Genomic DNA, 66586 nt, shown 5'->3' with positions numbered 1-66586 from the left:
GGGATGGGGCTCCATCTGGAACGTCCTTGTAGGCACTCTACATAGTGAAGCCAGGAGGCAAGCAGGGTCCACCGAGAAATTGAGGTCGTTTTCAGGATTTGAGTGTTTGTGCTGTATATGTCTTAAGGCTCTTGTTTTTCCTTGTGGGAAGGCAAAGACTCTTGACCCCATATAACAAGAGAGGCTCATTGGGAAATCATGGCTATGTCTATACCTGCACATCAAGGTTTAGTAAAGGAAGAAAGGGCTGGCTTCTCCATGGATACCGGACGCTCTAGTGCATGGCCCCACCATCAAATCCACTTGTCTCTTCTAGGTCTCCATGAAGGCATGACTGGACACTACATGAGTGCAGAATGACTGAGGGTGATGAGCCCCTGGTCTTCCAGATTATTCCAGGGTAAATTGACTGAGGGGAGAGCTGTTGCACAGAAGAGTAGAAGTCTTTCAGAAAGTTTTATGGAATCTAGGTTGGCCATGAAGCAGCTAGGGAAGAGGAGACTCAGGACTCTTCCCTCCTGGTTGTGAGGCACCATGAATAGTAAAGATCTTTGTTGAAGAGTCCTTTACACAAAGGACTGCCCAAGCAGGGAAGAGGGAACTCATGTGATCTTCTGAACAGTGCGGTAAGCATCGTGTATACTTCCTGTGTTATTCTTCATAATCCTCACAAGGATTATGACACAAGGGTTAGGTCATTTTACCCCCAAGAAAACCGAGACACGGAAAGGATGAACAACTTGCTGCAGGTCATATAACTAGTCATGGGAAGAGCTGGGTAATCAGTCACTTGATAATTGGAGTTGCTCCAAAGTTTACCTAAGAACAGTGAAAGACATTAGAGTCTCAGTGAATTACCTGGAAGGAATCATGTGAGTGATGAGAGTTAAAAAGAAAATAAAACATTAAAAAGTGGAGGACATGGAGAATCTATTGAACAAGTATTTAATGACTTCTCTGTGCCTGTCCTAGTGCCTGTTGAGAAATAGAAGCCTGCCCTGAAGGTCCTTAAAATGCCCTGACAAACTGAGGATTAAATAAGCCCCAAGTCCCTATTTGCTTTTTTTGTTTTTGTTTTCTAAAATGTGGGGGTTAGAGAGAGGAGTAAGCCAGTAGGCCCAACAAAGCAAGTGCACTGCAGACCCCCTCCTTAAGGGAGTTGAATCTTTCAGTATCCTCATCTGTAAAATGGCCATGGTATCTACCTCCAAGGATTACTTTATTTGTAAACCACAGAGCTCTGTGTAGCTATGCAAATAACCCATAGCATTTCAGAAGTCACCAATTCATGATGATTAATGACCTGGATCAATGATAACACTGTTATAAATTACAGAACACTAATGATTATTATATGGGTATTAGGCAAAGTGTCTCAGTGTTGGAAAGATCAGAGGTCTTCAAATAAGCCCTCCTCTGCTCATCAATATCCCTGCCAGGTGGTATTATTCTGATTACAAATGATTCCATACTTTTAATTTATAAGTCCCCAAGGAAGAGAACACATGAACTCATTCTCTGTGCTCCGATGAGCTCTGTGCTTGATGATTATGGCTCCGGCTTTGTATAGACTCGACCATTCCTGCTCCTCAGGAGACCCCAGAGTCATTACAGAAAATTCCCAGAATATTCTGTGGTTATCACTGGAGTAGAAAAACACAGAGCAAGGGCCCCAAGGTGGGGAGTCTTAGAGAGGTCTGTTCTCTTGCCAAATCAGCGCTGGTCTCCATGGCACATGGGCAAAACAAGAGAGGAGGAGGGGGCAGGGCACTGGGCAACCTCTGAAGCCCCGGTCAGTGAATGCTTTATTTTCTGCAAGGTCTTTCACTACCAACTGTGAGATCCAGGAAAGTTGCCCATCACCTGCCAGGTGCACAGCACAGGCCCATTGATGGGATACCTGTACTCTTTGATCAACAACCCCCTCCCACCAAGAATTTGTTCCTTATTAATTCTCCCTTTATCCTTAATCAAGGACTAGGAGAACAAAGTTACAAAAATAGTAACTAATAAAATTCCAGGACCGCAATATAAATCACTATTTACCCCCTTTTGCGTCCTTCCTAGTGACTTTACATTCCAATGGAGAAATTCGTTCCTTTGGTTCTTGCCCTATCACCATGTAGATGCTCAGAGAAAACTCTGCCAGGTGTCTAGCAAACCAGCTGGTGTCCAGTCCCTCCCTGAGATAGTGACAAGCATTCTTCAGAGAGGGAGGTGGGGAGAGCCAGGGATACTCCTTAAAACAGTCCTCCCCTCCTCCCCTCATCACCCCTTTCTCTGTGGCAAACACTGTGCACTGGGTTTAGATGGAAAGAAAAAAAAGGACCATCCAATTTCTCACTCAGCACACCAATCACAAGTCACAGCAGTCAAGGACATAAAGCCTTTATTAAATTGGTCTACCCAACCTGAGGTCTGAAGGGCTCAGTCACCTCTGGGTGTCTGGCCAGGGCCCTTGACTCCACAAGCCTCCTTCATGAAAGGACAGTTTTGAGGAACAAGATAATGCGCAAAAGAGGGAGAATATACCTATGTGAAGAGCCAAGTTTCCACGTTGATGGTAAATGGAAGAGCCTTTGGGTCTGAGCTGAGCTCTGGGACAAAGCGGAAAATATGAGGGGAAGGGACCCACCCTCTGCACTGATATGCAAGCCTACAGTGGGGTTCCTGCTTGTTCCTGCTCACGCCTAGCCCTCTCACCTAAGGAATCCTGTGAGCCTTGACCTTTGAAGGAACCGTGACCCGTGAGGACTAGGTCTTCTCCTGCTGCCTGAACAAAGCTCAAATCTCCTCCCTGAAGGAACAGTACTGGATATCTTGAGGGAAATGGGGTGTGTGGCACAGGGGACAAAAGCCCCAGGTTCTACTAGCAGATCCTTTTCCAGCTAGCTAACACTTCAGTAAAGGCTGCAAAAGGAGGAGCCGGGCATGGTCCCACTGTGATGGGGACTCCTGAAGGGTGGCTTCCTAGTTCCTAGAAGATGACCACGTGCACAAATAGACAGCCTCCACGCTCTTGGTTATGGCTTGACTGATGATCATGGCCTGTGGCCAGTCCTGTGAAAGTAAAAGGAGATCAGGAGAAACTTGATGCATGGAAAGGCGGCAGTGGGGGCAAAGCCGGCAGCGGGGGCAAAGCCAACACGGTTAAAACCACAAGTTAAAGCAGGCAAAGCATAACAAACTTGTTTTCAAAAGACATTCACTTCACTCGCATTCTCGCCGAGATTCCGACGTAGGCGGCGGTACTCTCCAGTCATGATTCAGGTGAGAGGAAACATTTGCTAGGGGTTAGTGTGCCCCCTCCCCCCCCTCCCCGCCCCGCGAGCGTAGAAGGAAGCCCCTGGCCTTGCAGAGGCTATGTCCTGCCCTCAGGTCTGCAGTTCCGTCCAGCCCAAGCCCCCTTCCCTCGCGGTGGGAAGGGAGGTGAAAAGGAAAGGAGGAAGAACATCCCGCAGAGCCCCTCACCAGGCGCCTCGGGCTGGGGCCAGGCCGGCAGGGCAGCTCCGCCAGGCCCCTCCAGCTCCTCCGAGTCCCGCGTTCTCCCACCGCCTGCAGGCGGCGCCCCCTCGGGAAGGGGGAATGGCATCCTTCCACGGGAGATACAATACACAGGTAAAGGGAGAAAAGAGGGCGGAAATACGAGGTGACCCTGCGGCAAGGGGAGGGGGCTAAGCCCGGGCTTAGAGCGGACCCCAGCCCCCAGCCCTGCGGCTCTGGGGACGAAGGCCGCAACTTCTGCAACCAACCTGGGGTAAGCAAGGGGATGCCCAGTTCCCCACAGCCTGCGCCTCGGGGGTTTTCCTGCATCCTTAAAGCAGTTCTGATCTTCCTTGGGGATGGGGGTACCCCTAAACCGGTTTGTCAGCTACGAAGTCAACTCTGATCCAACTCGAAGAAACTAAGCAAAGGCGCTGCCCGAAATTAACCTCCAATGGCTCGGGCTCCTGCCGTTGGCCACGCCCATCGCCCCGCCCACACACCCCTTTTCCAATCAGAGGCCGAGCTCCTCCCCCGTCCCGCCTCCGCCGACCGCCGTGGGTCCCGTTCGCCGACTGGAGTGGGGGAGGGGCGTCCCGGAGGCCTGGGTGGGGGGGCGCTGGGACTGCCGAGGGGCGCAGCTCTCCTGGAAGGTGGTGGCCAAGTGGGCGAGGACCGAGCCCCAGGCACGCGGGAACAGGGGTCAGCCTCGGTCTGGCCTCCGAGGGCAGTGCCCTTTGCTTTATCTTTAGCAGGCCGTGGCATCACAGGTTACCTGCGTTCCTGGAGTCCTCGCTTAGGTTTTATCTTACCTCAGAGGAAAGCACATCCACAAGGCGCTTGGCCTGACGTCTCGCAAGAGTTACGGGCACAGCTGCCATTCAGACCCTCCTAACGTCAATTTCTGGCATTTTCCAACCAACCAAAGACCTCTCACTAGAGAGAAATGCTTGGCCGGCCTCATCCAGCTCCTGGGGCCCCAGACCCCTAAAGACAGCTTGGTCATTGTCCCTGGCTTCCTCTCTCCCCCGCTGCAGGGCCTGGGGAACCGGGTTCTCAGACCCTTAGCGGCAAGGATCCAGCCAATGGGAGAGAGCTGCCGAGCTGATGAGAATGCCCCCGACCAAGGAGAAAAGGACGATGCCTTAGGGGCTAGTTGGAGGGGGCTCACTTGTTACTATTTCCTGGGCACTTATTTTGAAAGACTCCCTCCTGGAAAATTCGGCATGCATCATCATATTTGAGCATCCTATACGCCTTTTTCAAAAATGCACATAACGTAAAGTTCACCATCTTAACCATTTTAAAGTGTGCCATTCAATGGCTTTTACCGCATTCACGACGTTGTGCAACCATTACCACTATTGGATTACATTTTGTCACCCCCCCTTAAAAGAAGTCCCATGCACGCTAAGCGGTTACTGTCCATTCTTTCTTTTCTTTAACCTAGAGCAAGCCACTAATCTGTTTTCTGTTTTGATGGATTTGTCTATTCCAGACACTCCGTGTAAATGGGATCACACAACAGGTAATCTGTTGTGTCTGGCTTCTTTTTATAGCATAGTGTTTTCAAGGTTTCTCCATGCTGGAACATGTATCAGTGCTTCACTTTGTTTAAGGCCAAATAATATTCCACCTCATGAATATACCTTATTTTGTTTATCTGTTCACGTTGATGGACATTTGGGTTGTTTCTACTTTTTGGTTATCGTGACTAACTCTGTCATAAACACACGTGTACACATTTTTGTTTAAATTTTTGTTTTTCAGGGATGCCTGAGTGGCTCAGTTGTTAAGCGTCTGCCTTCAGCTCAGGGCGTGATCCCGGCGTTCTGGGATCGAGCCCCACATCAGGCTCCTCCGCTGGGAGCCTGCTTCTTCCTCTCCCTCTCCCCCTGCTTGTGTTCCCTCTCTCGCTGGCTGTCTCTCTCTGTGTGTCAAATAAGTAGATAAAATCTTTTTTAAAAAATTGTTTTTCATTTTCTTGAATATATATCTAGGAGTGGAATTGTTGGGTCATGTGGCAATTCTATGTTTATCTTTTTGAGGAACTGCCAAAATGCTTTCCACAGTGGCTATACCTATTTACATTCCTACCAGCAATATACAAAGGTTCTGGTTTCTCATCAATGTTTATTATTTTCATGTTTTAAAAAAGGTTATAGCCATCTTAGTAGGTGTGAAGTGGTATCTCACTGTCGTTTTGATTTGCGTTTCCCTTGTTGCTTGTCTGTTTCATGACTTTCTTCAATGAGTTTTGTACTGTTTGTATCCTTTTTCATGTGTGATCATTAAAGTCTGTTCTGTTAGATTTATGGTCAGCTAGTGATTTCACAGAAATTTCCTTAAATACTTGGAACTAAAACAAAACAAAATAAAAACAAACAAAAAACTAGTTTTATTGGGTGGCGTGCGTGTGCACGCATGTGTCTGTGTGTGTGTGTGTGTGTGTGTGTGTGTGTGTGTGTTAGGACATGCTTACAACACTCAGCCAGACATTTCACAACTTTACCTTAGCCTTCACTTCCTGCTTGTGCAGAACCCAAAGAGCAGCCAGGCACAAGAGCTTGAGGCCTTCTCTGGTGTTTTTGGAGCATGTTCCCAGCCCTGGGTATGTGCATAGCCTTCTAGATTCCCAGAAGTATGCGGCAGCATTACAAAATCCTTATTCTTCAAAGAATCTCATTCTCCAGCCTTTCCTTTCCAGGCTTTTAGGTTAGACTATTGTTTTCCCCAACTGTTAGTCCTTGCCTGAGGAAGCAGCAGCTAACACATTTGATTTTCAGTATTTTTGACCAATTCTCCCTGGGTAGCGGCTTCAACCCTGGGATAGTTCTGAGTTAGGTGAAATAGAACAAGCTTTTTGAGACCATTCTTCAAGAAGCCACCGGACAGGTCAAAACAAAAACCACAGTTGTTTGGAAGAGGGTCTGTTCTGTTCCCTCTGGTGCCAGGTACAGACTGGGAATACCAGCTGTTGTCGTCAGGCCACTGGCAAGCTGGGGAGTGAGAGATAGTACCAGGTAGGTTAAAACGTCACATTTCATTGAGTCTCATATATGTTTATATTGATCAATCATTCCCATGCTAGCTGTATGATATTGATTAGATTCCAGAGTCCAGAAAATGTTGATTCTCACAGGTTCTGTCAGTTTATTTGTTGCTTTTGTGGAGGAACAGACTTTTGGAGTTCTGTACTCTGCCGTTTTTGCAGATATCGCACTCCCTATTTCTCTGATAGGTAACTACTCATTAGGAGCTAAGTTCCTGAGAAGCTTAATTACTTGCCCATGTTGTATCCAGTAACACTAAGAATGAGGACTTGGACACAGATCATCTGACTCTAAGCCTGTTTTATCCAATTGTAACATTTATTCACTCATTCAAGAATATTAATTCTAACATCTACTAAGTGCTAGTATACTTCTAGAAATTCAGGATTACCTCATTACACAAAATAGCAGATTCTTGTCCCTGAGACCTTGGATTTTTATGGAGGCAGATTCATAATAAACATTTAATAAATACATGATATTAGAACTTAAGAAGTGCTTTGAAATAAAGAAATTGGGATACTTATTTTGAATAGGGACTATTATGGCACTGATGTGAATATAATTTTTTAACATCTATTTTGTGTTGGTTGCAGATTTTATAGAAAAGTTATAATAATAGTACATGATTTCCTAAATATGCTTAAGCAGAACTATTCACGGTTAACATTTTGCTATATTTGCTTTATCTTTCTCTCTCTCATTTGATAATAGGTTGTATAAAATTGTGCCTGTTTACTTCTTCATAATTAACTATTTTCAAAGAATAAGGAAATTCTCTTTTTTTTTTAAGATTCTATTTATTTATTTTGACAGAGAGAAAGGCAGTGAGAGAGGGAACACAAGCAGGGGGAGTGGGAGAGGAAGAAGCAGGCTCATAGCAGAGGAGCCTGATGTGGGGCTCGATCCCAGAACTCTGGGATCACGCCCTGAGTCAAAGGCAGATGCTTAATGACTGAGCCACCCAGGCGCCCTCATTTTCTTTATTATTATTTTTTTCCTGTGTATTTCATTTTGAATAGTTTCTATTGCTATGTCTTAAATTCACTAATCTTTTCTTCTCTAATGTCTAATCTTAGTTCTTAGTCCCTTCTTGTGTGTCTTTCACATCAAGCGTTGTATTTTTCCTCTCTAGGTATTCAATTTGGGTCTTTTTTGCATCTTCTATGTCAATATACTAACTTTTTAAACATTTGTGTTATAGTTATAATAACCATCTTAATGCCTCTGCTGAATCTAACCTTTGTGTCCAGTTCTGGTTGGTTTTAATTAGGTGACTTTCCTCCTCATTATAGATTATATTTTCCTGCTTTTTTACATGCCAGGTAATTTTTTATTGGACGCCAGACATTATGAATTTTAATGTACTTTTGTTCCTGGACTTCGTTCTGAGATACAGTTAAGTTACTTGGAAAGAGTTCAGTCTTTTCAGGTTTTACATTGAAGATTTGTCAGATAGAGCCAAAGCAGTGTTTAGTCTAGAGCCCATCATCCTCCACCTTTGAGGCAAGATCCTTCTGAGCACTCTACACAATTCTACCTGGATAATGAGGTTTTCTAGTTCAGCTGCTTGGAGCAGACACTATTCTTGGCCCTGTGAGAATACCCGGCAGTGTTTCTGCTGATCTTTTCAGGAGGTTCTTTCTGTGGTTTGGGGTAATGCTATGGTCTGAATGTGTGTTTCACTCCCAAAATTCATATGTTGAAATCCTAGCCCTCAAAGATGATGGATTAGTAGGTCAGGCCTTTGGGGAGTGCTTAAGTCATGAGCATGGAACTCTCACGAGTGGAATTAGTTATCCTTATAAAAGAGGCTCCAGAGAGCTCCCTGGCCCTTTCTACCACGTGAGGACTACAGTGAGAAGTCTGCCATCAGAGGAGGGCCCTCACCAAACCATGCCAGCACGGATCCCAGACTTCCAGCCTCAGGAACGGTGAGAAATAGATTTCTGTTGTTTAAAGCTGCCTGAATGGACTGAGAGAGGTGGTATCCTCACACATATGTGCCCATCAGCATTCTGTTGGATACTTGAGAGGCCCCTCTGCAGCTCTCCTCTCTCTTGTACTCTGTCCTGTGAACCACAGTTCCCTTGATCCCTCAGACTCGCAGCTTCTCAGGCCAGGCAGGCAGTCCACTGGGCAACCTGCACTGGGCCTGGAACTCTCTCCAGGCACTAAGCTGATGAAATTGTAGACATCATCTCATTTGTTCCCAAGTCTTTAGGATCACTGTCCTTCATGGTTTGACACCTGGTGTTGTTTCATATATTTTGCACAGATTTTTTGTTATTGTTTTAGGAGGGAGAATGAAGTCAGTCCCTTTTTCTCCATCTTTGGAAGGGCTTTTTAAATGTTTGCTTTTTATTCATGCTTCTACTGCATTGTGATCAGAGAACTCAGTTTGTAATATTCCTACCATGGAACCTACTTATGTTTCCCTTGTGATATAATATATGATCAATTTTGATGAATATTTCATGTCTGCTTAAGAAGAAAGCATATTCTTTATTAAAGGGTACAGCATTTAATACATATTTATGAAATCTAATTTATCATTAATGTTGGTTAAGTCTTCTCTATTCATGCTTATTTTTTGTTCACGTGCCCTTCTTGGCCTGAGAGCGGTGAGTAAAACTGTCTTATCATTATTATTTCTATTTCTTCTCCCATTGCTGTCATTTCTATTTCATGGAGAAGTGGTTTCTGGTTAATCTGGTACATAGATATTAATAACTGATTTATTTTATTGTAGATTGCTGCTTTTGCATTATAACATATTTTTATTTGTCTCATTTGATGCTTTTTGGCCTAAATTCTGCACGAGTATTAAGCTTGCTTCCCCTCTTTAGAGTTGTTCTACTTGGCTAGCATAACTTCTCCTAACCTCTTTTATTTTTTAGCCTTTGAATCACTTTGTTTTAAATGTTTCTTCTATATATAGAAGAGACTAGAGTTTTGCTTTGTAAGATATTTTGAAAATATATTTCTTTTACTGGACAAGGTAATCTCCACATTTATTGTTATGATTAATATATTGGTGTCAATTTTATGTTATGTTTACTTTGTTTCTTTCTCTCCATGTCTCCTTTGCTTTTTTTTTTTTATAAAAATTGCTTTGATATTTACAAAAGTGTACATTTTTGCTCTAATAGTTACCTTTGTACTGGTATCATTTAAAATATCCTGATCTACTTTTTTCTCACTTAACTGTGAACTATCTGCACCGACTAAATTGGCGATTCTAAATCGTATCCTTTGATTCCCATCTGTTGCCTGTGCAACAATGACCTTATTCTACTTTGGTCTTTCTGTCTTCCTTTTCGGCTCAAGTTTTAAGTTATATTCTTTCTACTTGGTCAGAACATAAGCCATTTACAAATTATTTTCCACCTTTGATTCTGATCCTTGTTTAACTTTTAGACCTACATGCTCTAAATGTACTTTAAATACACTCCATCCTCACCATCACTCATTTGCCATAAGCTCCTCCCACCACTCATCTCTTGATCAGATAGAACTCATCCTTTAGCAGGTTACCTAAGAACGCCTCATGTGTACGGAATATTTGCACTCCTTGCATATGTAATTTTTCAATAGCCTTGATAAATGAGTGATAGCTGTGCTGCATGTGAAGTCCTTGGCTCACAACTTCCTTCCTTTCTTTCGGTTATCTGAAAATAATGCTCCATTCTTGTCTTGCTTTGCAGATGGCTCTCGAATATCCTGATGCCAATAGAATTTGCATACTCTTGTAGGTATTATGACTGTTGTGTCTGGAAGCCTTGAGTATTGCGTCTTCGTCTTTAAAGTCTAATAATTGTATAGGCTTTGTCTGTGAGTTGATCATTCTCAATTTTCCCAGGCACATCATTGACCTCCACATCAAGTAAGGTTTTCTCCTATTTCTGTAAGTGTTCTTGAATTCTGCTTTTAAAATGTTAGTTCTACTCCATTGTTCCCTCTAATTTTCAGGGACTCCAATTTTCTTGAACACGGGAAAAGGGGTGGGATATAGTAGAAAAGTGGAGAAACTGGTTTGAGGTAGGAGCACAAATAGTTTCTCACTTAACTATGAACTATCTACACTGTCTGACCATTTACTACGATGGTCAAGAAAGGAGAGTGTGGACACGGATCTCGACAGGTGGTCTAAGGAAACACACTTCTAATTTCTTTGGTTTTCTCAGTGATAAGGAAGCAAGATTAAAGCTAACTCTCTAATTCTCCCCACCTGGAAAAAAGGATGGGGATGAGTCCTTTTGCCAAATTTAGATGTGTGGCCTAAATATGAATCATTACCAAAATTTGTGAACTATGATCCAGAAGGAGTTCTACTTGGTAGAATACCCAGAGCTGCTTCCTCCTGGTATTTGTTCATGTTCAGAGGGACTGAAAACAACACTGGTGGGGGATATGAATGGAGGGAAAGGCCAGGCACATCTCTGCCAGGAATCTGGAGGATTGTCTGTGGGAGGTAGGAAGACCTGCCTTCTATTGCTTCAGGAGCAGTGAGAGAAAAACACAGGGACATGGCTTTGAGCGAGTATAAGAAAGAACTTTAAGGGACTGGGTAAGGCTGTTGTGTGAGGTAGTGAATCCTCTCTCCCAGGGAGAATTCCTTAAGTGCCTGAACATCATGATATCAAGAATGTTGTCTTAGAGATTCCTGGGTCAACAGAGTGATTGCCAAATGGTCTCCATAGCATCTCCAAGTTGACTATTCACTTTCTCTCTCTATCCAAACCCCCCTGTCAACAGCTCTTGTCCACTCTACCTTCAACATATATTCAGAACACAACCACTTCTAACTTCCTCCATCTGATTCCCATTGGACCAGTAAATACATAGTTTCTCTCTCCTGAATTATTTCAATAGTCTTCTAGATGATTTCTCTGCTTCCTTCTTGACGCCCACTCCCCTACCCCAATCTCTTCTCCAAACAGCAGTCAGACTTATCCAGTTAAATTATAAGTCAGATAATGTCACTCCCCTGTGTCAAATTCCACATTCCCCAAAGTCCTAACAACGGCCTTCACGGTCACATATGATCTCTCCCACGGTCCCCCCGCCCCAGCCAACTGCACGCCTCCTTGCCCTGTGCTCCCTGGTCACTTACATAGGCCTCTCACTATTCCTCAGATATGCCAGATATGCTCTGTCTGCCCCCGGAGGGTCTTGGCATTTCTTCTTCCTGGAATACTTCTGCCTCAGATATTTAGAGAGCTCACTTTTTTTCTACTCTCTCCTTAGACTCCATTACCTATTCAAAGAGCCTCTGCCTGTCCACCCTATATAAAGAAGCACTCCCATCCCTTTGTGTTCCTTTATTTTGCACAATAGTATTTATCGCCTACATATTATATATTTAATTATTTGTTTATACTCTGACTGCTTTGTCTGGCAGTGGCTTTGTCTGGTTTTCATTGCTAAATTCTCAGTGTCTAGAAGGGGCCTACCACAGACAGAACCGGTGCTCAAGAAATATTTGTTAAGAGAATGAATAAGTGAATAGGTGTGATTGTGTTTTCATGAGGATACAGGACAATGCGACAATCACCCAGGACTTGTCTCCTTTCTCTTGGAGGCAGAAGAAGGACCCAGGCTTTTATAACTCAATAAGGCTTTAAAATCTTATTATATTCCAATTCCAGGGAGGATGAAGTAAACACACAGCCACCTCTTTCCCTCACTGGGTATGAAACCTGGACAGAGTACATGGCGCAGCTATCTGACGTCTCTGAACAGTAAGTACCAGCAAGTGGACTGGGGGCTGGGGGAACCAGGAGTCCAGGGACCACCAAACTGGTCGTGAATGGGACATATTTTGTACTTGGGTCTCTGCAGAGCAGGACTGAGCATAGCCTGACACCTAAAGTTAGCACTTGGTGCAGAGAGATACAGAAGCAACCCTCTGGTTCTGGTCAGAGCAGTGACATCTAGAACTCCTACAGTGCAGAGCATGGGTGCAGGGTGGGGATCCCTGAGTTTTTCCTTTCGCTTTTCTCCACTCTCGTGTCCCAGCCATCAGGGGGTCCATGGCAGGAGCAGAAGTGGCAGCAAACATGGCTGTCAACGTAAAAAGGCAGGAGCTAGGACTCTGAGGAAGGGAAGCGTATATTCTGGACTTGAGGTGTTCTTTCTATCCGCTCTCAGGGCCGTATCCCATTGCCACCTCAGACCTCTTGATATCTGTCACTTTTTAACCCAGGTCGGTGGGGTTGGGGGTACAACATGCTCTTGAAGGCACAGCAGCTGTCACGTGTGGGACCAGTCAAAAAGCCTGGCTCTGGGGCCCCCATGTCCGGGACTTGCCCATCACCCCACCTAGGCTCTGGCCTCCTCAGACGAGGAGCTGGGTTGGCCCACTGGACCGGAGTGGAGAGCCACCAGCCTTTTTAAAACTGTCATGATTTCTGGGCCAGACATGACGGCCTAAATATAGGAAGCGGCTAAAGCTCCTATGAAGGGGAGGGAACAGAGGAGGAGCTCTGAGACCTGACCTTTCAGAATGTTTCAAGGGCACCGGATGGGCCAAGCCATCCTATCTGTGATGAAAGATGGGTGCCTGGAAGGTAACCTGGCTCAATTGCTCGGAGGCGGCATGAAGAGGAAGAGGAAGGTTCTTAGCAGTGTAGATAGGGGGAGTGGGGCAGGGAGGGGCTTGGGTTTCTTTACACAGCTCCCACTAAGCACTTCATATGTGCTGTGCCAGTTAATCCTCACTAAGCCTGTGACATGGGGTATTTCAAGTACTATTTTCCAGAGAAGCAAGCTGAGGCACAGAGCGGTTAAACCCCCGTGCCGAAGGTCATAGTCCTAGCGAGTGACAGGGCTGAGTAAGCCGTCGATAAACACATTTGCCTCCATTGGAATTGATATGAACGAATCCCAGAAAATTCCTTAATTCCTAAACTTTTGCATCCCAACACATGGGCCATGAACCTGAGAAAGCAGAAGCCAGCAGCCACTTGAGGGAGATATAGAAATTGCAATAGTTGGCATCTAGTGGTTTGCTGACTCTGCCCCGTGTCGTGAGAAATGAAAGAACACCAGCCATGCCCATGGGGCCTTCACAGGTCTCCCTGAGGAACTTATCTCTGGTTGACAAGGACTGGTAGGTTTTCCACACATCTCCCCCTGTTCTCTTTGTCTCTGAGGAACGCGCTGCCAGGCAAGGATGGACAGACCAGAGTTCCCCACAGGCCACGGTGTCCCTCTCAGCTGGGAGGATTCATGGCGCCCTCTGAGGTTCCCAGACCTACAGGCCTCACTTATCCCAGAAAGTGATGAAGGGGAAGAGATTTGTTCTGAGTCTGACTAGGAATCAGCCAAGACAGACTGCTGTTTCTGAGGAGGAGGAAGCCTGAGGAACAAACCCCAGCTTTAGGGTTGAGGAACGATGTGGTCCTGTGGGCTTGCAGAGGACAGCGTGCCTCAGGGCAGTGGGCCGGGGGCAAAGGAATTTTTGTTCCTGAAGCCCAAATCAGGGGGGCTGCTTGTCTCTTCCTGAGTGAGGGGCTTTAGTTTGTCGCCTCGGTTCCTTAATTGGCAAATGACAATGAAGAGAGATCTAGCTCAGGGGGCTGTGTATTTATAAGCTGAGAAGTACAGAGTAATTAAATACATAGCACGTAGAGCTGGGGAAGTTGAAGTGCCAACAGCTTCCCTTACGTTAATTACGTGTGCCGCTGAGCACACGGTCATCGGTTACTTCATATTCATGATAGGAGCCAGTATGTGGGGTTCTAGAATCACGAGACTGGCACGGTCAGGGCCTCGGAGCCCATGCAGCTTAGTCTCCCTTATCTGATAGTAGAATTCTCTGGCTACTATTCATGCCAAGGAACACTGATATTATCTTGAGCAGAATTCATCTGGGAATGGGAGGAGGGGTTCTCATGCCCATCCCCTCCAGGCAGCCTGAGCCATCGGACCATCCTTGCCCTCTTGGATAACTGAGCGCAGGCAGATTCAGCATCCCCACTGAATTGGTGGTCACCATTTGAATAGGAAAAGCAGCTCTGGATCAAGACGTGGACTGGGAAACTTTCTGTGGCATCTGCTGTCCTCTCAGCCCAGCGCCGAGGCAAGAAGGAAGGGCAGGCAGGCCCAGGGAGGTGAGGGTGCGGAGGCAGCCCGATTCCCCAGGCCCAGTAGGCCCAGAAGACCCCGAAGGAAAGGAGCCCAACCGTCCCAGTTATCAACTAAAAGGCCTGGAAGAGCTGCTGATATCCCCTCAGAGCTACACATGACAAAATGGGGGGGGAGCGATTCTCTGTGAATCCCAACCCCCACACTCCTGCCACGGGCATCTGTTCCGTAGGAGTCATGCTTTCCCACAGTTGTTCTCAGCGTGCTCACTAAGAAACCACATCAGGGAGGAACGATGCCCTACCGGCCCCCAGTCTTGCCCAGTACGTGGCCCTGGCAGAAGGTCCCATTCCCTTGTGTTAACAGAATCCCCTCTGCAAAATGTGAAGATGCCCAGGAAGGTGATCCCACTCCTTCGAGGGGCCGCCACTCTGCTGTGGGGGCATTGAGGCCACAGCAGGCAGTCACTGCTGGAAGGGGAGGTGGGAGTCCCCCAGGCAGCCATGGACCCGGCCCCCTTCCCTTTGATTCTTACCTCTCCTCTCTCCTAAGCCCAGTCTGCCTGGGCGCAGTGGGAGGTAAATAGAGTCCTGTCACAGCTGAAGCAGTAAGAAGTAAGACAGAAAAACTCCCTTAAAGAAACCTGTCCACCCCATTCTGCTGCAAGAGGGGCTCTGTGGGAGCCCTAGTGTCCCCCCGGCTCCCCAACCATGGGGGGAGCAGATGTTCTGAGCTCAGCTTCAAGTCAGGCCACAGGTGTGCCAGGACACTTGGCCAGGGTGCAGGAGCTTGTCCGCTCCAAGAGCTTGACATTACATGGTTGTACGTGGAGGGGCAGAGCTGAGCTGTAGGTCAGGGAAGGGAAGAAGGGGAACAAGGACGGTGGGAAGGGGACCACTTTCTTCTTGTACCAGGACCCCAGCTCACACCGCAGTCCTCCCTTCTGAGCAGCCCTGAGGACCTTCATCTGAAAAAGGAGGAGGAGAAGCTGGGGCTCTTCTCTGGCTGTCCCTGCTCTCCCTCCTAGCTCAAGTGGGAGGAGGAGGGGCCCCAGGTCCTGTGAGCAGACCCTTTCCCAGGAAACCTGAACTCAGCAGCACAGGGAGGGAAGGAACCTGGGAAGGGTCAGGTGGGGGCTGCCCACAACTGGGAACAGTGGCTTGTGCACACTTACCTCATTCTCTGAGGAGGGCGGTCTCCTGCTCTGTGTCCGGCTTGACTGCTACTTGGGCTTTGATTCCTGTGAAGGAAAATGATGATCAGTAGATACCCAGAGGCCAGGTGGCGGCAGGGAGAGACACGGGTACGGTCTCCGTGACAGGCCCGGCCCATGTCCCTGTCCCCCAGCCAGGTGGCCACCCAGATTAGGTCTCTCCCCTGAAACACAGGGCAGGGTGCTCTTTTGATCATCTTAAAGGAGAGGAAATGGCAGATCAGACAGGTCTGGGTTGGTCCAGGTTCCCCACCAAGCATGGAAGGGAGCCCCTGGCTTTGCAGAGGAGATCTCTGGGCCCCAGGGCAGTTCCGTCCAGTCCAAGCCCCCACCCTTCACAGTGGGAAGGGAGGTGAGAAATAGAACTGAGGAGGAAGCCACTGAGAAACATCCCACAAACCCCGGGAGTGGGGGTTCAGCCTCAGGCTCAGACTGGGGGCCGGCAGGGCAGCTCCTCCAGGCTCGTCCTGCTCCATCCTTGGAGTCCCAGGGTCCTGCAGTCCTGTGAGCTCTTCCACTCCCTGCCAGCAGCCCCTCTGGAAGGGAGAATAGCATTCTTCCACTGGAGAGAAAATACACAGGTAACGGGGTGATGGACATTAAGGAGGGCACGTGATGTAATGAGCACTGGGTGATATGTAAGACGGGTGAATCACTGACCTCTACCTCTGAAACTAATAATGCACTATATGTTAATGAATCGAACTTAAATAATAAAATAAAATTTAAAAGTAAAAAAAAAATACACAGGTAAAGGGAGAAAAGAGGGTGGAAATGTGAGGGTGAGCCTGTGGCAAGGGGAGGGGGCACAAGGAAGGCTCTGGGGGAGTCCCGCCAACCGCTTACCCCTGCCTGGATGGGGACGCCCAAGTTCAGGCCTGCAGGTAGCAGAAGGCCAGGAAAGGTGATCCCTGAGGGAGGCCTGCTTGCCAGCTCCTCGCACCCTGGGTGAGCCACCGAGGATAAGGGGGAGGGCACCCCAGTTCCAAGGGCTGTGGATCCTCTGTGCCCCCGCCTGTGACGGCAGCTGGTACTGGCAAGACCCGGTGGCCCAGGGGTGTGGCGGGGCTTCCACTGGAGGTGGGCAGGGAGAGGACAGCTGCCTTGGGTAGTTCAAGCAGGTAGGAAACAATCACAACAAATTTGGGCCACATCCTCTTATAGGTAATGCCAACTTACATTTTCCGAAGAGAGTTCAGGAGAAGAGAGAAAGGCAGCATGGCAATCAACGCTCACATCTTTGTTGTTTTATGTGATGCCCTGTGCTGGGTGCTCTGCTGTGCTTTCTCGCTTCACCCTCACAATTCTCTGAAGAGGGCATTATTGTCCCGTTTTACAGATGAGCTCCCTGTCCCGGAAAGGACGGAGCAGGATGATTACTGATGGTCCTCTGATAAGGAGACTCTCGAGCCACAAGTGTAGGCACCCTCCAGACTGTCCCTTCGTCCAGCTTCCTACCTCTGGCCAAAGCTTCATGGCTTCCTGAGAGTCCAGGGGCACCATTGCATGTGGCGGGGGTACCCGGAGCGCCAGGGGCCAGGACAGACGAAGGACAAGGACATGGGACATGTTGGCAGTTGTGACAGGAAGGATTTCAGAGACAAGCACCCTGGTCCTCCTTAATGTCTCAGGGTGGGCTCCTCCTGCCCTCTGCTCTGGAAAGATTTGCCCAGCCCTTTCCATCCCGTGTGCTGCTCTGGGGACCTTCACATGGAAACAGGGGCTTTGGGGACCTGCCAGGCCCGTGAGGACCAATCCTGTCCCATGCCACCAGGGCCAGCTCTAGGGTATGCTCCCACCTACGTCTGCACACTCTGCTCCGTGAAGACATCATATTGAACTTCCTGGTCTTTAACCATGAAGGGGGTTGGGTTATTCTGCTCCTCTGACTGTATGAATCACCACACACACACACACACACACACACACACACACACACACACACGGCCTTGGAACAGCCTTGAAATTACCAAGGCCTGAGTGTCAGACAACAAGGGTCATATCCATTAGATATGACCTTGACCACCATAGACCACGCATGGTGTCTGATCCTGCATTTCCCAAATACCTCCTGTCAGAATGCGACGCCCAAGCTCGGGTGAGGCACTAGGTCAGAACAGCCGTAAGCTTAGGTCGCTGCTGCCCCTCTCCCTCCATCTCCTTGTCAGGGGGGAGATGGCATCCCCTCCCCCCAGATCAGTCCTGGCCTGGAAATGCTAAGGTGGGGGGCCAGGGAGCCTGGGTGAGAGGGGAGCCCCCTCCATCCTCTCTGATCTCAGACCTGCCTCATCGGTGCCCCACGTCTGGCCGGGCTATATTTAGCAAGCTCAACTCTGTAACTAGAGCGACTGGGTCACCCCAGCCCCACCTCCCCTTCTGAGGACTCCGCAGGGGTCAGCTTCTCACACCTTTTAATCAGGTCTTCCATTTCTCCAGGCAACCAACACAAAAGGCCTGGACCAGGTGGTGGAGACGCTCTGGCTCCTACACAGAGGTTCTATTTTCTGTTCTGCATTCTTCCAGGCTGGGTAATTATGGATCTGTCCTCAGAGACGTTCTGTTTCTTAGCATGCGCTGTTAGAAAGCCCATCTATGTTAAGCTGGCCTCACCACTTCTATCTGGTGTTACACTGCAGAGTACTATATCACAGACACGCGGTTGCCTGGGCCCGTGCAAATACGTTCGAATGCACACTATAGCACGTGGACAGCGTCTGTGCGTGTGTGTGTGTGCGTGCGCACTGGTACGTGACCAGAGTGCTCATTGATCAATAAGTATTTGTCAAGCGCCCACGATGTGCCAAGCCAAGGTGCTCCAGGTGCAGGGCGCAACACCATGGGGAGAGGGGAAAGACGGCTGCGCCCATGGTTTCCATTTTAGTGGCAAACAGTAAACCCTGAAGTCAGACGGTTTCCTTGAGCATAGAACCCCTCCTCCCCTGGGAAAGGGCAAGCTGGCAACATCCTGGGGGGGGCACTGAGGTGCCTCACAGGGGAAGGGGAGGCGATGATCTTCCTAAAGTGCTGCGGCCCATTTCTTGAGGTAGAAAGAAGCACCAGACTGTCATTTATTTTTCTCTCCCGGAAAGGTCCCATAGACAGCAGGTCAACCTTTCTGACCTTGACACTATTAACACTTGCTGTCCTCCAGGCCACACTGCGCCCCAGGCTCGTCAGAGGGCTCTTCGGATGTGGTCCGCTTCCCCCCCTCTACCCCACAGGCCTGCAAGGCTCCCAGAGTTGCTTGTCTCTCCAGTAGCCACAATGGAGGGAGGACGTCCCTCTCGCCTCCTACACTGCCTCCCTCAGTAATCACCTCTCCTTCTGGCTTGTGGCACAGAAGCCGCCTTTGGCAGGGTGCCCCTTTTCCTGTGAGCTGGGGCGAGGTGTAGGGAAGGAGGGGGCTCAGTGGGGTGGGAGGGGAGTGCTTCCTTTGCCATCCTCCCATCCTCCCTGAGGGACAGAAGACTCCTGTCACTGGCCGGAGTGGTCAGCCCTTCCCAGCCTCCTGGTCAGCCCACCCCGAATGGATGAGGGTGGGAAGAGGTCCCTCCTGCGGTCCCCTCAGTGGCCATCTGCTTGGCCCTCATCCCTCTCCCTGATGCTAGTCTAGGACGGCCTGGGCAGGATCCTCACTCACACTGGTGTTCCTGACGGAGAACCGAAAACCAGCCCCTCTCTGCTTTCTCTGTAACTTATCCCCAAGGATAATGCCATCCCCGAGACACGTTTGTCTGAGGGAGGTGCCCAGGCCAGACCAGAGGGTGGTGAGGGAAGCCGTGTAAGTCCAGCTCAGTGCCGGTCTGTGCCTCCAGCTGCACGCGGAGCTGGATCTGAGCACGTCTCCCCGAGCAGCGGGGGTTTGTGCAGTAGTACCGGCAGGTACTTATACGGCACATGGCGGCTGCAAGATGGCCTCCACACCGCCCTCTGGGCTGCAAGACAGCCCTGGAAGGCTGTGGAGCCTCTCTGTGCATCCTCAGGGCAACTAGATGTCTGTTGTCTCTCAGCCTGGAAGGCTGTGTCAGAGGCCCCGTCAGATCTCCGTCACTAAGCTGCTGGGGTGTTGGTTCCTAATGGTTCATAACCAGGCCTTCTCCAATGGACGGTCCTTACTTGGCAGGATAGAAGCCACTTCCTTGGGAGACACCCAGGAGTTGAATCCCTCTGTCACATGCACCCCCCCCCCCCAATAGCCCTTGACTAATCACACTGGTGTCCAAACACCAAAGCTGGCCCTCTTGTCTTCAGGTTGGACGAACTCCAAGGGGCCATTCGGGTTCCAGAATTTCCCGAGGGATCAGACTCAGGCAACATCTTGCCTAAAGTGGCATCTTGGCCTAGATGCTTCTTTTCCAGTCTTCTCTTGCTGGACGCACACCACACATGATGAGGGGCCACTCATGACTGGGCAGAAATGCAGCCCAGAGGAGAGCTGATGGGCATGCCAAGCCCTTTCTGGAAACCCCACTCACCCAGGGGCAGGGCAAGTTTCCCAGCTGGGGCAGAGAGGCTTTCTCTTCTGTCCCTCACTCCTCCGGCTCCCAGGGAGCCTTCAGAGGCTGGGGCAGGGGGCAGGGCCTGCCTCCTCTGTGGCTCCTGTGGCCCAGTTTCCAGGCCTGCCAGGTACTGGGCTCCAGCAGACAAGGTTATAAATATCCCTGAGTGACAGCAAGGTCCTCACTGACGCTGAGGTGGATTAAGCCGGATGCGCAGCCTCAAGGTCACCGGCGTGGGGGTGGCTTTGACTGCCCTCAAGGGTCTAGGTGAGGGGGTGCCAAAGAGGCCAGAGCAGGGGGGCAGGGGCCTGAGTCCGGCGGGCCAGCCCAGCTCAGACTGTCTTCCCTGGTGGCCCAAGTTCTTCACTCTAGTTCTTAGCTGCTCAGTTCCTCTCTCACCTCCCCCTACCCCCAGCCTCTTCTGCCTTCCCTGGAGTCTGCCCTGAGCAGGTATTCTTGGCCCAGTCTGGACCCCAGTCTGGACACAAGGCCTTGGTGGGGGATGGGGCTTCAGGTAGGAGATAAGTTATCAAGTGGGGGAATGTGTTGTTAGGTGGGGGGATGGGTTGTCAGGTGGGGGGATGGGTTGTCAGGTGGGAGGAGGGGTTTTAGGTGAGGAACTGGGTTGTGGGGGGGAATGGGTTGTCAGGTGGGGAGATGAATTGTTGGGTAGAGGGATGCGTTGTCAGGTGGGGGTATGGGTGGGGGGTGGATAGTCAGGTGGGGGGGTTGGGTTGTCAGGTGGGGGGATGGATAGTCAGGTGGGGTGGTATGTTGTAAGGTAGGGGAGATGGGTTTAAGGGGGGTGGCTTGTCAGGTTGGGGGGATGGGTTTTCAAGTGGTGCATGTGTTGTGTGTGGGGGGGGGTCGCCAGGTGGGGGGGATGGGTTGTCAGGTGAAGGGATGGGTTGTCGGCGGGGGGGATTGGTTTTCAGGTGGGAGAATGGGTTGTCAGCTACAGGGTTGGTAGTTAGGTGGGGGGATGGGTTGTTAGGTGTGGAGCTGGGTTGTGAGGGGGGAATGGGATGGGTTGTCAGGTGGGGGGGCTTGTCAGGTAGGGGGTGGGTTGTCAGGTGAGGGGTGGGTGGTCAGGTGGGGGATAGGTTGTCAGGTGGGGGCAGTTCCTGGCCTGTTCCACCTTCTGCTACAGCCTCACCTTCTCCCCAGCACCACATTTCCTTCACTCTTTCTGAATGGACTTGGACAAGAACTCTGGGCTGTGCCAGCAAAGCCGTCCCCAGCTCCCTGGGGATGTCACGTGTGAGTGTGTGTGTGTGTGTGTGTGTGTGTGTGACCATGTCCATTCTGCTTATAAAATAAGATTTCGAAATCTCGGAGTGTCACTAGGAGGCAGGACCTGAGGGACCACTTACTCTGACAGAGGCTGAAAGGGCCCATGATGAGGACATGGCTGAAGTCCAGGCCTTCTGAACTTTCTGACTTCCAGCCCAGTGCTGTCCAGTGACAGCCTGCCTTCAGATCCGGTTCCATTCCAGGAGAGCCCCAGGAGGGTCCAGGGACCTAGGCTCAGTTAACAAGACCCCAGTTAAGGAGATGATGAGGGTGAGGAACGGATGGGGGGTTCTCCTCTGCCCTGGCTGCGGGCTGGATGGCCGCTAGGGCTGACCCAGCAGAAGCTGAGTTTAGGGCAGGGGTCTGAGCGGTGCCCGCAGGCTGGGGGGAAGCTAAAACCAGGTCAGGACTACCGGGTAGGTGAAGTCCAGACGAGTGTGGGGTACTGGGCGTTGTGTACTGGTCCCTGGCACCGACATCCACCCCCTTCTGTGGTTCCCTCTGTATCACAGGGGAAGGATGAAAATGACATTTCCCCGAATCTCATGCTGCTGGGATTCTGGCTGTGACTTAAGATTTGCCCACCAGAGGCATGCCCATGGGATATGGAAAGTGGTAGGAGCCAGAGAGACCATTCCTGCTAAGGGGGTGTCGGAAGGTGAGCCGGCTGCAGCCAACACGAGCGTTTGCAGCGCCCGGTGTATCTGTCCTCTCATCACCGGCTGCCTGATGGGGGCGGCTTGGCAGCATCGGCAGTCCCAGCAGTGGCAGCTGCTGTCCCCTGGTCTTAGGCTCACAGCTGGATGCAGGTGACCTTAAGCCAGAAGCCTGACCTCCATTTGTCTGGCCCATCTGATGGATCTGGAGGTCCTTATTTCCCTTACATGTCTGTTTCTTCTTCCTCCCTCCCTCCTTCCCTGTCTCCCTCCCTCCTTCCCTCCTTCCTTTCTTCCTTTCTCTCTCTTTCTTTCCTCCTTCGTTTCTTCCTTCCTCCTTCCCTTTCCTTCCTTCCTTCCTTCCTTCCTTCCTTCCCTTTTCTTTTTTCTCTCTTTTCTTTTTCTTTCTTTCTTTCTTTCTTTCTTTCTTTCTTTCTTTCTTTCATTCTTTCTTTCTTTCCTTCCTTCCTTCCTTCTTTCCTTCCTTCCTTCCTCTCTCTTCCATCCATCCTTCCTTCCTTCCCTCCCTTTTCTTCTCTTCTCTTCTCTTTCCTTCCTTCCTTCCTCTCTCTTTCTTTCCTTTCTTTCTTCCTTCCTTCCTGCCTTTCTTCTTTCTTTCTTTCTTAAATTTCTCTCTCTCCCAGGTGTTTCTGTCTTCTACGTGGATTGACACACGGGACACAGTGGGGATAGGTGGTTGCTGGGCTGAATGGAGGACTCAGGCCTGGTTCAGAGGCTAAGGTGGATGCTGAGCCTGGCATCTGTGACAGGACACGATGTGGGGGGACAGAGCTGCCAACTGCTGGTGTCTGCAGAGCCAGGGTCAGAAGCTCTCTGGGTGTCCAGGCAGGAACCACTAACTGGTCCTGACGCTGGAGAGGAGAGGGTGGAAGTCCCAGCAGACCCCTTCAGAGACAATGTAGTGTGGCCCTGTTCAGAGGCTGAGGGTTCTTTCCTCCTCCACAGAGCTGAGGGAAATGGGAAAGCAGATCCAGGCACAGTCACCGGGAGCCCGGGGGCTGAGCTGGGTCAGGCTGTGGAGACATTTCTAGTTCATCCAGGGGTGGATATAATGACAGATGAGCAGGCCCTTTTAAGAAGGCCGGCTGGAAAAATGCACAGGCGTTCAGGAATGTTTCCCGGGGAACTTGCCCAGGCAGCCTTGGCCCTGCAGGCTCATCTAGACCTCCTCGCTGCCTCCAGGGAGCCCAGATGCAAGTCAGTCTGGAAGGAGGAGGCGCTGCCGTGGGGGGCTTAGCGGGAGGGCCCAGGCTTGGGTCCTGCCATGCCTACCCAACTGAGGCCTGCTGCCAAGGGGACGGGGAGGCGGAGGCTGCCAGAGGGGACACGTTCTTGCCAGACCCACATCTGAGTGCCACACGCTCCCCCTACAGAATTAAAAATAAAAGACTGTTGGAGGCCAAAATGACTGAGTAGTGAGCTGGGCACGAGCCATGCTGTTCCTGCCTCACAGCTCCTGATGTATCAGATCAGTCTAGGTGCCCTTTCCTCATATCCCTCCCTCCACACCTGACACATGGACTCCGCACACACCGCACCTGGTCTCCACCCTGAGCCGCCCAGTTCGCAGGGATCTTGCCCCCCTACCTCCCCGTATATGCCCCGTCTGTAGAGTACGAGTAACAGCTTGGGGGCATCATAAGGAGAAACCTCAGGGTTAAAGGTTGAGTGCTTAAAGCAGCGTCAGCACGTGAACGCCCCAGAAATGTGAGCTGTGGTCACTGCTACTGTGATTAATGGAACCTGTGAGTCAGACGATTGCCCAACTCTCCAGCATCCACGACAGGTAAAGCTATCCTATATAAACATTTTCTAGATTTCTTTCTCGGGACACCAAACTTCACACTGGAGATGAAAGGCAAAGGCCCTGAGTCGCCATCCCTGGGGATGTTCAGCCGGACCCAGGTGCTCCCACCAGGAGTTGGTGGCAGACAACCTGGCAGTGGGTAGACATCAAAGATACTGTTTGCTGAGTATTGCTGCCTGTTGAGTGACAGGCACAGCCCCGTTCAGAGCTGAGAGGAGCTATCACCTCAACGTTACGGATGAAGACGCGAGGCTCAGGGACCTTGAGGAAGGCGCCCATGGTCACAGGGCTAGCTGGCAGAGGAGTTGGGATTAAGACCTGGTCTGTCTAGTTGAGAGCAATGGGTGCACTGCCAGATGGAGGCCCTCCTTGTGAGCCCGTGTCAACACCCCCTCTGCCCTCTCCCCGCCTCACCCCGCCCCTGCAGCCTCCTGACAAAGTCTTCTGACCTGGGCAGGGTGGCTGAGGGTTGAATGTGGAAGCACAGGGCTTTGCTCCGCCCTCCCTGCTTGGGTCCCAAGTCCTTCTGTATGCGGAAAGGACAGGACTGGCCTCAGCTGGTGGTGAAGGGAGCCGGCCGCTGAGTGGCAGGCCTTCCTGGCAGCATGAGGGGCACCGTCCCTGTGGGGCCCGCTCCCAGGCTCCCTTTGAGAGGACCAGGGGGGAGTCGGCTCCCTTTGTTGGTGTAGGAGACTCAGAGCCACTCTGGAATGATCTGAAGCATGGTTGGGTGCTCAGCCCTCAGCCTGCAATCCCGTCCTTCTCAGGGGCGGCAGACTGGGGACCCACAGACCTATGCTTTGTTTGGCCAACACAGGTTGCACAATATTGAATTTGAGTGCTCATGCCCCCTTATTCTTCCCGGTCCCCACCCTCCCTGTTGTCTTACTTGCTACTAGTAACATTTGCCTTCTTCCTGCCTTGGGAACTCTGCCATCCCCACACTTCCGGTGAATGCCGGTGCCCCCGGAAAGGTGCAACCTCTTCATCGCCATGAATTAGACCTTATGGGAGCAATTTGCTCTCAGCCACCCCTCCAATAACTCCAGTTGGCTAGGGCTCTGGGGGCTTGGGGCTTGGGGGCAGGCCGCGTCATTTTGGAGCCTGGGGCACTGCCTTGGCGTTGTGCAAGGCAGCGGAAGGGACAAGTGCCCTGGGCAGGGAAGGGTGGGAGATTTTTGGTCGTCTTCACCAGTTTTTCAGGGTGGGCCTCCAAGGGAGGGTCCCAGCCACCATTTTTTTGAGGACCCACCACAGGCCCCAGGATTGTGCTAGGTGTTTCAGAGACATCATCTAAGTCAGTTCTCTGAGGTAAGGATATTATCCAATCACAGATGGGACAACTGAGGCTTGGAGAGGAGGAGCCACTTGTCTAGGTCCTCAACGCAGACAAGAGGCCCTGGGGCTCCTGCTGACATGCAGAGCTCATGCATCTGTATGGTATCGCGGTAGCACATTCTTTCTACATGGCAACACACTCTCTCTCTCTCTCTCTCTCTTTCCCAACAATTTTATTTATTCATTTCAGAGAGAAAGAACAAGAGCAAGGGGAAGGGGGTGGAGGGAGAGGGAGAAATAGGTTCCCCACTGAGCAGAGAGCCCGATGTGGGGCTTGATCCCAGGACCCCGAGATCATGACCTGAGCTGAAGGCAGACACTTAAGCGACTGAGTCACCCAGCATCTCTTTTTATCAACTCAGAAAAGTGGATTCATGGAACATCTCCTTCTTGGCAGGATCCAGGCTGGATGGCTATAGTCCAAGCGCCTGACTTCTTCCTGGGCTGATGGGGAGAGGCAAGATGAGCAAGCAAGAACCTTCTCCCTCATAGCGGTGGTGCCAGAATATTCCCACCACCACCAACAACAAAACAGCCAGCGATGCTTCCTGAGGACTCACTGTGCACCAGGCTGTCCCCGGGCTTCACGGGTATTAACTCTGTCAACAGCCTGAACAAGGGGGTCCTGTCACCATCTGCATTTTAGACGGGAGGTAACTACATCACAGAGAGGTTCAGTAATGTGCCCGAAGCCACACAGCTAACAAGTGCAGAGCCAGGGTCTCTTAACCATGGCCTTGGCCAAGAGAGCACAGCAAGTGGAGCAAACACGGCAATCTCACGAGCTGCTCACGACAGGCCCACGTGTGAGACGTGGTGACACGCCTGGAGGAGGTAAACCACGCGCCTGCCCAAGATCTTCGGCTGGTAACGGGTGGAACTGGGTTTTCAACCCCGGCGCTAAGTCTCCGAGACTTCAATCGTGCCTTTACTCGCACTGGCTGGGCAGGACTCATTAGCTGACAGAGAGGAGGCGACGTGAATGCGAGGGAAAGAGAGCATCCTCAGAAATTCCCAGCTCTGAGGGGGAAGGCCTGCTTAATTCAGTTTATGAAGCGCAGGGGCCCGCTGACCTGGGTCTGTCGGAAGGGGTTTGGCCAGCAGGTTCCGTCCCCTGTTTGAGACGTGCAGCCTGCCTCTGACTGACGCCCGCTCAGCCTCTCAATCCCCGAGAGTGATTCCACCTCATGGATGAGAGCCTCCAACATCTGTACCTGTCGGGCGACAAACCCACACGCACGCTCCCTGTCTGGTTAGAGATGCGTCAGGCCTGATTAGGCCTGTAAACCTGCCGGCTGCTCGCGAATCCCTTTAGCTGAACGTCTCAAAGATAAATGGAAATCGGGGGCAATTCTCACCAGGAAGTGGCCTGGTGACATGTAGTGAAGGGCCTAGCTTGGAGGCATGGGGGCGCGGGCAGAAGGACCCCGTGGGACACGGGGCTGGAAGAAATGGCCCACTAGCCGGTGCAAGGCAAGGGGGCCCTGCCCCCCCCCCGGCACCCTCAGTAAGGGCCTCGCTGGCTGCTGCAGGACAGAGTCCCCTGGGTGGCCTCTCACTTAAGCACCATCATTGCTGTTGTGGACTCTCCCGGCTCTGCCTCTCCCTACCTGACTGTGGGTCCTCTCCTCTTCCCTCCACCCTGCCCTGCCTCCATTGTTTCCCTTCTAGCCCCCCTCACTTCACTGCCCACCCTGCCCGACTCTCTGAATCACTTCTCTGCCACCTACTTTTCCTCCACCTTTGCCCCCAAACATTTCCCAGCTCTTCTCTCTCAGGACCCCCTGCCTGCCCACCTCTCACCCCTCTCCTGCCCTGGGGGGGGGGGGGCGGAGCAGAGCACCACAGCAGTCTGCAACAGCGTCCACTGCCCCCTGCAGTCACTGTCCCTCTCCTGTTCAGGGAACAGACCGATGATGCAGGATGAGCAGGGGACAGGACGAAGCAAGGAACGGAGGGCAGCCCTGGAGATGGGGAGACTCAGCTCCAGGACCTCTGAGATACAGTAGACATGGCTCCTCCCCTCTAAGAGGGAGCAGGGATTCCAGCACAGAGGTGGGAAAGGAGGGCAGAGATGGCCTGTGGGAGGACACCTTTCGCTCCAGGCTCAGGATGTGTCTGCCTCCCTCTTTCCCCTTCCATCTCCCTGTTCTCTGGTCTGTCTCTCTGTCTCTGGGTTTCTCTCACTCGGCCCCTTGTTCTCTCTGTATCTCCAGCTCGGTGCAGTGTAAAGGGTGAGCTAGAATAACTTCTCAGCATCAACCACCGCTCCTGTGCGGGGAAACGTTATCTTAATTGAGTCTCAACTTGTTCACCGCCACTCAGCTGCCATAAATAAGGGATGTCCAAATGGACTGTAAGCCAGAAGGACTCAACAATGCTGCCCACTGCAATTGCCACCAGCTCCAGTCTTCTGCGAGGAGCCCAGCCTCACTCCTAATAATGTATGGTCCCAGCCCGCCACAGCCGCACGTGCAGAGGTTCCCAACGAGAAGCCCCGTTGGGGCTGTGGACCAAAGCAAAGCTGCAGGGAAGGAACTGGGAACTTGCCCACACTCGGATCCTTGTAGTGCGAGGGCATTGAGAGTCCCACAGAGAGGGGTCAGTGGTGCAGGTCTTCTGGACAAACCATCCTGCCCACAATGTCACTAAGACCCGGAAACTGACCCACACTCGCCTATATGCACCAGCAGATGGTCTCTTGGTCTGTAGCTTTAATCCTGGGGTATGAATCCTGTGGCTGTCTGCTTGCCAGGTCCCTGAAGACTGCACCATCCTCTGTGTATAAAGCAAACTGCTGTTTAGAGAGTCTGAAGCAATTTAATACACTTGGGCTGTTTGCAGAACCTCCCTGTTTGTAGAGCCTACCAACGATTCCAAAATGAGGGCTGTTGGCAGATTTGGATGCTGTTGGCTGCTTCTGCCCCTGAATTCACAGTCAGTGCCTTCACTCATCCCTGAATCCCAGTTGCCATATGCATTCCCTCCCCTGTGAGCCTCTCTGACTGCCCAGGGTCTTCAACTCTGCCCTGTGGACCACCCATGTCAACACTATCCCCACCCACTATCCCCCATGCTGCTGCTGTGCTCAGGAACAGTCTCTGATAATAGGGCCAAAAGTTTCGTTTCAGATCTCAAGGTTTCTGGGGTGGGTGGTTGAGAGTGCTCTGGAAGGGCCCCCCGTGCTAGTCAACAGTGCCTGGTGGGTGAGGTTCTCAATGCCTCGAGGCTTGCTCTTAGAGCTCTGAGTGAACACAAGCTATTAATAAATCCCAGTGTCTGTTTTATTCGAACACATTCTTGTTGGTTTTGTTTTGGACGCCTGTGGGGTGGATGATGGGAAGCAAGCTGTGGTTGTTTAGTGGTTTTTAACTTTAATGGCTTTGGTAATGTAGCTGCAGCTTGTTCAGCTTCCGTTGTTGCTGGTCCCCAAATGCTTCAAGCAAATCATCACCAACCTTCTGGTTATCTCTGTAACAGGTCAGGCTGGAGGAGCACACGTCACGGGGATATTTGGGGTCCTCAGAGGAGCAGGGGATGGTCCCTCCGTGACCAGAGTGGAAAGCAATCGCTTCTGTCCAGTGCCGAGCCTCCTGTTGGGATGGCCTTTCCTTGGTTTTCCCTCCGTGTCCTCAGACTCATTTTGTCATAGACGGGTTTTGAAAGCGCCACTATAGTGATGAATGGTACTCCTAATAACACTTAGCGTTCGTATAACACGGGGCAGGTAACCCAGCGTTTCACAAACATTCCTGCATGAGATATTCATAAAGAAGATGAGGGAAATGAACTTTGGAGACACATGGGACTTCTCCAAAGGGTAGACCTCAACGCAGCTGACGCCACATTCAGGTTGCCCCCTCTGTACCGAGGTTCTCAACCCCGGACAAAGTTCAAACAGAACCTCAGCTCCCTCGGGAGTTGCTGTGAACGCCCTGAAATTGTTGGCAAAATACTATGCAGGGGTGTGTGTACAGCTCCTTCTGGGACGAGGGTCTGGTGATTTCACGAGATGCGCCCAGCAGTGGGGAGATGCTAGGACCGTGCCGGGACTCCCGTGGCCAGCCTTACGAGGCCAGGGCTCCCGCGGTCTCATGCACCCGTCAGCCCTGGTTCATCGATCGCCACACATGCAGGCGCTCTTGTGGGCACCGGGGAACAGAGGGTCAGGGCGGACAAGGTCCTCGCCCTCAAGTAGCTTTTGTTCTAGTTAAGGAGACAGGCAAGTGAGTTAAAGTAAAATCAGTGAAAAGGAAAATGTGAGAGTGTGCGAAGAGGCATGAGGGACATAAGTAGGACAATGACCCAGGACAACTGGGATGGCAGGTGGGGAAGTTCGACCTGTGACGGGGACCTGAAAGAGAGTCTCCCTCTCTCATCAGACCTGGAGTTCCCCAAGGGTGGATGCTGGGTGTCCCCCATCAGACCTGGAGACCCGGAAGGAAGGGAACCATGGAAGCCCCTGACCACGGGGGACTAGCATGGGACATGGCAGGTGGGGATGCTCAGTCATTCTGTCATCTTGAAATACTGGCGAGTCTGAAATGTCCTTTACCTTGGGGATCGTTGGCTCAGTTTATTAGACAAAGGTCTTCCCACTCCTGGAATCTCCAGCCTCAAAACCCAGATCTTCCTCTCCCTTTGAAAAAGGATCATATCCTCTTCAGTCCTTATGATTTCTTTCCCAGCATCATATTCCAAGAATAGAGTCAGGCTAAAGCCAGCCAGACCCCTCCCCTGGGTCTCCCCCTGCCCCTCCCCTTGGCTGGGCACCCCCTCCTCCCACCCACCCTCCCCATGTTTCAGAAAGCTCCAGCAGGCTGTCCCTCTCCCCTTCACAGCTGAGCATGTAACCAAAATTGGCTGTTGTAATGGCAAACTAAAGGATGCCCTAATACCCAGATCAATCTTCCTGTGAAATAACTCATTATTCAGGCTCCAATTGCGGGGGACGGAATTAAGACAAGAACAGTTAAAGGAGAAACTGCTGTACGAGGTAGCATTTGGAAACTCCCAGATGAGGTGCAGGGGAGGAGGACAGAGGGGGGGGCTGGGCCTGCCAGGAGAGCCCTGGGCTGGGCTTTGGGGGAGGGGATGTCAGGTCAAGACATCTCCCCTTACCTTGAGAGGACAGGAAGCTGGATGGTGGGCCCCTTCTGCAGTTTAAAAAAGAACAAAACAAAAACGGGGGGGGGGGGAGCGCAGAGCCAGCAACAAGCTATAGGGCTGCAACAGGAGTCACTTTGTTCGGGGCGCCTGGGTGGCTCAGTCGTTAAGCGTCTGCCTTCGGCTCAGGGCGTGATCCCGGCGTTATGGGATCGAGCCCCACATCAGGCTCCTCCGCTATGAGCCTGCTTCTTCCTCTCCCACTCCCCCTGCTTGTGTTCCCACTCTCGCTGGCTGTCTCTCTCTCTGTTGAATGAATAAATAAAATCTTCAAAAAAAAAAAAAAGGAGTCACTTTGTTCCAGCCGGCCACAGGGCTCTGTGTAGACAGGGAGCCACAGAGGCAAGGGCCCAGGCATGACTCCCAAGGAAGAGACTTAATCTCAGAGAATGGCCTCAGAGCTCTAAAGATCATGGAGGAACAGTGAACATGACCTCTACGCACACAGCTGCCAGTGCAGGGAGAGAATGAGTGCGAAGGGGTCCCAGGTAGATTGGCTGTGACAACGGGACCAGAGCAGACAGAACCGCCTCTGGGGACCCCTCAGCACAAAGGGTCTGCCCCCCACCCCAGCAGGTCACGAGGGGCTCCAGGAAAGAAGGGTGTTGTTGGAACAACTCTCCCTCCTGATACAATTCATTTGTTCATTCATTCATTCACCAAACATTCCAGGGTCTCCTGCTATGTTTCCACCAGTCAGCCTCAGAGGATGCAATGCCAGAGCAACGTGATCCTTCGGCCGAGAGTTGAGAAGCCTGGGTTGGAATCCTAGCTCCGGGACAGACTGGCTGTGCAATGCCAAGACAGCCTCCTCAGGTTCTTCGAGCCTCCGTCTCCTCATCGGAAGGGTGAGGAGCCTGGAAGGGAGTGGGGACAGCAAAGGTCGCATGCAGTCCTGATGCTGGAGCATCCGTCCTCGGGGCTGAGGCTGGGGGCTGAGCAGGGGGCTGAGCTGGGAGCAGAGTGTGGTGTGTGCTGGGCATGGGTGGCCGGGCAAGAGTTTGAAAGAAAGACAGAGCCAAAAGTGTGACATAGAGAGAGAGAAAGAGAGAGAAAGATGGTGGAGGGAACAAGAGAGAGCCTGACAGAGGGAGGGAAGGAAGGAGGGAGGGCAGCAGTGGGGAGAGGGTGGTGATCTGAAGAATGAGGGAAAATCCCATTCCACCCAGCTCCATTCGACGAGTTCTTGTTGACATACCTACCACGCGCCAGGTTCCGGTCTAAGTTCTCAGGAACAAAGGCCGATAAGCCGGCAGCTCACTGTCTTTGAGGAACTACATGATAATGTGGGAAAGGAGCAAGATAACACAATGTCAACATTTTCTATGAGGACCTTAATCTCGAATCCACGGAAAACAAAGGTGATAGCTAACGCTAGGTTCTTAGTAACTTAATCTTTACGGTAACCTTATGAGGTGGGTACAGAGTGTCATCTCTTGGAGAGGTGGGGAATCTGAGGCTTGGGGAGCTTGAGCAATTTTGCTAAGGTCACACAGTCAGTCAGTGGTAGAGTCGGGATTCAAATCCAGAAGCCTGCTCTCCGAGTCTGTGCTTAACCATCACCCTGTGTGGACAGACTGGGGAGCTGGGTATGGAAAAACGGAACCTGCCCTCCCCCCTGCCTCAGGCAGAGAAGCAGCTCATCTCCTAGCAAGCAGCTTCATCCCAAAGAGGACTGATTCCTTCCCCTGCGTCTGCTTTGTTATGACGGTAAGAAGTCTGGTGCTTCATGAAGAAATGCACCTCACAAGAGAAGAAAGGAACAGAGCTCTGCCCAGGTGATCTCCAACTCTTTGCCCACAAGCAGGACCAGCCCCCAGACAGGCCGGAAAGCATGTCAGGCTTTCCCTGAGGCTTTCCAAACACTCTCTAAATGGTAGTGGAGGGCTGGCTTGAGTCTCTGACCACAGACTAATGATTAATTCTCTCTGAAACTCAGTCTTCCCATCTGTCCAGTGATCGTTCTTAATTCTGTGTCCCAGGCCCCTTTTCCCTCCACGGTATCTCTCCTGTCCTGCATTCCTCTCAGGTGTCACATCCATAAATGTTGCATCCGAAACTGGTTCAGGCAGTAGGGGTGGCAGGTGAGCCGTTCCCATCAGGCAGATGAAGAAATAGGGAAAGAAATCGCTTTGTCTTTGTACTTAGGAATCGATTCGACTATCTGTGCTGCAAGATACAACCTAAAGTAGCTAAAACAACCCCGAAGCTTATTGCTATTCTAAGAGAAATTCAGAGATTAGCCGACCACACCAACAGGGTAGACCATCACTGCCAGGGACCTGAGCCCCTTCCATCTACGTCATCCCCATACTTCACATGTGGCTTCCACCTCCTGGTCCAAAAACACCTGCCAGAGATCCAGCCTTTGCAGCCATGTTTCAACTAGTCAGTAAAAGAGAAGAGATTAAGAAAGTGTGCCTTCTCCTTTTTTAAGAAGGCTTCACATAAGTCCCATACGACACTTCCACTTAGATCTCATTGCTACAAAGGACGCCAGGTAATACAGTGTTATCTGGTAGCTGGCTTTCAAGTCTGGTGCTCAGCTAGGGGTTTCATTACTGCAAAAGAGGGGGAAAATGGGTATTATATAGACACTTAGTAGTCTTTGCCCTTTTCTCTTGACTTTATGCATATGCTGATATCCAGGACAATGGAAATTATCAGCCAGGGGATCTATCACCAAAGGGAAGGCTGCAGCATAGCAAAGGACAGGAGTCCAAGGTTCTAGATTTGTCTAGACTGGGGTAGTTGAAGAAGGCTTAATGGCATAAGGCAGAAGTTCCAAGGGTGTGGCATGACAGCCGTACCATCTGCTGGCCCCTCTAACTTCCTGCGTCCTGGGCAGGAGCAGACCCACCTGGAGTACACCGGGAGGGGAGCTATGCTTCCCAGCTGTGGCATTTGGGAGCCAGGGGACAGGGAGCCGGGCAGCTCATGACACTGGCCACGTGGCCCGGGAGAAGGGAAGGGGCGAAAATGGAAAATGTCAGGTGTTGGGACCGAGGACAGAAAAGTCTGGACTCCTTGTCGGGAGCTGAAGCTCATTCGAGGCCCCAGGGTGGGTCCCCACGGAAGACAGAGATGGACCACTCCCGGGGAATTGGAGAGGGAGAGTCCTAGAAGCTGGCTAACAGTGAGCCCCCTCTGCAATGGAAATGGCATTCTAAACAGAATAAAGCTTGGGAGGCAAAACAAAGCTATTCCACTGAATAAATGTTCTGCAGTAAAGCAGCCAGAATAGCAATGAATTAAACATCAGGTCTGAATGAAGGGAAAATGCCGTGATTTATAATTGCTTCAGGCAGGAGGCAGCTTGGGAGAGAGGCTGAGGCCCCATCGGGGACCGGGTTTCCCCACAGAGTTGTGGAAGCATGGAGAGGAGATATGGGCTGCCTTCAGGATGGGGAGACTGGGATGGAGTCTTCTAGAAAAAGGGGGCAGCCTGGGGAAAGGAAATGCCACCAGGAGGCCCAACTGCTCAGCTTAGCTTCGTCGTGTGACCTTGGCCAAGTCACTCGGAGTGCCTGTCCTCCTTTTCCCATCTGTCTGATGGAGATAATCACACCTGCTTCATCTCACTTGGTTCTTGGGAGGATAAAGGAGATAATGGATGATAAGGGGTTTTGCAAATGTAATGTGCTGCTCTTGCTTCCTGGTCTCCGCATCTCTGTGAAGGCAGCATTCATGCTAATGCTGAGCTTTCTCTGCTTCTCTAAGGTGATCTGTCTTTGGGGAGGCAGAAGGCGGGGAGGGGGGAAGACTAAAACAAGACATATTGGCAAGTGCTTAGAAATGCTGCTCTGGAGTTGCCTGTCAGAACAGCTCTGTGGCAGCCGTCTCCCCCCTTCCTGCAGCCGCCTGGTGTAGTGGTTACAACTCTGGGGTCTCCTTGGAGTTCTCTGCTCACCTGCCTGCAAGCGTGGGACCTCGGGCCAGTCAGGTAACTCCTCTGCGTCTCAGGATAGTAACAGTACCCCGTCTCAGAGCGTCCTTGGGAGGATTACATGAGGTGATCTGAGCAAAAATACTTGCAGTGCTGCCTGGCACGTAGGAACTTTCTAAGACTGAGCCCATCCACTACACGTCTAGAAAAGGAGCCACGGGCTGGCTTTTGAGGCTCCTGAATCCTGCCAAAGACTTGCTACTCATACTTTGCTCTGCACAGGAATCCCCGTGGAGGTTTTGTTCCAATGCAGACTCTGATTCAGCAGGTCTGGATTGGAGTCCAGGATCCTGCGTTTCTAACCAGCTCCCAGATGATGCCAGGACCACACGTCCAGAAGCAGGAGTTGAAGGGATGCTTTTGGTCGAATCCCAATGGTCCCTGCCTCCTCCAGTTAGAAGTTCGACTATTTCAGGAGGCTGTTCCGTGGGCAGGTCTGCGCTGCTGACCCTCCCTCCCCCACCTCCCACCTGAAAGGAGCGGCTACCCAAAGCTGCCTTCCTGGGGCGGCAGGTGGGGGGGAATCACTGACATACAAGAGGGATGAGCCTTGATTTTCAACTGACAGGACTTTATCAGCTCACAGAAAACCACCCAAAAGGTTCAGGCAATCTGTCTTGCTGGGATATTTTTGATCTATTACAAATGACACAAAAATCCATTCCTAAAAATTCCCAGCTTCTGACGATGGTGCCAAGGCTGCTGGGAGAAAAGTGTTGAGTGGGCGGGCATAGCTGTGGGCCGCTCCCCGCCGGTCGCCCCAGATCCTGCCGGGCTGACAATCCTGTCCCTTGTGGACTGCGTGCCTGGGACAACTTACCTTCCCTGAGTCCACCTTCCTCCAAGATAAATAAGGATCACAAGAGACCCCACTTTAGAGAGCAATACCCACAGGTATGGAAAGTTGTCCAAGAATGACTAAGGGGGCGCCTGGGTGGCGCAGTCGTTAAGCGTCTGCCTTTGGCTCAGGGCGTGATCCCAGAGTTCTGGGATCGAGCCCCACATCAGGCTCTTCCTCTAAGAGACTGCTTCTTCCTCTCCCACTCCCCCTGCTTGTGTTCCCTCTCTCGCTGGCTGTCTCTATCTCTGTCGAATAAATAAATAAAATCTTAAAAAAAAAAAAAAGAATGACTAAGGGAAGAGACCAAACTGCAGAAAAGCCTAATGCCATTTTAGAAAATGTACAATAGCATAGATTTGCAAACCCACGGGGGCCTCTACAAGTACATATACCAAACGGTTAGTAGCAGTTATCGGGAAAGGGACAGTTGGGATTATGAGGGACTTTTACTGTCAATATTGTGAATTTCTATATTGTTTGATTTTTTAAATGATGAGCATGCATTACTTTTGTAAATTTTGTAAAAAAGAAAAACCTGCTTAAAAATGGCTAGTGCCAGCCTTCTTGGGGAGAGAGCATTTGGCAAGATCCCTGCCCCTACGCAGCACAGACCGTAGGATCTGGGGCCAGAAGGCCTCGATGAGGGTCCCACTTTGCACTCACTCACTGTGTAACCTGGGCAGCTCCCTTAATCTCTCTGAGCCCTGGGTTTCACACCAGCAAAATGGGAACGGTAGTCATATCTGAACCAGAGATCAGCATTCAGGGAGCAACAGGGAGGACCAAGCAGCAGCTCCTTTCCCCAAAATTTGGACACCTACCCCCCCCCCCCCCCCCGCCAGCCAGAGAGCAGGAACATGCGAAGGCTGGGGGATCCTGCTAAGCTTCTTAGCGTAACATTGCTGGGGTTTCCTCCAACCAGCAAGGAGAGGAACAGATCCTGTTGCCCAGACTGTCACATAGCTTTCACTAACCTACCTTCCAGTCTGCACCCTTCCAGGCCTCTGAGCCTCTGCGCCTACTGCTCCCAGTCCCTGCGAGGCCCCTCCCTCCTTCACCTGGCTCAGTCTTGCTCACACTTCAAGACTTGGCTCCTGCAGGCATCTTCCCTAAGCCCCTTGACGGTCAGGAAGCAGGGGCACCTTCTGGGTGTTTCCTCCGCAGGCTACATTTCTCGAACTCTCCAGGCTCACCCCACTGCATAGTCATTGCCCGCTTCCCTGTTTCCCATTTAAGACACAGAAATGGGCAGGTATGGGTCTTATTTGTTTTTGACTCCCTGGCACCTGGCACAGTGCCAGGCACATATTTTTATCTCTCCTTCAACTTTCGTACACCTTTTGATTTAAGCCCCTTCAATGTGTCCTGGAATGTCCTCATTGGTTCCTTTGGGCCAAGACCAATCGGACTTGTCTACCTATGAGGAAGACGGGAATAGAAAAGGGCGGGAGTGCTGAGGTGGTGGTGAGGGCATGGTGCCCTCTAGTGGCCAGGTGCAGGGGCGGCTGCAGCATCCCTACCGGAGAGAGAAGGGAGAGGTCCGGTGGGCCTGGGGTCCTCAGTAAGATCAATGAACGTCCCCACGAGCAAGCAAATGAATGGGGGACCGCTTTGTTAACCGTTTCCCCAGTGCAGCTGGTTGCAGTCCTCCTCCATGGACCCACAGAAGGGCTGTGGCTTGGCTTAAAAGTAATTGAAAAGCAGGAGGAAGCCCAGAGACTGCCCCCTGGTGGAGAGAAGGAGGCAGCCACGTGGAGGTGCACCAGGACAATGCTGAGAGGGGAAGGAGGGATGCAGAGATCCTCAAGGTGTGTGATTTGGAAGAGGGACACGTCTCCTGGTCAGACGGTGGCGAAGGCCTGAGAAGAGAGAGGCCCTTCAGCTAGGGGGTCCTGCCCAGTTTTCTCTTGCAGGGAAATCATATTTGAAAGCCTCTTGCTCCGCCCAGTATCCTTCCAGGTTTGACATCCTGGGATCCATGAGGCTTCCTTACTGCTCCATGACTTTCCCTAAAGCCCCCTTACCTCAGACTCATCAACCAGAGTCACCAGGTGCTGGTTAGGCTCCCCTCCCTTCTTGTCATACGACACTAGGGACATTATTAGCTACCTCTCCCCTTTCCACACTTGTAGGACGTCACGCCCTCAGTCACCCTTTGTGCCTGGCCATTTGTAGGGCCAAGGAGGGACCCACTGAGACCTTCTGAGCAGCCAGCCTACCTCCGCAATGTACCGCGCCCTTTTCACCAAGCCTCACTGCCTGGGGTGCAACGTAAGTCTTTCTGCTGCTATATGAACCCATGTCCTGTGTTCTGTCCCCTCCCCCAAACTAGAGAGGTGCTCGTTAGCCTCCACCTGACTCTCTCAGCAGCATTTAATTCCCACTTCCCTTAGGCTTTCCCTACAGGTTCTATTTTTTTGCCCCAACTCTTCATCATTTCTCCTATTGGCTCTGGCTCCTCCCCAGAACCTCCAAATCCTTCTTAAATGTGACAGCTAAAATAAGATCAGGGAGAAGGCCAAGTGCAGTGGGATGATCGCACCCTGTCTTGCATGTGCTGCTTCCTCCTTCCTGGGTCCTGTCCCAGAGGTGTAGGCTGGCCCGGCACTGAGGATGATCCCAGGCTTGTGTCCCCTGGGATCCTGGGTCCCCTTGGATTTTCTCCTGGCCTCTTCCTGGGTTGGCAGGGCTGGTGTTTAACTTGTAAAAGCCTTGCCTTTTATTTCATCCATCCTGAACGGATCGTTGTTCTAATCCGCCAAGCGTCTCCTGAATTATATCCTGGCTTTCTTGGACTGTGTCTGCCTTCTGTGCCCCAGGCTAAGCCAGGATCTAGTTCTAAGATGCACCTACCTGGCTTTGGTTTGTTCATTTGTTCGCTCACCCATCCATTTAGTCAACAGCTACTTAGTCGGTTCCTCCCTGGCGCCAGCCACTCTACTGGCTTGGGGGTAATGCCATGCCTACGGCCGTGCCTGCTGCCCCGGGGAGCACGGTCTTAGTGGGCAACGTTGCTATGGGACAAGGGCTGTCCAGGGGCCTGTGGGGGCCTCTGCGGGGGCTAACGGTCACTCTGAGAGAGCTCATCATGGCATATAGCAACTATATTTCTGTAACGCCAGGGATGCCGTGGTAAGTAAATAAAACAAACAAAAAACACCAACCCACCAAACCAAACCAAACAAACCTCCAAGTCTCAATATCTTAACACAATAAAGTTCTCTTTTTTTCTCGTGCGTGCATTCCAGTGTAGGGCAGCCATCCTCTCTAGAGATTCCAGATGCTTCTGTCTTAACAGCATCATGTCAACACAGGTCAACATCCAGGTTAGTGTAGCAGGGAAAGGATGACCTGGGGACCCCCCCCCCCACGTGCTTATAAGTGCCTTGGACAGCAAGACACACCACATCACTGCTGCCCACACGCCGCTGGCCAGGACTGGTCACATGGCCCCTGTGTCGGGACAAGGGAGGCTGGGAGATACCACCTGGCCACATGCTTAGACGGAGGAGATGAATTGGTGAACACATGGAGTAGTCTCTCCCACCGCAACGCACATGGCTGGCGCTCAGACAGAAAAGGTCAGTGAGTCACCATCGCCACAGTCAACCTTCTCTCTTTAGCCACCTGTCTTCAAAGCAGCTCTTGATCTTAAAGAAGAGGGCCAGGGCCAGAAGCCTGATATTTCCTACCCAGGGAAGGCCCTCGACAGGGTCCCATCCTTGGGGCAGTCAGTGTAGACCTTTGCTCCAGCCTGAGCTAGCGATAGGATCTTGGCTAAGGGGCCTCAGAGTCTCAGCACAGGGTAGTCTGGGGACCCACTGTGTTGGTCTGGGGTCTGCTGTTCTCAGATCCCTGCCCTGCCCTTCCCGGGCATCTCAGGGGCTGGCCGCTGCAGGCTCCCTTCCCCAGACTCCGTATCAGCAGGGTTCTGTCTCCCTGGTAGGGAGTGCAGGGTCAGGAAGGCAGCAGCAGGGGACAGCCCCTGTCTTCCTGTCTGGAGCAGCTATCGCCCAGCTCCTGCTCTCGAGGCCACCATGGTCCCAGCTGTCGCCGGTGACCCCCGCTCCCAGGCTGTGTCAACAGCTCCTCTTCCCTCTCTGTCCAGCTCGAGAGATGGCAGTGGCCCCTGGAGATTGCTTCACCTCTCCATTTGGCTCTTGGTTCCTCCAACATCTGTGTAACCAGGGCCCCACAAAAAATACATTCCCTCCATTGTGTACTTGAATTGATTTCTGTTTTCCCATTTAGATCCAGACTGATACACCATCGACTTGGCAGGACCCTGGTGGGGAAGGGGGAGGGAAGTAGGGGAAGGGAGTGGATATTAAGTGAGGTAGAAAATTTGACAAATGGAGATCAGGCGAAAACCATAGTCTCCTTCCTACCCCTTCTTTGTGGTCTCCAGCACAGACATTTGCCCTCCCAAGGGCTGTGTCTTCCAAATTGGTCCTTGGCAATAAAAGGTGGGGGGAGTGGGATAAACATGCATTAGAATAAACCCTGGCTGAGTTGGTCCTGCGGCAGAGGGGAAAATAGGCAGAGCTGAGTCCTCCAAGTTAGAGCAGAACTTTCTAGGAGCCCCATGCAGTCAAGGCCTGTGTAGCCCCATCCATCCCAAAGCTGGTGGGGAGACGCTTGGGTGCAAGCAGGGCCTTGCTGCATTATGTAAATCACCCTCAGGAAGGGGACCGCCTTCTCAGCCAATGCGATGAGCTCACTCCACCATCCATCCTGGCCCAGCTCACGGCAGCCCCGGCCATGCAGGCAGCAGGCAGCAGAGAGCCAGAGTTCTCTGTATGCAGAAGAACAGCTCTGAGGCGGGGAAATAATAAAATCAGAAACCATAAATAAAACCTCCAGCCTTGCACAGGGTGAACAAGCAGCCCCCTGGGGAGCTGGGCTCTGCTTGGTGATTAAATTCCAAACCAAGCCGGCCCCACCGGGGCTGTGGGGCTGCAGCAGAGGGAAAGGATCACAAAATAGTAGAAAACCGAAGGATTTCAGATGGAGATGCAGGACGTTAAAATTTTGAGGGACCTTCCCGGTGGCTCTCAACCCTGGATACACGTTGGGATCACCTGTGGTGCCTTTTTTTAATAAACTAGAAAGACCAGACTCTGCCCCTCCCCAGCCCTGAAGATGCTGACTCAGTGAGGCTGGGTTGGGGCTGAGCTCCTCTGATGTTTCTGAAATGGGCTCCAGTCCAGAATCTTCAAGCTCCACTGATAAGGAATTCAGGGGTTCTGAGAGCAGGGCCAAGGGATTCCTTCGCTGAAATTGAATCATGCAGCTCTTTTCCTAATGCACAGAGGAAATCAAAGTAATGAATAGAATGTTCTGTATTTAAAGTTTTCCCCCATAAATTTTTCCTCTCCTTTTGGCACCTACTGCTGTCTGCCTGCCAGTAATCAGTGAGAAACCGATATGAACAGAAAATCTCAGAAGCCATTGATCACATCTGCTTTGACGACTCTTTCTCTTTTCTTTCTTCTTTTTTTTTTTTTTTTGTAAGCCCATGTGCTTCAGCTTATGTTTTTGTATTGTGTTTCTAGCACAAATTTAATTAAAGGTAACATTTCCAGGCAATCGAAGCTCTAGATAAGAAAAACAGGTAGTGGTTACTCAAACCTTCTTTAGAGCAAAGTGTGTTAAGTGTAAATAAATAAGACTCCATCTTTTGACCATCCTCAAGGTGTCCATAACAGGTGGTCCTGCCTTCCTAGAGGTCAAGGCCACAAATCCCAGAAGTAGTCTGCCAGGGTGAATGTCAACCCCACTGCTAATTAGGCATGTGACCTAGAAAAAGATAACCTCCCCGTGCCTTAGTTTCTCCATACGGGAACGGGGATAACAAATAGTATCCGCATCACGTGGCTATTCTGAGGACTAAATAAATCTGTGTCTCTAAAGATCTTCCAGTAGCACCAGGCACTTAGTGATGCTATTAGCTAAACCCTTTTGAGGATTCGGTGGGGGTGTGGGACAGCAGCATTAATATCTTTAAAGAGGATGCTTTAGTCAAAGGAATAATCTTTTCTCCATTTGTTTTTTTTAATTTAATTTTTTAGAACACTTTTAGGTTCGTGGCAAAATTGAAGTGAAGGTACAGAGATTTGCCATATACCCCAGTTTCCACATATGCCCAGCCTCCCCATTATCAGCATTCCCCCACCAGAGGGGTACATTTGATACAACTGAGGAACTTACACGGATTCATCAGTATCTCCCAAAGTCCACAGTTCACATGAGTGGTGTACCTTCTATGGGTTTGGACAAATGTGTAATGACAGGGGTCCACCACTACGGTATCATACAGACCGCAGACCATTTTCACTGCCCTGAAAAAATCCTCTGTGCTCTGCTTATTCATCCTTGGCAACTCTTGATCTTTTGATTGTCTCCATAGTTTTACCTTTTCCAGAATGTCATAGAGTCGGAAACATACAGTAGGTAGCTTTTTCAGCTTGGCTTCTATCCTTTAGTAATATGCACTTAAGTTTCCCTTGTGTCTTTCCGTGGCTTGACAGCTCATTTCTTAAAGGCATGGCATAATATTCCACTGTCTGAACGTGCCACAGTTTGATTATCCATTCCCCGACTGAAGGACAGCTCAGTGGCTTAGTCACCTTTTGCCAAATATGAATAAAGTTGCTGTCAACATCCACATGCAGACTTTTGTGTGGTCATAAGTTTTAAACTCCATTGGGTAAATACCGAGGAGAGCAATTGCTGGATTGGATGGTCAGACTATGTTTAGTTTTGGAAGAAGCTGCTAAACTGTCTTCCAAAGAGACTACCATTTCACATTTCTATGAGCAATGCATGAGAGTTCCCGTTGCTCCACATCCTCGTGGGCATTTGGTGTTGTCAGTGCTCTGGAGTTTGGTCATCCCAACAGGTGTGTGTTGATGGCTCACTGGCTTCACTTGCCTTTCCCTGATGACAGACGAGGTGGGGCATCTTTTCATTTCTCACTTGCCATCTGTAGATCTTCAGTGAGGGGTCTGTTAAGGTCTTTGGCCCATTTTTTAAATTGGATTGTTTGCTTATTGTTGAGTTTTAAGAGTTCTTTGTATAATTTAGATAAGGATCTTTTATCAGACACATCATTACCAAGCATTTTCTCCCTGTCTGCTGCTTGTCTTCTCATTCTCTTGACATAATTTTTTAATCACATAGTAATCCATGAGTCATTCTCCTTCTAAAACCCACAACAAGATAACAGTATATATAGAATTACAAAGTACCAGCCCCTCTTCAAGAACGTCTCCATCCCAAGGCCACTTCTTCCCCGAGAGATACCCACTGCCCTTCAGCAGTGTGAGCACAGCCAGATCTTCTCTTGGGAATCCCTAGGTAGCTAAGACACCCATCCTGTTCTCTAGGGACTGACAGTCTGGGAGGGCAGACAGACAAGGAAATAAAGCACAGCAGAGGGTGGTGAGTGGAAAGAGGGATCTAAGTGGAAGAAGCACATATAGTTTTCTGGCTTTACCGGTGAGGAAGGTTGCAGAATGGTTCTGCTGTGGGGTAAGGAGCCAGGCCAGTGGTTCTCAACGTGTGATCCTTGGACCAGCAGTGTCAGCGTCAACATCATGGGAAGGCTTGTTAGAAATGAAATCCTCAGGCCCACCTGGACCTGTGAGTCAGAAGCTTAAGGGGGAGTTTGCAACAGTCTGAATTTTGATAAGCCCTTGAGAAGATTCTGATGTACGCTGAAGGTTGGGAACCACTGCCCTAGAACTAATCCGTTCAGAGGCATTTCCTGAGACTTCCTACTCTCCAGCTGGTAAACCAAGCAGGGCTATGGACAAAATGACTGCAGAGCTGCCCGAGGAGATGACGCTGCTGGCATGAGCTCACCCGCAGGGGCAGTGAGCAGAGCAATGGAAGGCGCAGAGCTGCCCACTGGGTGGGGGTGGAGGTTGGGGTGGATAGAAATCACATTAGCCATTTCTCCTTCTGGCCAGACCTTTTCCTGGGAGATAAGTCTCCGCCCCTTCCCTTTGCTTAAGGGAAGTGTCGCTTCACACTGCTTAGCGGATTTCTCTGGAGAAGTCTGCAAAGTGCACACACCATCCATAATGAATGAACCCATTTCCTGTGCAAATCAGGTGGGAGTCGGGACAGATTAGCCCTGGTAATGGAGTGAAAGTCAAGCTCATTTGTTTGCAGGACTGTTGGGAAGTCCAAGTCCCTTGGTGCAGCTCCATCTGTGGGGAATGGAGCAGAGAAGAAGGCATGGTCTTCCCTTGAGAATGTGTGTTGCATGTGTGTGCCCGGGCTCCCTTATGTGTGTGCGTATACTTTCCTGTAGACATTTTTAGGAGGGAGGGAGGAATATGAAAGCCATGTTCCATAGTCTGAGACCCTGACTTGGTACAGTCATGGCTGAAGCCCTTTGGCCTCTTTCTTTTCACCCCTGCCCCACCTAGGACCCAGTTCTGGCCCTGACCTCCAACCTGGTTGGTGGGTAGGCGGGGGAGCTCTGTGACTTCCTCAATGTGAACCAATGATTTCTTCTTTCAAGGTTTATCTATTTCTAGAGGCTCATGAGTTAAGATTACAAAAGAACATTACTTTCCCATTAAACCAACTTGGCCCCTCCAAGGGAACAGGTCTGAGAGAGCAAATTACCAGGGGAGGAAAGATAGTGAGACCTGAGACTCCCCTTTTGTCCCCAGAGTCACCCACACTTGGGTTCTCCCCATGATTACTGCTCCCACCACTTGGCTGACCTTGGGAGCATCATGCCTCCTTTAAAGCTGTTTTCCAAACAGGCCACATTTTCTTTCCTCCTTGCCTAGGCTGGGATAGTTAAATAAGTCTTTACTGGAAAATCAAGGATATAATGAGAAAAAGAAAATGCAAAGCATTACAGGCAACTGGCCAATCTGGCTCACCCCCACCTTGGGGTGGCCTGGACCCCTTTCCTCCCCACTCCATGCCAGCCTCATTGTGCTGGGTGCCATCTTGGTTCCCACGCCAAGAGATCCTGCCTGGACAACAGCCCCCTTGTGGCTGAGATTTAGGAAAATGAGGTTCAAAGAGAGAAGGATGTTCCCTTCTGGTTGTCTAAGAACTGCCTTCAGAGTTCTCGGGTGTCTGACTGAGGACTCCACACTTCTAGGTAAGTCTGAAAAGGAATGTAAGAACATTCTCTTTCAGGGAGATACTATCCCTTCCCCACAAAGGTGTAGTTCCAACAGGCACCAGTGCTGGGTTTAGGTACCAACACAGTAAGCCTAAATCAATTCCAAAGATAAATAGAGGATCAACGGCCATTACCCTGCAGATATGCCCATATCCCTGCTAGGTCCCTAGATGGTCAACACTGGCCTTTATCAAGCTGCTGTACCCTTCTGACATTGGCCTCATGCCCAGAGACGCACCTGGTCCTGCCCTCCTGCATCCTTCCCTTCACCCTCCTCTTACGGTGGACAGGCTTTGTTCCCCACCCTAGGGCTCCCAGGCTTCTTCTCCAACTGAGGTGGCTTCTCAATACCTGAGCCATGACAGGAGAACCTGCAGTAAAGGTTTCCAGGATGACTTAAAGGTACTTAAGAATCTATAGCAAATATAGGCCTAAACCCACACAGAGCATGGCCCAGGGTTAGAAGGGACTTGCAAGTCCCCAGCCACCAGCCACAACCCAGGGAGCCAGCCTCCAAGGAGGAGGGTCTGAGGGTTCAGACCGCTGCTGCTTCTTCCTGGGAGAGCCCAAGTTTCAGATGAGCACATGCCGTTCCTCATGGGGAAAGTCACCCCCTGCCTCTGCTGAAAACTTTCTTATGGCTCCCAACACCTACTTTGGATAAAATCCAAATAGCTCAGTGCCGCCCACAGGCCCTCCAGGCCCTTGCCCCTGTCTGGGTGCCAAACCCACCCCCATGCCTCTTGTCTGTACCCACACCACCCTCTGCCTTGTGAGCTCTGACCTATCCTGTACAAATGTGACCTCCTCTGGGAGCCCTCCCTGAGCATCCCGAAGGAGTTCCTTGAGCTCGTCTGTACTCCCCTAGCACCCATGTTTCTGTCATGTCTCCCACAGGGCTTTTCACACCTTTCGGTAATGATCTGTCTACAAATCACAGCAGGCTGTGGACCCCCGGCAGGGGTGGGGGGTGTTTTCCTGTACATCTTTGTCTACCTGCAGGCCGCACGCTGGGGGACACATGGGAGATGCCAAATGAACAGGGAACTGAAGAGGCTCGGCCTGAGCCCTGGCTAGAGAGCTCCACAGAGCTCAGGAGAGCATGGATTCCCCAGGGACCCAGCCCCTACAGGGGCCATGCTTTTCTCCTAGCAGGACCCACTCACATTCCCAGAATGCCTTTTTTCTCTCCCAAAATGCTAAAGCAGAAACTGCAGGGGAAGGAAATATGTGGAAACCCACCAGATGACTTTCCTTATTGTCCCTATGCCAGGTGTCCTGGGAGGGGTCAGAGCCCACTCTCCACTCCTCCCACCTGCCAGATGGCTTCTTTGTAATAGGCAGGTCTAATTTTACAGCCAGAGGGAGGCAGCAAAGATGGAAAACTGCTTCAGGGACTTTAGTACCCTCCCTCCCACGGGACCAGGCTCCTTCCCAGAGAGCAGACCCTCAGAACCCAGAGCCAAGACCATCCTCAGACGTGGGCAAAGAGAGTGCTTGCTGCGCAGAATGGTGCAGGAGGGAAGCTGTCTCAGGGAGTGGCAACTCCCCATCTCCCTCAAATACCTCTGCCCACTGACTGTAACACTGTTCTAAGACCCAGCACGGGCACTTCATTCTTGGGGGTGTGGGTTTAGGCTCTAGGATTCAAATGTCCCTGAGAGGGATAATAAGTTGGGCAATTATCAGTATCTTCTTCAGGAATAGTTACTTTAACAGATAATGAGAACTGTCTTAGTCAGCTCAGGCTGCCATAACAAAACACCATAGAGAGGGTGGTTTAAACAATAGGAGTTTACTTCTTATAGTTCCTGAGGCTGGAAGTCTAAGATCAGGGTACCAGCATGGCTGGATTCTAGTGAGAGACTTCTTCTTGGCTTATAGACAGTGACCTCCTGGCTGTGTCCTCACCCAGCAGAGAGAGCACTCTGACATCTCTTCATCTTCTCATAAAGGCAATAATCTCATTGTGGTCCTCCACCCTCATGACCGCATCATCTCCCAAAGGCCTTGTCAATAAATACCATCACATCAGGGCTTCGATATATGAATTTGGAGAGGACAAAATATTCAATCCATAGTGTCTACCCCTCATGCCCCAAATTCATATCCCCCTCACATGCAAAATATATCCATTCCATCCCAAAGCCTTAACTCATTTGCATCAACTCTAACCTTTAAAATCTAAAGTCTCATCTGAGTATCTACACCAGACATGGGCAAGACTCAGGTATGATTCACCATGAGGCAAAACCCTTCTCCATCTGTGCACCTGGGATTCCAGACAAGTTATGTGCCTCCAGGCACAGGAGGAGACATTCCTATCCACAATGGAGAAACAGGAAAGAAGGAAGGGGTCATGGGTCCCAAACATCAAGAAAGGAAAACTCCATAAGATCTTAAATCTTGGGAATAATCCTCTTCACTTCATTGCTCTACCTTCTGGACCCACTGGGGTGGACGTCCCACCTCTGCAGCTCTGCCGAGTGGGAGTCATGTCCCCAAGACTCTTGGAAGCCCTGCCCCCAAGTTTCCCCCCAGCTTCCATATCTTTGGGGCAGTCCTGGGCCCTAGGCCTCTGGCCAGGGGCTGTCTGGTCTGTTGAAACCGAGGTGGTGGCCCTGGTGGTCTCTGGATGGCCTCCAGGTCCATCTTCCCTCTTCGTGATGAATCATGCATGCTCACAACCAAGCAGCTCGATGATGTGGTCTTGTCGGATTGTCTCAGAAGTCCAACAGCTTCCCTTCATTACATCTTGCCTTCTCTGTTCCCTTTAGTTCAAGCTGTCCATGTCATTGTGGGGTAATCTCACCTCTGCTCCTGGCTTCTGCTGCAATGGCTATTAAGCCCGTGAGTCCATTGTGATCTCTTCATCAGATGGCTGCTCAGTCACATTCGTGTTCTTTTCAAAACAAGGTGTCTCGTTTTTTGAATTTTGGATAGGCTAAGAAATATCCAAATCTTCAAGTTCTGCTTCCTTTTTGCTGACCAATTACTTCACTGTCTCTCTTCTTTTACATTTTATGGTAAGCATTCAGGAAGGACTGAACCACTCCTTCAATGCCTTGCTTAGTGGTCTCTTCAGCTAAGTATCCAGTTTCATAACTCAAAATTGTCACCTTCCACACTACCCAAGGGGACAGCTCAACCCAGTCCTTTGCCACTCCCTAACAAGGGCCACCTTTGCTCTAGTTTCCCCTGACATGTTCCTCACTTCTGTCTGAGGCCTCACCAGAATCACCTATATTTCTGAAGGGCATCTCAAGACTCTTCCAGTCTCTCCCATTATCCAAAGTCCCCTCCAGGTTTTTAAGTTATTGGTTATAGAAGTATCCTGCTTCTTGGTATCAAAACCTCTTACTCAGGGAGGGGAGTTAAGATGGTGGAGGAATAGGGGACCCCTTTTTCAGCCGGTCTCCTGAGTCGAGCTGGATAGGTACCAGACCAGCCTAAATAACCACGGAATCAGCCTGAGACGCAGGAAGATGCCTCTGGATCTCTACAAATGAACATCTCCAGCGCTGAGTATTGAGGTACGAAGCAGGGAACCGTGAAACCGTGCACAGATATCGGAAGATAAACAGAAGGGGGAGGGAGCCGCCATGTTCGGCCCCGGGAAGTGGTAGCCACCTGCACGGGGGAGCAGGCGAACTCTCGGACCAGCACCCGCGAGAGAGCAGACTGAGACCGTGAGCTGGGGAACGCGCGCGACCAGACTGAAAACCAGAGCTCCAGCGTGCTCACTGGAACCAGACTGAGACCGGGAGCTCCGGGAGCACGTGGAGGCGGCTGGCGGCTGGTGGTGTTAGAAACACAAAGGACAGAGACGCGCCGGCCCTGGAAGTGAGGGCTGGGACGCCGGATGTGGGGCGCACATCCCGGGACGCTGCAGGGCTGAGCAGCGCTAAGAGAAACAGAGTTAAAATGGCCAGAACATCAGTGGAGAACAGTCCGCGACCCCTCTATTCTGAGACAGAGGCTGGTATTCGGCCACTGCTGCTCTGACTCTCAGAAGAGGCAGAGCAAACCGCCAGGGAAAGCCACCAGGGGACAAAAGCCTGGAAATACCGGCTCACAGTGTGCCCATCCCCATCTCCCCTCGTAGGGGACACGGAGGCTCTACCCAAACAGGGTTGCCTGAGTATCTGCGTGGCAGGCCCCTCCCCCAGAAGGCAGGCTGAAAAATCAAGAAGCCCACATCCCTAAGATCCCTATAAAACAAGGGCGCACGGCCTGGGTCCCGGTCAATAATTTGGGCTCTGGACAACCCCACAACATCTCCTCATCAGAATGACGAGAAGGAGAAATTCCCCCCAGCAAAGAAAAGACAATGAGTCTCTGGCCTCTGCCACAGAACTAATGGATATGGATATAACCAAATTATCAAAACTGGAATTCAGAGTAACAATGGTCAAGATGATGTGTAGACTTGAAAAAAGTATTAACGAAAATGTTAATGAGAATATAGAATCTCTAAGGGCAGAAATGAGAGTGAATCTGGCAGAAATTAAAAATTCTATGAGCCAAATGCAGTCAAAACTAGAGGCTCTGACGGCCAGGGTGAATGAGGCAGAAGAACGTATCAGCGAATTGGAGGATGGGTTAGTAGAAGAAAAAGCTAAAATAGAATCTGGACTTAAAAAAATCCACACTCAAGAATGTAGGTTACGGGAGATTACTGACTCAATGAAACGTTCCAATGTCAGAATCATCAGCATCCCCAAGGGGGTGGAGAAAAACAGAGGTCTAGAAGAGATATTTGAACAAATTGTAGCTGAAAACTTCCCTAATCTAGCAAAGGAAACAAACATTCATGTCCAAGAGGCAGAGAGGACCCCTTCCAAGCTCAACCACGACAAACCTACACCACGTCACATCATAGTGCAATTCACAAATATTAGATCCAAGGATACAGTATTGAAAGTGGCCAGGGCAAAAAAATTTCTCACGTACCAAGGCAAAGGTATCAGAATTACGTCAGACCTGTCTACACAGACCTGGAATGAGAGAAAGGGTTGGGGGGGCATTTTTAAAGCTCTTTCAGAGAAAAACATGCAGCCAAGGATCCTTTATCCAGCAAGGCTGTCATTCAGAATTGATGGAGAAATAAAGACCTTCCAGAATCACCAGTCATTGACCAATTTTGTAACCACAAAACCAGCCCTACAGGAGATATTAAGGGGGGTTCTAGAAAAGTAAAAAGGCCCCAAGAGTGATACAGAACAGAAAATCACAATCGATAGAAACAAAGACTTTACAGGCAACATGGCATCATTAAAATCATATCTCTCAATATTCAGTCTCAATGTAAATGGCCTAAATGCTCCCATAAAGTGCCACAGTGCTGATGATTGGATAAAAAGACATGACCCATCCATTTGCTCTCTACAAGAGATTCATTTTGAACCTAAAGATACATTCAGACTGAAAGTAAAGGGATGGAATACCATCTTTCACGCCAAAGGACCTCAAAAGAAAGCTGGGGTAGCAATTCTCATATCAAGCAGATTGGATTTGAAACTAAAGACTATAGTTGGAGACACAGAAGGGCACTATATTATTTTTTTAATGAATTTTTTATTATATTATGTTAGTCACCATACAGTACATCCCCGGTTTCCGATGTAAAGCTCGATGATTCATTAGTTGCATATAATACCCAGTGCACCATGCAATACGTGCCCTCCTTACTACCCATCACCAGTCTATCACATTCCCCCACCCCCCTCTCCTCTGAGGCCCTCAGTTTGTTTCTCATAGTCCATAGTCTCTCATGTTTCATTCCCCCTTCTGATTACCCCCCTTTCTTTATCCCTTTCTTCCCCAACCAATCATCCTAGTTCTTATGTTCCATAGATGAGAGAAATCATATGATAGTTGTCTTTCTCTGTTTGACTTATTTCACTTAGCATTATCTCCTCCAGTGCCGTCCATGTTGCAGCAAATGTTGAGAACTCGTTCTTTCTGATAGCTGAGTAATATTCCATTGTATATATGGACCACAACTTCTTAATCCCGTCATCTGTTGAAGGGCAACTCAGCTCCTTCCATGATTTAGCTATTGTGGACATTGCTGCTATGAACATTGGGGTGCATATGGCCAGAAGGGCACTATATTATTCTTAAAGGATGTATCCAACAAGTGGATATGACAATTATAAATATCTACGCTCCCAACAGGGGAGCAGCAAGATACACAAGCCAACTCTTAACCAGAATAAAGAGACATATACATAAAAATACGTTAATAGTAGGGGACCTCAACACTCCACTATCAGAAATAGAAAGAACACCCATGCAAAAAATTGACAAAGAAACAAGGGCTTTGAATGCCATACTTGACGAGTTGGACCTCATAGATATATATAGAACACTACACCTCAGAACCAAAGAATACTCATTCTATTCTAATGCCCATGGAACATTCTCAAGAATGGACCATGTTCTGGGACACAAAACAGGTCTCAACCGATACCAAAAGACGGAAAGTATTCCCTGCATATTCTCAGACCACAACGCTTTGAAATTGGAACTCAACCACAAGGAAAAATTTGGAAGAAACTCAAACACTTGGAGACTAAGAACCATCCTGCTCAGGAATGATTCAATAAACCAGGAAATCAAAAATCAATTTAAATAATTTATGGAGACCAACGAGAATGAAAACACAACGGTCCAAAACCTATGGGATACTGCAAAGGCAGTCCTAAGGGGAAAATACATAGCCATCCAAGCCTCACTCAAAAGAAGAGAAAAATCTAAAATGCAGTTTTTATATTCTCACCTCAAGAAGCTGGAACAGCAACAGAGGGACAGACCTAATCCACGCACGAGGAAGCAGTTGACCAAGATTAGAGCAGAAATCGATGAATTAGAAACCAGGAGTACAGTAGAGCATATCAACAGGACTAGAAGCTGGTTCTTTGAGAGAATCAATAAAATTGACAGACCACTGGCAAGACTTATCCAAAAGAATAGAGAAAGGACCCAAATTAATAAAATTATGAATGAAAAAGGAGAGGTCACAACCAACACCAATGAAATTGGAAGGATTATTAGAAACTTTTATCAACAGCTTTAAGCCAATAAATTAAGCAATCAGGAAGAGATGGAGGCCTTCCTGGAAACCTATAAACTACCAAGAATGAAACAGAAAGAAATTGATTTTTTAAACAGGCCAATTAATTATGAAGAGATTGAGTCATTGATAAACAACCTTCCAAAAAACAAAACTCCAGGCCTGGACGGTTTTCCTCGGGAATTCTATCAAACATTCAAAGAAGAAATGACTCCTATTCTCCTAAAGCTATTTCAAAAAATAGAAACAGAAGGAAAGCTACCAAACTCATTCTAGGAGGCCACTATTACCTTGATCCCCAAACAAGGCAAAGACCCCATCAAAAAGGAGAATTATAGACCAATTTCCCTAATGAACATGGACGCCAAAATCCTCAACAAGATCCTGGCTAATAGAATCCAACAGTACATTAAAAGGATTATCCATCATGACCAAGTGGGATTCATCCTTGGGATACAAGGGTGGTTCAACATTTGCAAATCGATCAGTGTCTTAGATTTTATCCAGTAAGAAAAATTCAAAAATCATATGATTCTGTCAATAGATGCAGAAAAAGCATTTGACAAAATACAGCATCCTTTCCTGATTAAAACCCTTCAGAGTGTAGGGATAGAGGGTATATATCTCAATCTCATAAAAAACATCTATGAAAAGCCTTCAGCAAATATCATTCTCAATGGGGAAAAGCTGGAAGCCCCTCCCTTCAGATCAGGAACACGACAAGGATGCCCACTCTCGCCACTATTATTCAACATAGTACTAGAAGTCCTTGCAACAGCAATCAGACAACAAAAATTGACAAAAGGTATCCAAATCGGCAAAGAAGAAGTCAAACTGTCTCTCTTCGCAGATGACATGATACTCTATATGGAAAACACAAAAGAATCCACTCCCAAACTATTAGAAGTTATAGAGCAATTCAGTAATGTGGCGGGATACAAAACCAATGCTCAGAAATCAGTTGCATTTCTATACACGAATAATGAGACTGAAGAAAGAGAAATTAGGGAATCCATCCCATTTACAATAGCACCAAAAACCATACGTTACCTTGGAATTAACTTAACCAGAGACGTAAAGGACCTATATTCTAGAAACTATAAATCACTCTTGAAAGACAATGAGGAAGACACAAAAAGATGGAAAAATATTCCATGCTCATGGATCGGAAGAATTAACATAATTAAAATGTCCATGCTACCCAGAGCAATCTACACTTTCAATGCTATCCCGATCAAAATACCGAGAACGTTTTTCAAAGAACTGGAACAAATAGTCCTTAAACTTGTATGGAACCAGAAAAGGCCCTGAATCGCCAAGGAACTGTTGAAAAGGAAAAACAAAGCTGGGGGCATCACAATGCCGGATTTCGAGGTGTACTACAAAGCTGTGATCACAAAGACAGCATGGTACTGGCACAAAAACAGACACATAGACCAATGGAACAGAATAGAGAGCCCAGAAATGGACCCTCGGCTCTTTGGGCAACTAATCTTTGATAAAGCAGGAAAAAACATCCAGTGGAAAAAAGACAGTCTCTTCAATAAATGGTGCTGGGAAAATTGGACAGCTACATGCAAAAGAATGAAACGTGACCACTCTCTCACACCATACACAAAGATAAACTCCAAATGGATGAAAGACCTCGATGTGAGACAGGAATCCATCAAAATCCCAGAGGAGAACATAGGCAGCACCCTCTACAACATCGGCCAAAGCAACCTTTTTCATGACACATCTCCAAAGGCAAGAGAAAAAAAGATAAAATGAACTTGTGGGACTTCATCAAGATAAAAAGCTTCTGCACACCCAAGGAAACAGTCAAGAAAATTAAGAGGCAGCCCACGGAATGGGAGAAGATATTTGCAAATGATGCTACAGATAAAAGACTGGTATCCAAGATCTACAAAGAACTTCTCAAACTCAATACATGAGAAACAAGTAAACAAATCATAAAATGGGCAGAAGATATGAACAGACACTTTTCCAATGAAGACATACAAATGGCTAACAGACACATGAAAAAATGTTAAAAATCATTAGCCATCAGGGAAATTCAAATCAAAACCACACTGAGATACCACCTTACGCCAGTTAGAATGGCAAAAATTGACAAGGCAAGAAACAACAATTGTTGGAGCGGATATGGAGAAAGGGGATCCCTCCTACATTGTTGGTGGGAATGCAAGTTGGTACAGCCACTCTGGAAAACAGTGTGGAGGTCCCTTAAAAAGTTAAAAATTGAGCTACCCTATGATCCAGCCATTGCACTACTGGGTGTTTACCCCAAAGATACAGACGTAGTGAAGAGAAGGGCCATATGCACCCCAATGTTCATAGCAGCAATGTCCACAATAGCTAAATCGTGGAAGGAGCCGAGATGCCCTTCAACAGATGACTGGATTAAGAAGTTGTGGTCCATATATACAATGGAATATTACTCAGCTATCAGAAAGAACGAGTTCTCAACATTTGCTACAACATGGACGGCACTGGAGGAGATAATGCTAAGTGAAATAAGTCAAGCAGAGAAAGACAACTATCATATGATTTCTCTCATCTATGGAACATAAGAACTAGAATGATCAGTAGGGGAAGAAAGGGATAAAGAAAGGGGGGGTAATCAGAAGGGGGAATGAAACATGAGAGACTATGGACTCTGAGAAACAAACTGAGGGCTACAGAGGGGAGGGGGGTGGGGGAATGGGATAGGCCGGTGATGGGTAGTAAGGAGGGCACATATTGCATGGTGCACTGGGTGTTATACACAACTAATGAATCATCGAGCCTTACATCGAAAACCGGGGATGTACTGTATGGTGACTAACATAATATAATAAAAAATCATTATAAAAAAAAAAGTTAAAAATTGAGCTACCCTATGACCCAGCCATTGCACTACTGGGTATTTACCCCAAAGAGACAGACGTAGTGAAGAGAAGGGCCATTTGCACCCCAATGTTCATAGCAGCATTGTCCACAATAGCTAAATCGTGGAAGCAACCGAGATGCCCTTCAACAGATGACTGGATTAAGAAGTTGTGGTCCATATATACAATGGAATATTACCAGTTCTCAACATTTGCTGCAACATGGACAGCATTAGAGGAGATAATGCTAAGACAGAGAGACAATTATCATATGCTTCCTCTCATCTATGGAACATAAGAAGTAGGAAGATCGGTAGGGGAAGAAAGGGATAAAGAAAGGGGGGTTAATCAGGAGGGGGAATGAAGCATGAGAGACTATGGACTCTGAGAAACAAACTGAGGGCCTCAGAGGGGAGGGGGGTGGGGGAATGGGATAGACTGGTGATGGGTAGTAAGGAGGGCACGTATTGCATGGTGCACTGGGTGTTATACGCAACTAATGAATCATCGAACTTTACATCAGAAACCAGGGTTGTACCGTATGGTGACTAACGTAATATAATACAAAAAACATTAAAAAAAAAAACTCTTACTCAACATGGGCTGCCATAACAAAATATTATAGACCAGGTTGCTGAAACAGCAGGAATTTATTTCTTAGAGGGCCTGGAAGTCCAGATTGGGGTGCTAGCACTGTTGGTTCCTAGTGAAAGAGACTTCTTCCTGGGTGGCAGATAGCCACCTTCTTGCTATGTCCTACATGGCAGAGAGTAAGCTCTGGCATCTCTTCCTCTTCTTGTAAGGGCACTAATCCCTGTATGAGGGCCTCATCCTAATGACCTCATCTAAACCTAATTATCTCCCAAAGACCTCATCTCCAAATAGGACTTTAACATAGGACTTTGGTGGGTGGAAGGACACAATTTAGTCCATAGCAAGAATAATTCCTTTGAAGAATGAAGGGGTTAACTAAAGTCTCCTGGCCAGAAAAAATAGGGCAAACCTCCTATATATGCAGAGTGCTTCATATCCTGCAAGCAGGGATATATATATAGTTGTTCATGTTGTACACTGTACAATCTTAGTAGTTACCAGTCACTTCTGAGACCTTGTAGATTTGAAAGCTTAATATGACCCTTTTATGAAAGATAGCAAGGATGTATTTTGTTCTAAGAAAATCAGTATATTAAGATAACTTTCTAGCACTACAATGTCTTGAGGAAGGGTTTGTTTTTGTCATCTACACAAAACATAGTATATAGACTAGATTGGCCCTTCTGCAAAGACTTATTTTGATTTCTAACAAGATAATGCTATGAGTTGATATTTTGGGTCCATTTGACTGGTGAGGAAGTTGAAATGGGCAGTATCAAAGTCATCCAGTGGGTAAGTAAGGAACTAGTCAGGCTATGATGCAAGCCCAAGACAGAGCCTCTTTCTCACTGCATTCTGGCCATTGTAGACATGGCTCTGTGTCTGGCTCCACCACTTTCTATGAAGATGTTTCTATTGATGATTCTCCTTGAGGAGAAGCTGTGGAAGGACTAATCTCTCCACACACACACACACCCCAGCCAAGCATCCCCTCCCCAATCCCTCAGGGAGCTCCAGGTCCTCCTGACCACACAAGAGCTACCTGGCTCAGGAGGATGGTGTGCTGAGAGCTGGCATCCCCAACGCCAACTCACCCTGATGGTCAAGCCCAGGAAAGGAGGGGGACCCTTTGGACCTTCAGGGATTTCTTTGCTGGAATTTGGGAGCTGAAGTGAGGAGAAGGTGGAACCCCAGAGTATCTCTCAAGTGAGGTCTTTCTAAAACACCTACAGGGAGATAACTGAAAAATGAATAGGGATTTCTACTTCTCAATGGATGGGGAATCCTCAGGTTTTCATTTGAAATAATTAATTAATTAATAATAGAATGAAAAACAATGCAGATTTGAAGGGCTTGGAACTTCAGTCAATCAAACTTGTGAATAAGAGTTATTTCTTTTTAAGTTGACATATGGTATACATACAATAAAGTCCACAGATCTTAAAGGCACAGCTTGTTGAATTCTTATCTATGGATATGCCTGTGTAACCATACAGTTTTCCAGCACCCTCTTGCCCTGGCTTCCTGGTGCCCCTTCCTAGTCTCTAGTCCACTCCAGGGGTAACTGCCATTCTGATCCCTGTCACCAACAATGCCTTTGCTTGCTCTTGAACGTCATGTACATAGACTCATACGGTGTGTTTTCTTTTGTGTCTGGCTTCTTTCACTCAACCAAATATCTGTGAGATTCATCTGTGTTGTTGTGTATAACAAGTGTGTTCATTTTCTGTGCTGGGTAGTATTCCATGTGCACATATGCCACACAGTATGTATCTGTTCTATTATTGATAGACATTGGCTGGTTTCCAGTTTGGGGCCATTATGAATAAAGTGGCCGGGGACATTCTTATGCATACTGTTTTATGGGCACAAGCCCTCATTCCTCCAGGGTAAATGCCTAGCAGGGGAATTGCTTTCACAGTCTGATTAGATTATTTGGAAGGGGTGGGTCAGAGACACTTGTTTCAAGGGCCCAACTCACCACTGTTTGACCTTGGGTTGCCTACTTGCCCTTTTTTGGGTCCTCAGCATCCTTCATCTGTAAAATGAGGTCTAAGAAAACATCCCTCAGGTAGTCAGTGGGAGACCTAAAAGAGATAATGTAATACCTGTCAAGCCCCTTGAACAGCACACTTTGTTAGGACACATGAGAAAATAATTGTTCTTGTCTACTTAACTCCACCACTCAAATTTCACTCACCTCAGGCCAGCCTCCCCTCAGGAAGAGAGTCCCTGTGCTCTTCACCCCTAAGCCAGGTGAGACATGTAGGTATGCACCTGCCTCAAAGCTTGTACCAATTCCTTGTGCTAGAATGACGTGCCCTCTATGGTGAACATGTATGGTCTGTTCCTCATCTTCTGGAAAGGCTCCTGTGAACTCTACAGTTCTGGTGAGGGCTGCTAATCACAGATCCCATTCCTGCTCCCACACCCCCAAGTCCAAGATCAGCGTAGGGTTGATCACATGACACAGGCCTGGCCAATCAGAACCCTTCCCTAGGAGCTTTTCAAACAGGATCTCAGAAAAGAGAGCCCCTTTCTCTCTCTGGTCAAAAGTTTCTGGACAGAGACCACTTCATAGCTGGTCATTGATCAGTTTCTCGACAACTCCTTACCCTCCATCTACAACACAAAGTATAAAGGTCAGTGAGATTAGAGTTTACCCCGGGAAGAGCTGGGGAGCAGAGAGGAGGGAGAGGGAAAGAGAGCTGCTAACAGCCATGTCTTTGGTTCCAGGCCAGCTTCTTTGCTGGCCTTCTAAGTTATTTGGTTAATGAGACAATAAATCTCTCATTCTTTCGAAGCCGCCTTGAGTGAAGTTTTGTCATTAGCTCCCAAGACAGTTCTGACAAATATGCTCTAGGTGAAGGGTTCACAGCAAAGGCCCTTGAGGGCCTCCCTCTAATCTTTCTCAAGCTCCGTCCACTTGGCCCTTCTCTTTGCACCAAACCATCCCAAGCATGCTCCTTGCTTTTGAAGCCATGTCCAGTGGTCGTTTATTAAGTGCACATGTGGAGTGCCCAGCCAGACTGTGGGTTCAGGCTGCACGGCAGGCAAGTGGAAGGCCTGGCCCCTGACCTTGAGCTGTGTACCATCCCTACACAATTTCTCATAATTGCTTTCTGATTTATGCTGCTTTCCTTGGTGTGGTATTGACAAATGGAAGATTTGATAGATTCTTTCCAGGTCATCTATTTAAGGTATCTTCGGTTAATGCAGGAAAGAAATAATGTTCAGTTTTTAAGTGATTGAACTCCAGCCACATGTTATTTTTAGCAACATGCCCAGAGACCTGAGCAGCTGCCCTGGCCTGAGTCGGGAAGTGGACCCATTGGTCCTGGAAAGATTTATCCTGCTTGACTATTGCCTTCCTAGGTGGTCTCAGAAACCTCTAAAATCCTGCACTGGCAGTTCTCACCAGGGACAGGTGTGTAGTGAGAGAGTGAGACACCTGGACTCTGAAGCCAAAAACCAAATAAAATTGAGGGAAGAAAAAGGAGAGTTCTGTCTATCCCTGCCCCAGTGCCTGTAAGACCCTGATGGCCCATTAAACCAGCTGCCTGACATGGCCCCTTTGAGAGGGATGCCTGGACACCAGCTATGATAGACTGCATCATTTAGCTACAATTTTTTGCCTCTCCCTCTATTCACACCCTTTGCCATATAACTTTGTTGTGTGTACCGAGCTGGGTGGAGAAATATCTGTCCCTTGACTTGCTTTCAGCTTGTCATGTGACCAGCTTTGTCCAGTGAGATATTTGTGGGGAGACATAAGGAGGCTGGGAAAAGTGCCTCTTACACGTCTACCCTTGCAACAAGCACATGCCCAGGCCAGTCTGCTAGAGGATCAGAGACATGTGGGGTCAAACCAAGTCAGCGCAGTCCTCCTAGCTAAGGCCGGCCCGCATCAGCCAATAACGAGTGTACTCCTGACATGTGAGTAAGTCCAGCCAAGGCCAAAAGACCCAGACAGCTGAGCCCAGGCTTTATAAACAGAGACCCACTATTTAGATGTTCACAGTTTAAAGTCACAGAGTTTCAGGGGCGCCTGGGTGGCACAGCGGTTAAGCGTCTGCCTTCGGCTCAGGGCGTGATCCCGGCGTTACGAGATCGAGCCCCACATCAGGCTCCTCCGCTATGAGCCTGCTTCTTTCTCTCCCACTCCCCCTGCTTGTGTTCCCTCTCTTGCTGGCTGTCTCTATCTCTGTCGAATAAATAAATAAAATCTTTAAAATAAAATAAAATAAAGTCACAGAGTTTCAGGGTAGTTTGTTAGGTAGCATTAATTGTGACCACACACCCCCTGTAATACAGAGATTGTCAAACCACGTATGTGCAGACCAGCTAGGTGGGTAAGAACTCTGAACCACTGAAAGATATGAGTTAGTTAAAGTATTGGAAGCCGAGAGTTTTTTTGAGAATTGCTTTTTAGGGTCTACAGTGACTGAAGTACATATATGTACATATATAAAGTACATATATACAAAGTTAAACAACTGTCAGGTCGAGGAATGTACTTGAAGGAAAAATAAACTTAATTACAATCAACTTATTGATATGGCAGTGAGAGTTGTTAAATCATTTAGAAAACAACTTTAGCCATTAGTCACATATTTTTCTTGCAATGGGAACAAACCCACAATTTTCTTTATCACGACAATCTTTACTTTTTGTTTCCTTTGGTTGTTTTAACTCTTAACTTCTCCATTAATAGCGGCCCCTATCTCTCCTCCACAGGTACCCAGTGCCCTAAGGCTGCCTTAGGTTAAAATACAGTGAACTTTCACAAACTGGGGCACTGGAATGGGAGTGGGACTTGAAGCACACTCTTCTGCCAGAACTCTTCTACTATTAGAAGAGAGGAAGAGGAGATCTCAGGGGACCTGAAAAGAGCTAAATGTGGCCATGGCGATATGTCCTTGAAGATTCACATTTAATCTAATAAGCCTATGTGAAATTTGCCAGCAATTCTGGATTAATGGTTCCCTCAGGAGCTTTGCAGAAACAAACACAAGTCTTTTTTGAAGAACACACATTAAATCAGGTCTCAACAAATTCTCAGATAAAATTGTGAAGAACATGGGTTCGCAGTTTAAAATCACCAAACACACAAGGAAGCAAGCCACCATGAGGAAGAGTTATCAGAAACAACAAATTGGAAATCAGATCACCAAAAATAAGAACTACAGTAATCATCAGATACCCAGGACAAAAGTAGTATGTTTGATGAATTTAAAGGATTGAAGGGGGGGTGCGCCTGGGTGGCACAGCGGTTGGGCGTCTGCCTTCGGCTCAGGGCGTGATCCCGGCGTTCTGGGATCGAGCCCATCAGGCTCCTCCGCTGTGAGCCTGCTTCTTCGTCTCCACTCCCCGTGCTTGTGTTCCCTCTCTCGCTGGCTGTCTCTATCTCTGTCAAATAAATAAATAAAATCTTAAAAAAAAAAATAAAATAAAGGATTGAAGGGGCATTGAAAGTATGGCGAAGCAAAGAACTACCAAAATTGACCGATTTGCAAAAGAACTAGATATGACGTCCATAAATGAAACAAATAAATGAAATTTTAAAAACTCAGTACAAGAGACAAATAGCAGAATAGGATTGCTGAAGTGAGAATCTGTGAACTACAGAACAGTCTGAGTTGACCTCACTGCCTAGGAACCCAGGTCCATGGCATGAAGAGACTCGATCTCAGTTGTCGGGAGAACCGGGGGCAGCTGGACCCAGCAGTGGCCTGCTCCCTGTAGTGAGACGGGTGGAGAGAACAACATTGGCCATTCTACTTTCACTTTTAGGGAAGACTTTGTGGCGTTGTGCGGACAGAGAACCAGGGGAGGTCTGGTCTACAAGACAGAAGCCAGTATTACAGTCGGCTGCATCAGGGAGGGTCATCCAGAGTGACAAAATACTTTATGAGACAGTCATAGTAGGTGTTCTCGTTATCTGTTTGCTGTATAAGAAGCCACCCCAAAACTAAGGGGCTTAAAACAACAATAATCCTTTATTTTGCTCAGGATGCTGCCGTTTGGGCAGGGCTTGGTGGGGACAGCTGGCCTCTGCTCCCCATCCCATTAGCTGGTTGTTCAACATCTAGAGGCTGGAGGATCTCTTTCAAAGTGGCCCACCTGGCCGGCGAGTTGGTGCTGGCTGTCAGCTAGCAGCTTGCTGGGGCCTCGTTCCTCTCCATATGGGTTTCTCCACCGGTCATTCAGACTCCCTCATGGCCTGGTGGCTGAGTCCCCAAACAGAAGGCAGAAGTGCATGACTCTTTTACTACCTAGCCTCCAAAGCCACATGGTGTCACTTCAGCTATCCTCTGTTGGTTGAGATAGTCACAAAGATCTGCCCTGGTTCGAGGAAGAAGGGGAGCGAGAAGGTTCTAGAAGAGCATATGTCATGAAAGGTGCTGCTGCACCGTCTTCGGAAAACGCCACGGGTGATGGCAATCCGAGGTCAGGTGATGGCTGGAGAGCTAGGCAGGCAGCCAACCAAGGCGTCATCTCTGGGCTGGGATTTGGGGCAGAACTATAGCCCCTGAGTGGGGACAGTTGACAAGAGCAGGGACAAGCCTGGGAGTTTATTAGCAGGTGGCATAACGGAGGGATTAAGGGCAGATTCTCCAGCCAGATTCCCTGCTTTTGAATCCTGGCTTTCCTAATTAGCAGTCTAGGATCTGGGGCAAGGAACCTGACCCCTCTTTGCCTCGGTTTCCCCATTCATTGGGATAATGACGTACTTACCGCACAGGTTTGTTATGAGGATTCAGCCAGTTAATATAAGTAAGAGCTTAGAACAGTGTCTGGCCCACGGCAAGTGCTGTGTAAGGATAAGCTAATATTGGTTAATAGGCTGTTTCACAGAAAAGTACCAGGAAGCAATCAGGGAACAAAACCGCCAAATGGTGTGTATCAGAGCTCCGAAGTGAGGCAAACTTATACCAATGAGAAGGGTGCTGGGGTGGGGGGGCCAGGGATGGGGAGCAGGAGTCCCAGAGGCCCCGGGGGTGGGGGAGGTGGGGCCTTGGGACACTGAGGAAGCGGTCCTTGGAGCGGAGAGAACAGTCTCTCAGCCCGGGGCCTGGAAGTCCTGCCTGGCTCAGAGGCAATACCAAGTTCAAACACTATAAAATACTCCGCAAGGTTGTTCGAGCAGTAAAAATAGTGAGGAGTCCTGAGGCTACTTAGAAATAGAACCACTGTTTTCTCCTTAATGAGCCACCACACGAAGCATTTAATTAAAACTGCCAGCGCTTCCGGAGAACGTGGACCGAGGGAGTGTCGAGGGCCCGGGTCCCAGGCGCTGGCTTGTCAGGGCTCAGGGTGCCCCTCAGGGGCAGGGTGCACCCCCACCTTGCTCCTTTCCCAAGGGGCACACATCTGCATTCCGGGTTCCCCGGAACCCTCATGATAGTTTCCAACCCTCCTCATCACGGTGAAGAGTCACCCTCCACTGTCCTCACATCTCTGTGAGGGCAACTTGCTTTGCCTCTCTGAGCCTCAGTTTCCCCATGTGAAAAATGGAGGTAAGGAGATCTCCTTGCTAGGGCTATTGTTGGATCAGAGACGATACCTCCTGGAGGGGCCCCAGGCTCCTTTCCTTCCAGCCCTGCACATTCTTGCTCAGCACAATGGGGGTTCTGAGGGCTGCGGGCGCTGTTTTTCAAGCCATATGCTGTAAGGTGCTCCTGGAAAAGAGGCTCCCAGGGGTCAAGTGAGTCTGGAAACATTGGGCTATCCATGCATGACTCCCCACTGGACTTGTAGGGTGCAAAGCACATGGGTATCCTAAATGTTCTGAGAAGTCCTGGCATGGAGACTCCTGCTTTGTTTAACCCAGTGTTTTCTAAAATGTTTCACTGTGGAAACACTTTCCTTCTTTCACGTGAATTTTCTTTATGTGTTTCACCCGTTAGCACCATGGGGGGCAGTCAGAGGAAACACTGCGGTGGCAGAAATCACACGTGCAGCATTGCCTCATCTCTCTGAACTCATTTGTCATCTGAGAAACAAGGTTCATTCACATCCACCTTGCAGGTGGCTCTGGTGTACACAGAACACCCACCCCAGGACCTGGCACACAGTGGGTGGGCAGGAAGTAGAAGCCGCCATGGCCACACAGGCACACAGACACGGGAGATGATACTGAAGGACACACACAGCAAAGGTGAGAGCTGAGACGGGGGCTGAGCCCAGGACTCCTTCCATCTCCTGGACCACCGTGGGGATGGTTCTCAGCACCAGGCTAAAGTTGCACCTGCAGGGGAGGGGTGTGTGGCCTTGGTGGGGCTTGGAGGACCACTGAGCACAGGGACAGGTGACGGAGTCATTATTGATTCTATTTATTGAGCACCTGCTGCACACCAGGCACTCTTAGCCACAGAGGATACACCGGTGAACCAAACAAAGTCCCTGCCTTCATGGAGCTTACATTGTCAACCAATTTTTTCAAATTAATAATAAATTAGGTAGGGATAAGGGCTACAAAAAAATTAAGCAGAATAAAACGGGATATTATTTTTCATAGGATGGTCCTCTGAGGAGGTGATGTGAGCAGAACGTGGGGAGGGGTGGTGATTTCAGATTTCCTGACTCGCGGTCATCTTCACGGTCCTCGTCATCTCTGAGGTCCCCGCCAGCCTCCTCATCAGTTGAACTAAGCACCTTTCTGGAACGGACCTCCCCGGGTGCACTTCCAGAAGTGGCCACAAGGTGGAGTAGTGACCCTAACCGGGTTGGGGGCGAGATTTTGCTGAGGAATCCGAAAGACTGGAATCCAAGGCTCCTGCCCCTAGAATAGTATCAAGGTTTAGAATCATCTCTGGCTGTCTGCAGCCCCAGGAACCCCATAGAACTGGGCTGTAACCAGAACCCACGGTGTGGTGAGGGTCTTTGGCCATCTGCCACCCAGTGACTAGGAGGCTTGGGGCTGGGGAGGGAGAGGGAGAGGGAGAGAGAGCCCCACAGAGCTTAGAGGGAAGCTGAGTGAGGGAGGGGCACACGGACGCCCAGCACAAGGTCCAGGGGGTCCCAGGCTGAGATTGGCACCACCCGAGAGCAGTTCCAGCCAGGATTTGTTCTCCTTGTGATGGGAGATGGTTTTGGAGGTTTAAGACATCCATCAGCTTCTAGCTGAGGGGAAGGCAGGTGAGGAAGCGGCAAGTGGAGAGAGAACTGGCCTATAAAGGCTGAGTCCTGATTCCTACAGTCAGGCAGCGGGGAGTAACAACCTATCTGTGTGTGGTTTATGGCTTGCTAGCTGTGCCTATAAATTCATCTTAGCATCGGGAGAGGCAGCTGTGAGCTTGCTGGCTGCCTGCCGTGATTCTGGGGTAAAAGGGACCGACTCAGACCCCCCCCCCATTTTCCTTTGGGCAGTAGCTGCAGGACAGTTCTTGGTGGCAGAACTGCCAAGACCCCTTGTTTGGGGTCTTCCCTGAGGGCCCACTGAAAAGGGGTAAGGTGGCTTGCTCCCCTTGGCAGCCAGGACCTACCTCCGTTCCCCCTCATTCAGATGATGGATTACCCTCCCTGACTCATTCCAGTGAGACAGAATCACAGGGTTTCCAATTTTCCTGGCATTTTGCTCCCCAGTAACATGTGAACAGATGGGGCAAGGTTCTCTCTGAGGATCCCAGGGTAGGGAGGGCAGATTCACCCCAGGGAGGTTCTTTGCTTTTCTCTGGGAGGAAAAATCCATTTCATGCTGCTCTGTGATTTCACTAACCTTTCAATGCATCGGCTGAGGACTTAAGGTGTATTTCTGCCTGTGCCCTGGCTCTCATCTTCTGGAAAGGGGGAGAAGAATACTTACTGGGTAGGGTCATCTGGTCAACTTAATAAGATAATATGTGTAATAGCAACTGGCACCTTGTCAGGACTCAATAAATAGTAATTACGTTTATGTCTAGAAAGGAGGAGGCACACCTTCATATCTATGATCTTGTTTATTCCACTGAACAACCCTGTTTGGTGCATTCCACTTTTTTTTTCTTATTTCATTAATTTTTTTTTCCACAAGAAATATCTGAGAATATTCTCATCATAACAGAATTGAGCACTGAATCAATATTTGGGGTAAAATATAAGCGTCGCTCCTTAACACCCCCTCAGTATATACTCTTGCCCACCCTCCCACACACAACAGACTCCCCAGAGGTAACTAGTGATGTAAGTTTGGTGTTTATCTTTCCAGACTTTAAATACATGTACTTTTTTTTTCTTTAGCCAATACTGTCCTTGTTTCGTGTCAGATAGCATTAGATGAAGATTGCATTTTGAATAAACTGGAGAGTTCCTGTTTCTCTCAGGCAGCTGTTTCTCTCGGACTGCGGTTAGTTCCATATCAACATTCAATGTGCTAATTGCAAACAAGCTTTTGAAAATAGGCATTCAGAAAGTGGTTCGTCAACAGTATGTAAATAATTCCTGTTAAGGTCTAGAAAGTCATAGAGGTATATACGCGGATTCTCTGACTCACTTTTCTACCAAGTGGCCCCAGCCTCTGTTCCAAGCTCTGATGAGGGGATAGGGCTACAGATCCTAGGGACGTGACTCTTCAGGCCACCTTCTGTCAAAATAAGTCGCCAAACACAGAGGAGCTATCTGGCTGCATGAAGGTTGGGTCAAGCCTAATTCTGGGTTTTGAGCTCTGTTAGGGCAGGGAGGACAGGGTCCCATGGACTCTAGGGAACCCTGAGGGCCAGAAGTGGACCATCCAGTCCCCACCTGCCTACCTGCCCGCAAGCCGTCCCCGGGCCTGGAAGCACACAAGTCACTGAGCTGATACTTGCTGAGTGTCTGTGGGGTGTTTCTCACCAGCCACACACTCGGGGTACATTCTTTCACCCACTCGACAAGCCAGTTTCAGGAGCTGGGTATAAGGGTCAGCTTTCCCCTTTTGTAGATGAAGAGACCGAGCTTGGAGAAGCCACACAGCCAAGAGCACACAGCTAGGAAGAGGCAGCGCTGGCCCGGAGCCTCCTTGGTTGAAACCCCGGTTCCAACACGGGGACTCATTCTTCTATTTTCTTTTACTTCTTGTTTATTCTTTCATGGTTTCTGTACGTAATATGTGAGTCCATTCTGATTATATGTAAAATAAAAATGAAATGCTTTTTAATCCCCCCAGTAGTCTCCTCCCTCCCCATAGCTGACTGCCCTTTTTTGTCAAGTGTGTCCTTCTGGACCTTTTCACACACACACACACACACACACGCATGGGCACACACACACGTGCGTGCACACACACACGCATGGGCGCGCTCACACACACACACACACACACACAGAGTTACTATTATAAAAGTATAGAAGAGATTATACTGTGAAAATATTTCCATGCTCTTTCTTTTCTTAACAATGTGTTTCTTTCCAGGTTCATTTTTTGGACCTATTTCCTTTTTTTTAAATGGCTGGACAGCATTCCACGATACAACTGTGTCACAATTTCACTATTTGCTATTGATGGTCAATTTACTCCTCTG

At 49.3% G+C, this 66586-nt stretch overlaps 1 long non-coding RNA gene across 1 annotated transcript; it reads left to right on the top strand.

Annotated features, from left to right (window-relative positions):
* Positions 1–6005: 6005 nt before the first annotated feature.
* Positions 6006–28744, top strand: LOC130542006 (uncharacterized). The gene is made up of 3 exons (XR_008956218.1): positions 6006–6506; positions 12188–12280; positions 25852–28744. It is a non-coding gene; the product is annotated as an uncharacterized LOC130542006 (long non-coding RNA).
* Positions 28745–66586: the final 37842 nt, after the last annotated feature.

Source organism: Ursus arctos, unplaced genomic scaffold, assembly GCF_023065955.2.
Source record: "Ursus arctos isolate Adak ecotype North America unplaced genomic scaffold, UrsArc2.0 scaffold_29, whole genome shotgun sequence".
NCBI lineage: Eukaryota > Metazoa > Chordata > Mammalia > Carnivora > Ursidae > Ursus > Ursus arctos.
This window is presented reverse-complemented; position numbering and strand designations above follow the sequence as displayed.